A 72,089-nucleotide genomic window follows, 5' to 3' on the forward strand; every position below is an offset into this window, starting at 1 on the left:
TAAGGTAATTGGGGAGCTCAAGCTAGTTTAGCTGATGTAAGGAAATGCAGTGATGGGTAGAGGATCTGTGGCCTGTTGCAAATTTTGAAATATTATAGTAACAAGAGGAAAGTTTTGATTTGAGGGAAGATTGCAGATTAGTAAGGATGCAGGCGCCATATAGGAGGGAGGGGATAAGGTAAGTGGTAGCGAGAACAAGCCTGATGGAAGAAGAGATGTAACGGTTGTGGCAGTAAAGCATGCCATGTTTCTTATGGGTTTTTGCAATATTTACTAAGAGATGGCTATTGCATTTTAGCTGATCATCAATGAGGACTCCTAATAGTTTTGCAGAGGAGATGATTTCAAGAGGTGTATTATTTTGGCTGGTGATGGAAAAGAGTTTAAGTCAAGGATGGTGGTTTTAGGAGGGATAAATAACATGAGTTTGGTCTTGGTTGCATCGAGTGCTAGATGGTTATCTATCATCCATTGTTCAGTAAAAGAGAAGGCATCCTGGGTTTGTTTTGTTAATCTGGACATGGAGGTGGCAGAACAGATTATTGTTGAATCATCGGCAAATTGGATGATGTTGGCATTAGGGATGGCATGATGGAAGTTGTTTATGAAAATATTGAATATTAGGGGACCTAGAATTGAACCCTGGGGCACACCTGTGGGAGTATTCAGGAAAGATGAGGTAGCTTTTTTCCACTTAACTGCTTGTTGCCTGTTTGATAGATAACTGGTGAACCAGTTGATGGAGGAGTAGGATAGATTTAGTTTAGAGAGTTTAGTGAGGAGAAGGTTTGAGAGATGGTGTCGAAGGCCTTGTTGAGGTCTAAGAGGAGGGTGGACACGATATGACCAGAATCACGGGCCTTGTTAACAGCTTCTAAGAAGGAGAGGAGAGTGGTGGTGGTGCTATGGCCGGGTCGGAATCCATGCTGGGTAGAAGTAAGAAGGTTATTATTTATGAGATAGGGTAGACATTGTAGTTGGATATATTTTTCATGAAGTTTAGAAATAGGAGATAAGATAGCGATAGGTCGGAAGTTATGGATATCATTGTTGTTGCCCCCTTTGTGTAGTGGAATAATAAAGGCTTTTTCCAGAGTTGGGGAATGTGGCTTTCTGAAATTGATCGGTTTAGTAATATACAGATAGGGATGGCAATAACTTCTGTGGCTATTTTTAGGAAGTAAGAGGGTATCTCATTAAGGGCACTAGAGCATAGTTTCAGGTTTAGAAGAAGTTTATTTATGGTAGAGATAAGGATAGGTTTCACAGAGAAGGGAGGAGTTTGGGGGATGGAGATACTAGAGGAGAAAGGGGTATGTGGAGGTGAATCAGTGGGAGCTGAATTCTTGGTGAAGGAAGAGGTGGGTTTGACTATGGAGTCAGTGAATAAAGAGTTGAATTGAATAGCTAAATTCAGGTCAGAGGCATTTGGATTTGGGCAGGGGTTTTCTTTTTTACTGGGGTTAAGGAGAGAGGAGATTCCAACTCAGAATTTTTTAGGATTAGTGTTATGGTTGGTTTGGAGAGTGGAGAAATAGGCTTTGCGGTCTGTGATAAGCTTTTTACCTTGTTGCAAAGTGTTTTGTATTCATTAAGGGTGGTGGCGGACTTAGTTTTTTGGTAGTGCTTCCAAGCTTTATCTCGGAATCGCATGATGGCTAAGATATTCTTAGTTAACCATAGGACAGGGTTACTTTTTATCCATTTTGTTTTACAGGGGGCAAAGGAATCTAGCAAGTTTAAGAAAGTTGTGTTGAAGTATGTAACAGCATTCTCTAGAGATAAAGTTTTTAGTGGGTTCCAGTTTGTTCTTTTTAGTACATTTATGAATGCATCAGGGTTGAAGTTTTTTAGGTACTGAGTAGAGGTATAGGTATGGGACAGCTGAAGGGAGGATGGAAGATGATGGACGAAAGTTGGAAGGTGGTCACCTAGTGGGTCAGGAAGAGTACCGCTATCAGAGAAGTAGCGGGGATGGGAGACTAGAATCCAGTCTAGGATGCTTCCAGAGAGGAGGTCTTTGGAAGATCTGGTTGTAGAGTTAATACGTTGAGTGAAATTGTAAAGATTTATATTTAGGGGGTTGATTGGAGATGTAATTGTCGCCCAATTAATGTTAACATCACCCAGGATTATAGTTTCATTGGTGATATTGGCAGAAAATCAGGAAAGAATATCTTCAAGGCTTGGGATATTGTCTCCAGGGGGGATGTAGAGGGTAACAATGCAAATATATTTATGTTTATTTACCTGAAGAAGGGCTGGAATTAATTCTCTATAACCAAATTTGGGAATGGGCTTAGAGTATGGGGTAACTAAGAGGGATGAAGAATAGGGGAGAGTGACACTTCCCCCTTTTTATGTGTTATATAATTTCTAATAATACAGTAGTTGGGTGGTATCAATTCTGTATTTTTTATATGGGGTTTAAGCCAGGTTTCAGAGATGGACAGAATATCTGGTCGATTGTGGAGGAGCCAGGCATGGAGGTTAGGGATTTTATTACATATGCTTTGAGCATTTAGAGCTGTGAAATGGAGGGATCTACCAGGTGAGTGGGGTTGATGAGATGGGGAGTTTGAATTTTGTGTATGTTAGAGGGGCCTGGGGTTGGGTGTATGTCCCCAGAGAGAAGGATAGAGATAAAGTGACGAATGTGGGAGAAGAAGTATTTAAATTACTTAGTATCTAGTTTTTGGGTAGTAAGCTTTATTGAGTTGGGGCTAGTATAGATGGGAATAGTGTTTTGGGGGTTATATATAAGTTTAAAGGGGACGAGTATAGTGTTATTGAGGAGGTAAAGGCTGGGGGATATACAGATTGAGAAGTATGCATGCTGTATACAGGATGAAAGTGTTATGTGAAATGGGGGAGAGTGATTAGCATAGAGGGGTGTGCTGAGGTAGTGTAAATAGGATAATGTGGTAAGAATAAATATTTGAGTTATGAGTATGGCAGGTTTGGTATGCATGGTCTTTAATGCGAGCACTAGCTGGATTCTGGATAGGATGAAAAGATATTGGGATAGGATCTATCAAAACAGTATGAATTTAGTGGTCTGAAAGGTGTGGAGTTGTTATAGGGGATTAGGCTGGAAGTGGTAGATTAATTATGGGAGTGGTTGGTTAGATGCTGGGGTGTGGGAGGAGGAGGGTGCAGTCTACTAATTCTTAGCATGAACCTACAAAATCTAGTCAACAAAAATCCCTGAATTTCATGTTACCCTTTCTCATACTCTCCAGACCTAGTCATAGTAACAGAATCCTGGCTAAAACCACATATAGATAACAGTAAAATATTTAATTCTGTGTACAATGTAATCAGGATAGACAGGACTCACAAGAGGGGAGGAGGCATTGCCATATTTTACAAAGATCACCTCAGCCTAGAACAACTTAACACAAAATACCCAGTACAAAACAGCTAAGAATTTCTCTGCACTGGCCTAAAAATCAATAACCATAAAAATATTATTTTCATATGTACCAACATCCCTCCCAGCAACAACCCCAATACCATTGAGGACTTCCTGTGTTGGGTAAGTTCTAAATATAGCCAAGAAACCATCATTTTGGGTGACTTTAACCTAGATAGGTCATCCTTCAACTCCAATAATCCAGACAACTTTATCATTCTCCATGTCTTCCAACAACTTATAAACTCTCCCACCAGGATTGACAAGCGCAGCAGAAAACAATCAATATTGGACTAGACCTTAACAAATAAACCCTCCCAATACGACCAGACTGGGTGTTCCTAGCTAACCTAAGTGACCATAATCCCAACTACCTAATTCAACAAAAACATGGTATATAAATTAATTCACAACAAAAAGAACTTCTCACTTGAAATTTTTAACAACCTTCTACAAAACTGTGACTGGACCCCCCTCAAGTAGCTGCAGCTTGAGCAAGCTGTAGAATACTTCAACAACAGCTTCCTCAACATTGTGGATAACCAAGCCCCAATAAAAAAATATTGTGTCAAATCATAAAATGCACACCATGGCTTTCCAAAGAGACTAAAAACCTTAAAAGAGATAATGCCTGGCTCCACTGTCTTAAAACTAAGGATGAAACGCTTCCCAACTTTCATCGCCTACGTAACCTAGCCAAAAAACAAATCAAACAAGACAAAAAAAGCCTACAGCACAACCTCCCAAATAAAGTACCAGAAAAATCCTCAGAAGTTCTGGCAATCTATCAACTACTTTCCAAAACCAGGACATATCTCTACTCCAACCACAACCACCCCAAATACCTCCAATAGCATCGCCTCACAGTTCAACTCCTATTTTATTAACTCTATCCAGTCCCTGCTTCACACCAATAATAACACCCCCCCAGTCCGTACCTTTACCTTCACAAATAATCTCAACTCATCCTCTTTTAAACCTGTCCAAACTAGTACCATTAGGAAGTTACTATCAAAACTAAACCCCTCAGCTCTAGCCGTAGATCACCTTCTTAATGACTTTCTCAAAATAGCAGCAGGCGTCATCTATTTTTCAATCTCCATCTTAATCAACTGGTCCATTGCCAAACAATACATCCCTAAACTATGGAAAACATCACTCATCATCCCTCTCCACAAACTGGGCACATCTACCGAACAAATCAACTATCAACGCACAGCGATTCTCTCCTCTTGTGCAAGAATTCTAGAAAAATGCATTCATGCACAACTACTCCATTATCTACTTAATAACAACTTACTGCCCTCATCCCAACATGGTTTTCACCCAAAGCATAGCACTACCACTGTACTACTTAGCTTTACTAATAATATTAACCAGCTCAGAAATACTGGACTCTAAGTTTCCTTAATATTCCATGACATGTCAAAAGCTCCACAATGCACCTGCTGACCTCAGCCTATCCCTATCTTCTCTGTCTCTTGATTTTAAAGCTATTTAACAGATGGGTGACAGTTTGTAAAATGGAACAATCAGCAATCATCTCTTCTACCTGTCACCATAGGTGTACCTCTGGGATCTATACTGGGCCCATTACTGTTCATTATTTTTACAAACAAACTATCATCAGCAACATACAATGCTACTCTCATTTAATACATGGATGATTCCACCCATATCTGCTCAGCCCCATCCAAAAGCAAACTCCATCATATAACCCAGACCACCCTCAATGACATAAAAAAAACTTCTGTCAGACTATCAGCTTATTCTCAATCCCAAAAAAACTAAGCGTATGCTCTTTACCAATAACAAAGTATCCGACCCCCCCCACTGCCATTCACCATCTCTTCTTCCAATAATACTACAATAGAGCCAGTAGAACAAACCAAGCTCCTAGGGGTTACCACAGATAATAATCTTAGATTTGACAAACACCTTGCAATAACTATAAAGAAAGCACACATCAAACTAGGCTCTCTCTACTGTATGAAACCTTACCTCACTGATTCCACTACACATGCCATTTCCAGAACTCACCTTCTTTCCACTCTGCTTTATGTCGCCCCCATTTCCACAAACCTCCATAAAACTGACTCAATCAGATATGAATCATACTACAACAAAATAGCTAGATTCGCCTCCAACCTCCCATCCAAAACACACCACTGCAAAGCACTACAGCACCTAAAATGGCTTGAACTCCCAAATCTGCTTTCCTGCAACCAATTAGACTTCACCCACAGCATCTTCCACCACCCTGGCAACTGACTGGCTCTCAACGACCTTGTTCAACCCTACTCTTGTGCTTGCTCACTAAGATTGTCCAATAAAATCTTACTAAAAGTAGCCAAATCTAATAACAGCTTTGGTGACTCCCTTTTCTCTAACAGAATATCTACACTTTGGAACCCACTCCTGCAAGAAATCTTTAATACCACTTGTACTCCCACATTCAAACAACTAATAAAAGATCACCTTACCAACAAGTGACTATGGGCCTGTACCAATCCAGGCTGATGCTATGTCATTGTTCCTGTACTATTCCCCTTTCATCCCCTTTGTTAACCTTTATTGTAACTTGTATTATTCATTACTATCTATCTAAGACTAAAACCACTCCTAGTATCTCAGCTAACACTTCTTATATCCTCCTTTCTCTCACTTACTTCCATCTTAACCTACTATATCATAAACTAGCAAACAGCATAGGAAACTCATATGGCATAACCAATACTCAGACTATGTAACAGGCATCCGAAGGCATACCAAGTTTCTTAACAAAATGTTATTTTCTTACCCTGGTTTAAACAGGAAAACTTGTGATATGAAGACTGTACTACAGCACTGATTTCTATAATCTTTATCTTTATCTTTATTGTTTAATACCACCTCCATAGTTCATTTTATGCAACTGTATGTATATATGTCATTGGAGCTTTTCTCCCCCCAAGCCTCCGCTAAAAATGGGCTACTGGCCCAGTCAGACATTCCTGGTAAACAAATGTAAAATAAAATAAAATAAAAAAAATAGACTTCAGTCATACTTTAACTTAGGAATGGAGTCCATTTACATCATTTTATTAGAAAACCAGAAAACTTGGAAAAATTAAAAAGAGAGTAGCAGAGGGATCCATGCTAGGTCCACTAGTGTTTTCTCTCTTCACTAATGAAATAACCACTGATCTTCCACAGCTTAACTTACTACTGTATGCTGATATCTTACTACTAGAATAATGTAAAAATATCATCACCCTGCAACAAGAACTTGTTTTACACACAACTATGTCTCTATACTGACACAAATATACTGCCCATTAATCCTAACAAGTCAAACATTATATTTTTTGGTATTCTACACAAAGTTAAAAAAAAAACAAACTCAAAATCAGAGACACAAAATGTGATCAACTGTTGCTAGTTTCAGAGCAGAGATATCTAGGAATAAACTTAGACCCCTCTCTATCAGTAGAAAAACATACAGACAATATCATAAACAATGCCTTATACCAACTGAAACTGTACTATAAGATACTGCATCTCCTTACCTTTGTAGCCTAAACTATATTAATTACAAAAATAGAAAATGGACTACCTCTGTCAGCTTTCTACTCATCCTCAAATAAACATAAAATACAAGATAATATTAATGAAATAAACTGTTTCTGTACTACTAGCACAAATATGGACACATCACTGCCTTACAGCACATTAAGTGGCTACCAGTAAATAAAAAAACATTTCTCCTTTGCTCATAAATCTAAACTACTAAAACTGGGCCACTGCCCCCCTTAAAACAAGATTACAGGTAAAACAGTCGTACTACATACTGAGAGAGAGCTATGAAGACCTCTACTTTGAAAACATGCAGTCTTGACTCATTCAGAAATAAATTAAATAAATTAAAAGAGCAAATACAACTTAAAAAAAGCACAAAATAAAATTTTAAAATACCATCAAGACCACCAATCCAAGAAGTAAGCAATTTTAATGAAACACTTAGCGCCTCAGCTTGCACAGTCTTCCAAGAGTAAAAACACTACAAAACACTATTTACTTAAATACAACATATTGCACAAGGCAATTAATCAATTAAGCATACAATTTAAATCACATACTTCCAATTACATTCCTTGATGAGTCCCTGAGGCCCCAAAGTACCATACTTTAAAATCAAGAGTGTTGACTTCTTGGATCGGTGGGCTTGGTGGTATCATAAATTAAAAGAGCACCTGCTTAACACCACCAAATATTCATGCTTTACAGATGAGGAGAAACTTTGCACTTTATGTGTGAAACTCTTTCTTTATGTACAATAAGTGTAGCCTTATTATAAATAACTGGAATACTAGAAATGACTTGCAAATGTTTCACATATGGCAAATTGTCATACCTATTCTAATGTTCTAATTGTCTGTATAAGCGTATTACATGTTTTTTATATCATATACTTAATCTATGTATGCCTATGTTATTTGTAATTACTACTGTGCACAGGTCATGGTTAAAAAAAGGTTTACTGACAAGTTCACTAGCTTGGTTAAAAAAATGGATATAAATAAATAAATAAATAAATAAATAAATGGATAAATAAATAAATAAATGGATAAAATAAATAAACTTGGCTGTGTTGAGTATATGCAATTACTACAAGAAGACACAAGCTGGAAGCAAACTGAAGCATTAATTGTTTATTTCAATCCCCTCCAAGACTTGGTTTGTTAGGCAAATACATTTTATTGGTAAGGACAGTGTACAGAAGAAGAGCCAAAAGATTGTAACTGGTTGTAACATTAACCATTAAGCAAGCAATAATGCCTGACAGGGTGTGTGTTAATGTGTAGTTAACACCTGGAACTCTTCACTGTCTCACACATACAAACACACACACACACACACACACACACACACACACACACACACACACACACACACACAGTCTGTTCTGCTTTCATGCACTCATTCACTCACACATGCAGGCAGAAACATAAACACACACACGCACACACACACTTTTTTCAGTTTTATTTATTTTACACTCACTAAACAGCAAAAGTACTGCTTAGCGCATTTAAGATAACTTGATTGATCTCTCACTGTTACAAATGTATACACTCTCACGCACACAGAAACACATACACTTTTTTTAATTTATTATTTTACACTCGCTAAACAGCAAAAGCGAGTGCAAAATAACGGCTCGATCGATCTCACTTTCACTCGCATGCATACATTGACACACACAGACATAAACATACACACACACACTTTTAAATTTTCTTTTTATTACATTTTTACATTTTACACTTGCTAAACCGCAGAAGTACTGCTTAGTGAGCATAAAATAATGGTGGCAGTTAGTTTTTTTTCAGTCTGAGCTCCACGGCAGCTTGATATGCTGACGTGATGCTGCAGACTTGTTTATCAGCAGGCATTACTTGTACTTTAATACTCTGCTGGAGAACATTCGTTTTCTAGTCAGGATGCTGAGGTACAGTTTGCCCATTTATAAGGTAAAGTAAGTTATGGTGAGATGAAGTAAGGTAATAATAATACCTACTGGTTAGCCAGGTAGGCCCACTAGATATGCAGTCCCTTTTTAGGGTAATTCTGGGGCAATGTTTGATCAAGGTCACAAAGGAGGCAAATGAAAGCTGTGGGGATCAAACCCTGTATCACAGGAAATATAGCTCAGCCTTAACCCTCTCAAAGGTAAGACAAGGAAAGATAAGATAAGATAAGGTAAAGTAAGGTAAGATAAGATTCTATAACATATGATAAGATGTAGCACTTCATCACAAGAGCTGGGCAAACACAGGTAATCTTTCAGTTAGAATCTAGGGAGTGAGCATGTTTCAAAGCAGCTACTAACAAGGGTCTGTGCAAAGGTCTTCAGTTAAAGTTCAGGTAGTAGGTTTCTCATCACTGTTTTTTCAGCTCTAAAGCCCAGTGATATATTCAGCCAAACTAAAATTCAGGAGAATATGTTTAGGCCGACAGTACATATTTAGTGTATGCATACAGGGTGTAAGAAACAGACATAAATAACACAACATCTTATTCATGTCACAAGAAAAGTAATGGTTGAACAATGGCAAATACAACAAAGAGCACATCAATATGTTCAGTAACCAATAAATCAGTAAACATTACATTTCTGTATGCCAGTATGACAACATCAAATGAAATACTTATTTTAAAAGGGATAAGTGTACTTTATTCAGAAACAGAATTATCATTGCAGGTAGTTCTGTCAGCTGCTACTACAGATATAGGAAGGAACATGTGAATTAGAAGTGGCAGACAGATAGACTCCAAAGTATGAGGCAGTGATTTAGGACACCCAATATAAAGAAAATAAATTCAGTGAGGGATGCTGGACTAGATGGAATATAACCAATTAACGGAGGTTATGATTAAGTCACTCAGTGAGGGAGGGAATGGTGGTGTAGGTGTATAGTAGATTGGGGATCACCTTTAAAGGATATGACAAGAACATTTTCAAAAACAAGATCTGAGTAACTGTTTTATTTGCCCCAGCAGTATTACCATCACGGAAAGTGTAGTACATGAAGCTATTTCAAGGTGAGTTCCCCAAGTTAGAAGAATCAGCATGTAACACTAGAAAGAAAATAAGCAGCCAGTGCCAAAAAGGAAGAAAATTATTCACATTCAGAGCATATTTATTAATAAAATGCCAGACATAAACTTCATCAGTGTTGCACGTTGCTTTTCTGCTTTCTTAGAAAACTATCAGAAAAAGCAAAACCATGAAACTATGGTATATGCATATATAAAAATATTAAAACCACACTCTCTCTTTCCTTTTGTTTACACCAGCATTTTATTTATATAAGCACATTTGGAATTGTGCTGGGGTGAATGGCTGTGGGTTATAATTATCATCAAGTCAGTAACGTGTTTGCCTCCTGGTATTTTTTTTTTACAGTTCAGCATTATGCATCACTATACATTCGCTGAAGCTGATGTCATACTCACTGGTACCTTTGCATTTCATTTTAGAATTCTTGATATTTCTTTGTAGGGTATCAATCCATTTTACTGGGAAAAAAAACTTGGAACAGTTCTAGAGTGTCTGCTTTTCTAACAGTCTTTATTATAATAATTTTCCATCGTGAATTAATTCTACCATGTTTTAAATATTTTTCAGCATTTCAGATGCATTGTGTTTAGTAGTCACATCAGTTCTGTGGAGTTCAAACATTTTGTTTAATTTTGATGACAAGAATGCACACCTGCATTTACTCTGTAGCGTAGGTTTTGTTAAAGATATTGATTATTGTTTATTAGGTCTTACGTTGGTACTAACAGATGGTGAGCACGCAGAATAGAGGAAGAGAAGGGAAGAGTGTGATCTAAAACAAAGTTACAATTGTAGTCTTTTTAAAAATATCTACATGCATATTATCTCTGCATTTTTCTGCATTGCAGCTACTTTTCTCCTGATTTAGTTCACATTACTTGGAATCTACATGCCAGGATCTTCCCAATCATGCTTCTGTCTCCCCAGCTAACCTGAATACTTGCTAAGGAAACTTAAAGTCTGTCAGTTAGGATCCTGGCTTCTCTCCCTGGCAGCCATTGCACAGAATTAAGCTTGCATCATTTCCAGTGGAGCCCTATTACCCCTGTGAAACATAACCATGAATTCACCTTGATCTGCATACTAGATGTTCAATTAAAATATCTAAATTTGTACAGTTTTCATAAAGGTATTTAAGAGAAGACTTTATTCAGGTATGTAGGATCTTTAAAGAACATTGCCTCTGGGAATGTTTGGAGTGTCAAAGAGAAATATGGAATCAGACAAACTGTGTAGGAGATTATATAGGAATAAGAGATGTACCAATTGAGAGAGTTGCTGATGCTTGGAACAGACTACCAAATTATTAAAGCAAGCACTAGTTTAGATACTTTTATGAACAGGTTGGACACTTATGTGAGTGATTGTTTTGGTATATTGACATGCTAAAAGGGCATTATTGCATGTGCCTGAAATATCCCTTGTAGCTGCACTCACTTCCTGAGGAACTGCTCTCAAGCCCTTCCAGTTATAAGACAGATACGTCATCTCCCTATCTTTTTCCATATTGTAGATCTTCCCTGAAAAAGAAGGCTGATATAAAACCAGAATTGTTTATTTTTCTTGTGATGTCTCATAACATCCTTCTGTGGACTTTGGACCCAGTCTACCATTGTGGTCTCAGCTGCATGCACTTCCACAAAAGTACCAGTCTGTGATAGTTACTTCACCCTTCCACAATGTTACCACTTACTCTGTATGGTCACATAGTTAACTGTCTCCTGCAGCATTGAACATACTCTAAACCATAGCCCTAATAATCTGTCCATTCAGTCCTTCACAGTCCTTCCATAAGTTACTTCTCAGTCTCTGGTATTGTTCTATTCCAGCCTTCTGTCAGTACTTGTTTCCTGCTACTTTAACACCACTTTTTTGCATTGTCTGATTTACCTTTTTTAATCTTTAAATGCTTTACTTACTACTGCTTTTTTTTCTTTCACAAAAATATATTAACTATTTCAAATGTCATATTCTGTAATTTCTAGTACAATGTAATTTCTGTCATATCTGTTGACTTTGTTTTTCCTTTAAAAGGGACTATAAGGTTTTTAGTGTTTCTCTACTGTTATCAGAATTGCAAATAAAATTAAATGCTATCTGTATTAAGGATTCAAGTTAAACTTCTAACCCACATTTCAAATTACTGAATGAAAACTATAAATGTAATTATGTTCCATTTCTTCCCACTCCCTCCTACTCTCTTTGAACAGAAATCTCTGCCAGCCTTCCAATGAGTCATATACTGAATACAGCTGTCATCATTGTTAGAGTAATGGTCACATAGGTTTTAATAATAAAGTTACAGTTAAAACAATGAAACTATAGCATATCCATGTTTACTGAGTATTCTACCATCCTAGACTCGTTAAATTCAAGAACATACGGGAATTAAGTACTATATAAAATTCTCATTGGTCTTTGTTAACTTGTTGAAACCTAAGAGCATCCAATTCTACGTCAGACTTTTAAGCCCACCTAACAGCAAAACATGAATTAGTAAAATATGTTTTAATTCCATTTCTGATTTACATGAAATGAATGGGCTAGTATAATATTCTTAGAAGTATGGCAGGAAAAAATAAAGGCATTTTTGTTGCTTTCTCCAAAAGCTGATTTAAAATACCAGAAACCAACTATATCTCTAAGGAAAAGCAAGCTAAAGATCTGCATGGATGAATATTGATGTCATTTTAAAAACAGCTTATTATTTCAAACTGATGGAAAAAGTAAGTGTAGACAATCTTATAATACATCTTGGGAAACATTCTTTTTGTTGTAGATTGCACAGAACACTACATACAAAAAAATAAAATTGATTAAGACAGGAAGTCTGATACATATTTCAGTTCAAGCAAGAGACAGCTCTTAGTAGAGCAGAAGAGTAAGGCTATGAGCAATTAATAAGCTTCATCATCAGTCTTGAGTTTGATACCCTCTATATTCATTTGCTTACTATGTGACTGAGAAATTTACTTAAGCAGGTACTGCTTCCAAGTTGCTTCTGAAAAGAGGCACTTTCACATAGCTGGCTCTGGTAATAGGTGCTTTTACATAGTGGGCCTACATGGTTAGCAAACAAAATAAACACAATAAAAAGAGTAAATGAATTATGAATTTCAGCAAGTAATAAATTATTAAATACACAATTTATAAATAGTACAGGGCAACATTAATAGTATTAACATTGCAGCAAATTAACACAGATGCAGAAAGGAAGTTAATCTAATAAGTAAACAAGCTACAAAATGGGTTGTAAATGGAGATTATAGGCCAATTTAGAGTGAATTAAATAAAGCATCACATTAGTGAATCCCACAAGCTTTTCCACTACTCGTGAGATATTGATAGATTATCTGAAGAGAGTAAGAGTAAGCAATTTTCTGATATCAGGTAAATGGAATTTCAGACTGCTAGACCCAATTCATTGTAGGATTTTTCAGAAAAAGAAAGATAACAAAATCTTTTTAAGGTAAGGGTAAGGAGCTATGATGTTGAGGACACAAAGGGTAGTTAAAACAGATGAACATTTATATGCTAGGAGTAGAAGTTTAGGTTAAGTAATTTGTATAGCAAGGTATCAAAAAGAAAAGCATAACATTCAATAATTGAAAAAATGTTAGTAGAATTTAGTAAAAAAGAAAGATGGGTTCTAGAATCAGACAGGTGAACAGATCTGCAGATGTTAAAGTTTTTTGAAGCAGGAAGCATTGTGGAATTTAGTAAGAGTAAACACTAAGCAGATGTGCTTAAATTTGGGGATTAGGACTTTTCTAGCAGTGGATTTATTCTGATGAAGTCCCTGTTATATGGGGGATGAAAGCGCTCAATCTGTTTTTTATCTTGGAATTACCTGTGAATAAACAAATATAACAAATTTTCTAGAGGTGGGCTGAGTTTTTCCTGCTGCTAACAGTGTTATTTCTTGCTTTGAAGTTGTGGCTGAACACTGTGGTCGTGTTTTGTTTGCTTTAGCAGTGGATTTAGTTGGTTCATGGGTCAGCAGGTTGATTATTGTCTCTCGTTCATCTCTAATACATATAATACGAAGACTTGGGGTTTCATTTAGATGCTTTAATACATAGAAACACATCAGGATCAATAACACCATCATTAAATATGAACAAACTGGTTAACAGACAGCCCTTACATATATACATGTTTACATCTCAACAGTTAACTACAAAATGGCAGTCAGACTTACACATGCTCAGTATTATACACTTGTGCAAGCCCTTGGATAGCTTCTTAAAGGTATATACGGATATATTGATATACATCCTCCCTTTTAAAAAGATTGCCCTTTATGCAAAACAATATCAGAGATAGACATGCATTACTACAGACATTAGAAACAAAACACAATGTTCATGCCCAAGTTGCTTCATATCTGCTACAGGGTTTAGAGATGCGACCATATCTCGTAACATAACAATGTGGACCAAATTAAGAAAAAGGGACAGTCTGCAGTGTACAACTTGTATCAGGAACTTCTGGATTTGTCACAGGAATGGAAATGACCTCTGGAACTAACTCCGAGATAAACAGCCTTTCTCACATGCTATGTGCTGTGGTATAGGCTCAGACAACAGTCTCAAATGCTTCCAATTCCACCTAAAAATTGCTCCTTCTGATTCCACAATGTATGATCTCAGCTCAAGACACATATTCTTCAAGACACTAATCTGATCATAACCTTTGGAGGTCTGCATCTTTACCACTTCTCCTTCCCATAATGGATTGAGCAGTTTGCTGGTGTTGTTATAGTAGGACTTCAGGGTTAAGTGCTTTTTCAACTGATTGGCTTTCACTAACCTGTTGCTCTTGACACATGGAACCAACAATTGACTACTAAATGGTAATGTGGTTCTGGTTTGTCTCGACAGAAGTCTCTGAGCAGGTGAACCAAGATGTTTGTCATGAGGAACATTTCTGAGATTCAAGCAATTCAGGAAAACAGTACTATTATCTTGTTTTCACTTCTTTAGTAACTGTTTTGCACTTTAAACTACACTTTCTGCCAAACCATTTGACTGCCGGTACTCTAGACTACTTGTGACATGAGTAAAGTATCATTCTTCAGCAAATTTTTTAAACTGTTGGCTTATAAATTTCATGCCATTGTCAGAAATAACTGTGCGGACTACCATGTACAGCAAAATGATGCTTCATCTTAGTAATAACAGTACTGGATGCTAGGTTATGGAGAATAACCAATTAGAGTAAGAGTCTATTAACACCAAATAATGTTGACCATTCCACTTGAAAATGTCTGTGGCTACTGTCGACCAAGGCAGTTCTGGAATGTGTTTAGATGAAGTGGTTCTTTCTGTTGATGAGGCTTTGTACTCTTACACACTGAACAAGATAAAAGTGCACTCTCAATGTCTTGTGACATAGAAGGCCAAAATACTAGTCCTCTCACCCTTCGTTTGGTAGATTCGGTTCCTGGGTGACCACAATGCAAGATATTAATGCATTCTGTCTGCAAGGACTTTGAAACAATGACTTTTGGAACTTTCATAATGATACCTTTGTCAGACAAAATCTTACCTCTGTATGGAAAATAAGGTTGCAGTTCTTGAGGTAAACTTGATTGGTTTGACGGCCATCCATGATTGATAAGGTGGTTGAACCTTTGGAAAACTAGATCTGTGGCTATGTGAGCTCTCAGCTCATCAAGACGTGGAAGAAAGATTTCTCACTTTCATGACTTCAAAATCAAGGTTCTCATTCTTGTGCTGTTCTGTGGTGTTTTTGGATAATATGGATAATGTAAAAGCAAGATAAAGACATTTTCCTTTCTTGTAGACAAGATTGAAATTATACTTTTATAATCTCAGCATCATATGTTGCATTTGGGCTATAGCTGAATGCATAGGTTTTTCTCAGGATTGTGACTAATGGTTGGTGGCCTGTTTCAATCTAGATAGGTCTATCATAAATATAATCATGGAACATCGAACATGCAAACACAATTTCCAAAAGCGCTTTCTCATCTTGGCATACTGCATTTCAGTTTGGGTAAGAGTTCTCAATGCATAGGCAACAGGTTGATCCTCTTGTAGAATGACTGCACCAAGACCAAATTTCAAAGCATCACAGGAAAGTGTAACTGCCTTGTGAACATCATAGTATCTGAGAGTTGGTGGACTAGCAATTCTCTGCTTCAGGACATCAAATGCTCTTTGGTGTTGCTCTAGCCAAGACCAGGATACAACTTTACGTGTCAGCTCTCTGAATAGTGCTGATGGTTGGCTCAAGTCTGGAATAAACTTGCATAGGCAGTTGACCATGCCAAGAAAACATTGCAGGGCTTGAACATTGTCCGGAGTTGGCATCTGGAGAATAGTTGTTTGCTTTGAGGGGTCTGGTCATAAGCCTGTACTCATAAATAAATAACCAACATAAGTAACTTCTTGCAGCCTGAATTTGCATTTGTGTGGGTTGAGCTTAAGATTCACTTGACATGCTCTTCCTAGAACTTATCTGAGGTTTCTGTCATGTTCTCCTTCATCATGACCTCCTACTAGTATGTCATCTACTATAATAGCACAAGGATACCCAGAAAAAAAGTGCTCCATTGCTCATTGAAATACTTCACTTGCAGAATTTATCCCAAATGGCATTTTCAAAACTCTGTACCTACCAAATGGAGTACATAACATAGTAAGCAATGATAATTTCTTGTCAAACTGGATTTGCCAAAATGAACTCTTTGCATGTAGGACAAAAAAAAATGTTGTCCTTTGGCATTAAGGCTGTGACTTCTTCGACTGTGTGCACTGGATGATGAGGTCTTTTTAGTGCTTTGTTCAAATCTCTTGGGTCAATACATAGTCTGATGTCATGTCAGTTTTTCTTACGAGCTACCACCATGGAAGATACCCATTCAGTTGGTGTTGGAACAGGGCAAATCACACCTTGTCACACCATTTTATCTAAGTCAGCTTTGACTCTGTCCTGCATGGCTATTGGAATTTTACATGCTGGCCTGATAAATGGCCTGACCTCTGGGTCTAACTTCACAAAGTACACAACTGGAAATTTGCCTAGTTTGTTTTTGAAAAGATCAGTATAGATGGAAAAAATGTGCTGGGTAAAATTGGAGTAGTGGTCTTTTAAGCTAATATGGTGGACTTCCTTATTAAATGAAAGCAGTCCCATTTTCAAACTGTCTCTGAGCCCTAGTAATGACTGGATGTGCCTCTTGACCACATAAAATAAGTCATAGCTTTTTCCAGCAGAGTAACATGAACGCACTACTGAGCCTTCAGTCTGAATTCCTTCACCTCCATAAGCAACAAGCTTTGCACACCTTGCCAAATCAAGCCTTTCACTTTTACACTCTCTGGCAAATGTTTCTGCTGACATAAGATTGCACTTGAACCTGTATCAGCTTTGAGCTCTGTGGGATTGCCATTTATCCAAACTGTACAAAATACTTCATCCTTTGCCCTTAAATCTACTGCATTGACTGTTTCATGAAGCACTGACACGCCATCAGCATAAACAGCAGGCTTGCCACTGTCTAACTGATCAACTCTTTTCTTAAACTGTTCCCATTTAATAAAAGAATGTGGTCCTTTTGATTTACAAAATCTTTTGAAATGATTCTATTTATTGCATTTATGGCATTGCTGATTGAAAGCTAAACATTTCTCCATTTTGGATTCATGGCTTCCACCACAGTTATGACAGCTGGCAATGAAACTATGTTGGGGCCCATGCTTTGAATTTGCTGACTTACTGTTATACCTTACTGAGACTGTGCAAACTCTGGAATTTACTAGAAACTTCTGGGGTTTACCAATGAGTACTGTAGAGGTTACAGTTGCTGCCATGTGATTGAGCCTGTTTCTTTTAACCACGTGCTGCATACTATCAACATGAGCTTTATCACTGTGCCATCTAGAGCTATTCTCATTTATAAGCATATTTGTGTGCTTTTCTGTGAGCTCGTATATCTAACAAATCTCAGTTGCCTTATTCAAAGTTAAATCACTGTCACGAAGCAAAATCTTTCTCATAGCATCATCTTTTATACCACACTCGTCTGTCCTTTATCAGCTCATCCCTTAAGTTGCCAAATCTGGATCTTTTAGCCTTATTCCTCAGGTCAGTCGTATATGCTGCAAATGTTTCACCAGGTTTTTTATCCCTTGTGTAAAATAAGTGCCTTTCCATTTTAACATTTGTCTGGGGGGGGGGGGGGGGGTTTACACATTGGCTTTGTATGGTCATCTTCATCAGAAAATGCAGCCTGTATGAAAATGTCGTACTCTTGCTCTAACACTCTCCAGTTCTCAGCAATATTTCTGTCAAACGCAAGTGCACTGGGTTTTCAAAATTTATCTGCCATGCCCACAAAATATACACAAACACACTGAAAATATGGTCTGTGTAATTATGTATGAACAAACTGCTATGTGAGCTTGCAATAACATTCAAATGCACAATAAACTCTTTGAAATACTTTACTTTGCAAAATAAGCTCTGTAATGGCTGTACTCTGTGAAATATGGCTTGTAATGACTGTTCTTTTGTGAAATAGCTTTACTGTAACACTGCACAAACATGCAAACACTTTATACACTTCTGATAACTTGGATATATTTGCTTAATATGAAAAATACAGATTCGCAAAGCATGTATTGAAAAATGTGGGCCGGGATTCACTAATCCTCCGTGTAAGACTAAATAAGTCTTCCTTGGAAACTGCAGCCTAAGAGGATGATGTCAGCACGCCCTGCATATTTATGAGGGCACGCTGACTCAACTCTAAGGCTAACACGGAGCGTGCACTAGTGCAGGGGGCGTGTCAGACTGCCGAGCAGTCCAAAAATCCATGCCCCTGCAAGTCCCTCAATCTGCAAATGTCAACTGAAATGAGCTAGTCCGCTCACATGTGTACATACCCAACACTGCACTCCCCCACATTCTAAATCCCTGTACAATTCTAAAATGTAAAACTTTCCTTTTTTTTTTATTATTCCGGATATAGCTGCCCGTATTTGCGCGTGTTGGTGCGGGTTTGCCCATTGCTTAGCTACAGTTAGCAGTTTAGAGATCGAAGAGGATAATAAGAAACTTATATGCAAGTTAAGCCAAATAGCAATAGTGTAGTGGTAGAGCTTTCACACAAAGAGGAGGCATTCCCGGTTCAAGTCCCACCACTCCCCTTTCTATTTTATGTAGGAAACCGGTATAGAAAAATAATTCCTGACATTTATCTTTTAAATTTTAGTAAAAAGCATTGAAATGGCCTATGTAGTAGTGAAAGATATTATATATATATATATATATATATATATATATATATATATATATATATATATAAGAAGGTGAATTGGCTATGCATACTGATGAATGCATAAGTAACATATCTTAAGCAATGTGAAGCACTGCTAAGCAAAGTTTACCAGTATTAAGCACATTTAAGTATAAATGCTCATAGCTTAGCACCGCTTTAACTAGTGCAATGGCTTTGCACGGAGCTGCTCATTGCACCAACTAGTGCAAACAAAACATGTTTGCGCATAGCTGCACACTGCACTAACTAGCGCAACGGTGGGCAACATCGAGCAACGTAGAGCAACGTTGGGCAAAGTTGAGCAAAGTCAGCTAAACACAGCCACACCCCCTAGCCGGTCTGGCCAGTAGTAAAATCAAAAGCAATGACAGGCTTCGAACCCGGGATACTGTGCACCATTATCACAGTACTGAACCACTAAGCCATGACAGCTTTTGATATTCATGCACTGTCAACACACATATACATATTAATGAAAGTTTACCCAGTGCTAAACAGGTGTGCTTTCAGCTGAGAAATTTCAAAACCGGCCAATCACAAATAAGTGAGGGAAATGAGGGATATTTAAGCTCCATAGGTGGGAATACTTGCCATAACTGGTTGTAGCTCCCATCTGCAGGCAGCATGGCTGGTGTTGGAGAGTGCTCTCACTTCCGAGCTCAACGGTGGGGCATTGAGGAGTCAAAAGTGATGGTTTGGCTCCTCGTCCATAATCATGATGCCAGACTCCTGCAGGGCCAGATCCAGGGCACTGAATACAAAGCGGAAGGCTGAAACCATCTCACACATGATCTCACCAGTGCCACAGGCGTCCCTCGGACTGGTGAGGAGGTCAGACACCACTACTCAGACCTGAAGGGAAGCAAGGAGGACCGACTAAACCAGTGGATACAGGAGGCCCGTGGGATGGAAAATACCCCACTACTGAGTAGGTAGCCATGGAATGAATTATGTAAGAATTGCTATCGTAGTCTATATTATGGATAGGTATGTCTCAATATCACTTCATTTACTTCACAGCTGCAGGTGATCATGCTGCGAATCAGCAAGCCTATGCAGATAGGCTGCTAAGGCTGCACCACCAGGCAGGTTAGTAATTATTCTGCATGTATTGTTATATAAAATAAGTGAGAGAGCCTATAAAAAAGTATTGTAGCCCAATAATAAAGGTATAATAAGTCTTGAATAACATCTCTGCATGTACTGTTATATAAAATAAGTGAGAGAGCCTGAAAAAGAGTGTTGTAACCCATTAATAAATGTATAATACGTCTTGAATGAGTCTTCTGCATGCACTGATATATCAAATAAATGAGAGAGCCTCTAGAAAAGTGTGTAATGTAATTAATAAAGGTATAATTCCTGGAGTGTGTCCGTGTCACTTTCTTCGAAATGTTGTTGTACTCTTGCATTATAGAAATAGTACTGTTGTATTAAGTGCTGTCAACCCACACTTGGGTAGGCCCATTGAAAGTGGATGAAGGGAGTGCCAGTAGCTGTTAAGCATATATACAGTCCTCAACTGTTGGTTCATGGCTGGCATGTATAGGTAAATCTGGCACATGAGTAGCTTGTTATTGTGTTCCCCAGAAATGTCAGTGCGTTGCTAGAAATGTAGGGGGCTGTTAAAATATAACTGATAATGTCACCTGAACACATCCAGATATGTAGATATAGAAATATAAATAAAATATATAAATACATAGCAGTAACATCTGCATCCTGGACAGTTTGTATATTAGATACAGGTCAGGTATATAAGGAACTAGCAAAACCCATTTCACAATTTAACGGACATTGCCTAGTGTAATAAGACATGTAGGGGATATATACCTGCAGTCAATAGGAATGTAGTGTAAACTATAAGTACATATAAGTTGTTAATGGATGTATCTTTTTACACCCTACTGTATGTGCATAAACAATGCAATTCCACACCTCAATGGGTATGTCTAATCTCAAAACATTTGTTGGGACATATGTCCTATTGGTTTATAAATATCTGCATTTACTTTGATGCATGTGCCCTGTTCAAATACCACAATCTTGGTGGCCTGTTGCCACCAATCAATCCTTCATGCTATTGGAATGTCCACTGTTGTTCTATATATGCATGTGTTATGCATGCTGTTCAACTGTTGGAACTCTGGTGTGTTGGGTTAATGGGAATATTACTGCATGCTGTTACAACTAATTTGGAATGCTGTTGGCTGTTATCATCCCATATTATCATTAAATCCTCCTAAACATAGAATGTATGGGAAGGCCGGTCCCAGCGGACCCACCTGTCCCACCTCAGCTGGCGATGGCACCTGGCACCAGTAGGCCTGGTGCCCAGCCTGGGACCTCCTCCTCCTTTGGCCCTGTGCCACCTTTGGGTGGAAGCACTTCAGGGGATGGGGCTTGTCCCCCCGCAAGCATGGCTGGAGGAGGGCCACCTATCACCCTCCGAACGGTCCGGGCTGTGGTGCATAGGGAGATTGAGCGTTCAGTCGCTGATCCTCTACTCCAGCTTGAGGCACATGTGGCACGACTCACGGTTGAGCCTGCCTCTCCTAGACAGCCCCTAGCACAGCCACCCTCTGGGCTGTGAAGATGCAGTGGTGACTGCCCATGGGTGGGGATCTCAGTTCCACTGTTGCCATCTGTGGGCTCATGGGCTTGCATTTTCCAAACATCCTTCCCCATCAATGGTGTTCACCCACCACATGTGTCATATTCTGTCCCTGTATGCATCTTGTTTGTCTTGTTTGTTTACCTTCCCAACCTACCTCCCCAAATATACCTACTTCCTCTACCCCACATTCCACTCTCACCTGAAAAAAAAAAGGGCAATCTGCACCCAAAAAAAATTACACCCCATACATAGCTGCCCATTTTGCACACATGTCCGATGAACACATAAAATGAAATTTAATTGGCAGTACAACATACTTCATTGTCCTCACCCCTCTCTCACAGGTGGAAGGTTTCAAATTTCCCTCCAAATTACTAGCATATGCACAGCTGTTGCTGTTAAAGAAATGGGCAGCTGTGGACCTTCCCTACACCCGTCCTGCACATCCCGAGCTGTTTTCCCTACTCTCTTTCCCTCTTTGTGCCCCTTTTTTACCACTTTCCTATCTCCACATTTTCTTTTCTTTCAAAGAAATGAGCGTGGGGGTTAGCGGGAGTAAGCACTTTTAAGCAGTAGTAAGCGGGTTTGCACGTGTGCACTTGTGTGCGCTTAGCTAAGTATTGCTAAGCTTTGCGCAAACCTGCTTACAACTGCTTAAAAGTGCCTTAGTCACCCTGCATGTGAGGGCCCTTGTTCTCCTCAGCAGTAAAATAAAACACCACTGTCAGTCTCAAACCCGGACCTTGGACACACTAGACTGCATGAAGTACCTCTAAGCCACAGTAGATATACAGCAGGGTGTTGCTGAAATATATATATCATGCATCAGAATGAGTGAATGTAAAGGAAAGATAGGAATGCCATAACACAAAACCTGTTCTATGGAACTTTACCAGCAATTGTTGTGGAGTTGCATTACATGACAGTGATAACAGAACCAGACATTCTAGCAGTAAATAATGTTACAGCAGCACTTTACAACCCCCACACAGTATCATAGCAGGACAATCCCCACCCAAACGTACAAAATACCTGTGTGTTCAGGGTCCAGCAAGGATGTAGGTAGGCATACTCAGTACTGGAATTGTCCAGTTTTCATGAGCATCCTGTGCTAATGTCAACAATAAAAAAGCACCAACTGTGCAGAAGTGAGTACATTAATATTCACAGTATAGCAATTCACAAACAGTTCATGTGCCAAATGAATACATCTCAATAACTATGTATGCATGGCAGCTAAATGTATAAGTAGAAAAGAAACTACATACTCCCATGTATCTTGTGTTAGCATTTGTTGGGGTGAGTACAATTCTGCACTGACAACTGTGTACTGGAAGTGGCAGCATTCAGGTCTGAGTACAACATTCAAACCACTAGCTACACCATTAGCTTCAGATATAAGAAGTATACCAACCTTCTGACTTACACAATGGTGTCCACAGCAAACAAGCATGTGCCCCACTTTGGAAAACTGAAAGGGCTACGCCTACCTGACCTAGCAATTTATAGCATTGGGTTGCTATGATAGTGAGTACTGCAATTACCACACAGCAGGCTGCGTGCAATTACCAAATGGTGGCCACCAATTGGCGCAGAGGCCATCACATGCACATGTGCAGATACCTATAAAAGCAGGCTGTACTTGCTGTCCACACATGCAATCATTACATTGCAGCTATGGAGAGAGAGAGAGAGATCGAGCGAGTGAGAGACAGAGAGACACACAGACAGACAAGACAGACACCGACAGCTACAACAAGAGCAACAGCAACAGAAAAAAAAGATATTAAAAAATATATATTAACAAAACAAAATGAAAAAAATATATATATTAAAAAAAAATTATACAAAACACACGGAACTGGCAAATACAAACACATACAAAGGAAAGGCATGTAACAGATATTTATTTACTGGCATGTAGTAGATGTTTTTGAAGAGTACTCTACATACTTTGAATCATTCATATGTGGCAGCAGTACATATCTATGCACAGATGCCCTCCATAACTATTGCCATGGAGACGTCAGTGTGTAGCTGTGTGCAGTGGGATATGACTGTGACATATGTAGTTCAGCATTAAATGTCAAACATATGATCCATGTTATCTGTGTTCTGTACAGTAGTGTGTACAATGTCTGTTTGGGGGAGTAGCGCATACAGTTATATAAACATGGATGTGACAGAGTAACAAATGCATGATAGTCATATTAACGTGTAGCTTAGCATTGGCAACAGCTGTACCAGGCTAGTATGCTAATCTAGCATTTGTAGCTATATATACACCCTCTAATATTACTGTGTACTCACATGTGACACATGTTCATGTTGCAGCAAGGCCCAACAGGTCAGCCGTGAGGTCCATGGACTTACAACAGTGTGGATCATGTGTGTGTATGGCACACACATATGGAGAGATCAGTCTGTGTCAGATATATTAGCATCTGTACACGTGCATAGAGCAAGGGACGTACTGCAACTGTTTGTGAAGGGTGGACATATATATGTTGGTGAAGGTTGTTATGTGCATATTTCTATGCAGGTTGTAGTGTGTGGCAAGCAAGACAGCATACAGTGCTGGTATATGACATGTGGTGGTTAAACACTGTGGGTATGATTTGTAAGGTTTGTAGTGTTGCAGCCAGTGAGGCCTGCTAAAGCTACATGGGCTGAGAACACCTGCAATGCATTCCCCACAACACTGTGCAATATTATTACATAACTGTATACCTCACAACCTTTGCATAATTGATATTCCCACCAGGAAAGGTGGACTGTATATGTGCCTATATGTATATCTATATGTACACCAATGGATGTTAATATGTATGTGTATATATACACACACACACATATATATATATATATATATATATATATATATATATATATATATATATATATATATATATAGGGTCATATTTACTTCGACAGATGCCTGGTGACAAAGCCAAGGACTCAAGCTCAATGTTGAAACTGCATTGGCATCCCTTCTGGCAAAACCTCCGTACCCATGAACTACCACATAGGTGGTAGTCTACTTAGCACTGAAAGTGTGATAAGAGACCATGGGACACAGGTGGACAGTAGTCTCCCCTTTAATAATCACAGTGCCACACTAGTATCACAGTGCCACACTGGTCATGTAATCTGTCTACGTGGCACACCTCCTCACAAAAGGTGTGTCATCCAGGGAAATATAGGTCAGTGTTCCCCTCTACTCATCACACATAAAACCCATTATAGAGTACAATGCCCCATGTGGTATGTGTCTTACAAGACATCTACAGCAACTGGAAAGGCCACAGACATACCTCACAAAGAGTAATACCGGCCTCAAACAGATGCCCTATGCAGACCGTCTCACAAAACCACAGCTAGACTGTGTTGCATATCGCCTACCCAGAGGTGACCTCTGCCTAACATACAAAGCTATGTCAAACCCAGAGCTGTTGGACATGCTCCACGTAAACAGATGACAATCCCTACCAGCTACATGCTCTAGGGACTTAAACCTTGTCACCTCAACAGACAGAACATGCTGGAGGGATAGATTCCTATCTCTGAGACATACCATACTCTGGAACAAACCACCTATCAATAGCAAACCAAGCTCCTCATTAGCAGTCGTCATGAATAATCCTGATGATTGGATGGGAGATAGGAAATATACACCGGAAATCACCTCTGTGGCTCTGCTGGACAGGGGCATGTGAAATTAGATTACATGTGTGTCAAAGGCCAGGGTAGCATGTGGCTAGACTTCTACAGGCCCTAGGGCCAATAGCCTATTACCTACCTATGAACCGATACATACCCACATGTACTTGTTGCAATAAATGCTATGTGAGGTTGACTGATTTCATGGTGAAAGTGTTGGTGAATGTGTCGAGGTTCTGTCAATGTGTGATAGCTTAGTGGGAAACTGTTTCCGTCATGCTATTTTGTGTCCTAGCTCTGATCGCAGCAAAAGATGTGTATGCTATTGCTAGGCAGAAAAAGCAGTATGGCATATGGTCTGACGTAGTCCCTTGGTGTGGACTGGGGTGTGCCATTGTAGGCTAAAGCAGTACATGTATGCTTATTGATTGGTATTGCTGGTGAATCCAAATCCCGTATGAACTGTAGTACTACCTGAAGCTGTATACCTAAACAGCACAGTATGGTGTATGTCCACATTGCTTGGAAACACTGTTATGTGTTCCCTGCAGTCCTCACAGATTACATACCTCAGGCATAATGTTTTGTAAGTACTGACACACAGTACTGTATGGTACACAGGTAAAGCTCATCTGGGTTGCCATACCTTTGTGTCTTGTATGTATGTCTGATGTGTGTGTGGGTATGCCTGTAACATGCCCTTGGTCATATGTGTGTTACAGGATATAAGTGCGAATCTAGCAACATGTATAGTCTAGTACAGCAGTATGCCACCTATACTAACGAATGTGCACATATGTTAGGCAGAGGTTTGCCACCAACAACTAGTGTGGTATACCCATAATACTGTAGCTGGACTTTACAATCATTGCAATAGATGACATATTTCATTATGCATTAGCTTGATATATACCTCCTGTGGCTAGGTGGTGCATTGTGTCACATACAGTGTGACATGTAGTGTTGTATAGTCTTACATACTGTTTTCTCTTTGTTGCTGTGCAGAACATGGTTTGATATATAGAGCATGCCAGGCACTGTCAGGCAGTTGTGGTATGAGCACTGATATGTGGTATTGAAAGTGTGTATCCTCTGACAGCCAATAGGTTGCTATATATAGCAGTTCAGTGATATCTGTACTTTAGAATGTTAAGTGTGCCACATGACTTGCCCACACATATTGTTTCATTGTCTTCCAGGGTCATGTCTCACCATCACAATCTGTCATACAGCCCAGCTGAGGATGAGCAGATCACAACCAGCTTGGTTCAACACTATGCCCTGCTGTTCTCAAGAACCAGACAGGACCAGCATGAGTGGACTGCACTGTGGCAAGATGTTACCCGTTGGGTAAATGACATAGGCATGCATAACCGGACATATGAGCAGGTACGCCATCACTGCAGTGATTTACTTAGACATGTCCAGCTGCGTGCGTCTGATGTCCGTAGGCAACAGCTTGCCACAGGTGGTGGGGTAGCCATCCACCCCCCCCCCTCACCAGAGTGGAGGAGCTGCTCCTCAGCCTGGTGGCTCCTGGCCAACAACAACAGCAAACATGTATCATCATGGAGGCCGGAGCCACCCAGTGAGTTGACACGGAGCATGCAGGTAACATGGCATATCTGTAGACTACTGTTACCTCTATTGGTAAATCATGCATATGTGAGATGTGTACTGTGTAGTTAGAAGATGTGGAGCCTGGTGTTGTGCAATACTGATAATTTGTAACATAATCTGTAGGCCTGTGACTGTCAACCATTGTACTACTGTAAGATTGCAAACCCACAGTAGCAATGCCACAGTTGTTGCCACTGACAAACTGTCTCATATCCTTGTAGGTCCCTCTGGTGTGACAGCAAGGCAGCAGACCCATGCTGGTGAGTGTGTTCTCCATTTAATATTGCATGATATATGTGCATGTCATAGGTGAGGTGTAGGACATGTACACGTAACACACCTACACATAATGCATGCTGTGCATGTTTGCTGTGAGACTATGCACATTCCAGTAATGTGTGTAGCTGCCTCAAACACATGCAATACACAGAGCATCCCACACAATTGTGGCAAACTGTAGTGGACATTGGATAGGCAGAGTCGATACACATGCACACAACATACACAACATTGTCATATGCAGTACACGTTAACATGCTACACATGGCATATTCAGACACCCGCTATAAGGTCACACTCCAGTATCCCAAATGTCATCCACACAGCACACATAATATACCTGAAGGCTAGGGGCCTATCATGGGGCTGTGCGACACTCTGCAACACATAACACATTCATGTTAGGCAATACTCCCTATCGGGCACCTTACAAACCCTTGTAACAACTGGTTGTGAAATGGTGAATGTAGCCATAGTACTGCAGTTCAGGTACAGCATGCTAGGTGCCGATCTGGCACACATTAGTAGCCTTGAGTGACCACATGATGCTGCATGATGCTGGCTCATGGTACTACACCCCATCCAGTTAGAGTAACCACAGTACTACACATAGCATTCATTGCTATGCACCTCACTGTTGTGTGTGTGCAAACATGTGCACCTATATACAATACGCATAGCAATCACCATTTGTACAAAGTGACACATATATGCATTGTAATACTATGGAGTGTATAGGTCACATGAAACACATTTGGTATGCGTGATGTTTAATGTTGCAGTTGTGTTGTAGCATGCCATGTCATGGCTGGCACTGGCATGTACAACATATGTCCTACACTCACCATAACCACTGTACAATGGCTATGTTGAGCAATGGTATTCCATCAGGTATTCATGCACCACTCATCCTGTGTGTATACATAGCATGCATGTGCTAAACATGTGTCCACAATTATCTGTTAAAGACACAGATGCTCTAATCAGAAATGGATATCTATGTGACACACAGATGCACAAGCAGCCATGGTATGTATACCTGTGAGTGATGGTGCACATGACATTGCAGAGCTTTCAATACTTGCACAGCAATGTTGTGTCCATGTACACATTGCGTTCTAGGGTGAGGCCAATCACTGAGCAACAACACACATGCATTAGAGCCATGTATACTGTTATTAGCAAGGGCTGTCTACACCCGCACTGCATGCTGTTGAGCAACACATGTCCTGCATGCTGACATGTGTGATATGACTGTTTGGCTTGTGATACATTACCCCACCATCAACCGCTATTGAGTATTTTCTGGATTTCTGGTGGTGTGTGTGTGTGTGTGTGTGTGTGTGTGTGTGTGTGTGTGTGTGTGTGTGTGTGTGTGTGTGTGTGTGTGTGTGTGTGTGTGTGTGTGTGTGTGTGTGTGTGTGTGTGTGTGTGTGTGTTTAAGTGAGGTGTGTATTTGTGTGCATGTGTGCATGTGTTCATGTGTGCATGTGTGCATGTGTTCATGTGTACATGTGTTCAAACATCATGTACAAGTCATAAAGTGTGTTTCCTGTCTTCCTCTCACAGGTGCTGAGGTTGGGCTGGTTCACTGCAGCAGGGAACCTGATGTCACTGAGCAAAATAGTGGTGATGAGGATAGGTGTGTTGAGGCACAGGCATGTTTGCCAGAGTCTGTCGTTGGGCCACCAATTGACAGAACACAAGTTTCCACCCCATCCATGCACACAGTCATACTGCCAATACATCCATCACCAATGCCCTTAGCTGGGGGACAGTGTACAGTCAGCATTGGCCAGGACATTGTGGTATCTATGGCACATGCATCCCAACACAGCAGTCATACCCAGATGTCTGGAAGGGTACCACATAGGCAGATGTCCAGAGGTTCTCATCGGAGCACTGCTGCTCATCATGCCCCTGGCAGATGTGCCACAGGTCTTACAACCTCATGCATGTTCCAGGCTGTCATGGAGGCACAGGCACGTATAGAACGGTACACCAGACAGGGACTAAGGGCACAGAGTGCACATAACATCACTGTAATTGACAGTATCCATGACCTAGCAGGTGCCATCCGTAATTACACTAAGGTCACTGATAGACGTTGGGATGAGACATTAGATGTTCTCCGAAATGTCATGTCCATGTGTCAGAACAGTGCGGGACAGTTGAGACATCGACATGGACGTATGCCAGCAACATCAGCAGCTGGCAGTCGCTGCAGACGTCCCTCAAGTCACAGCTGCTCCCGTAGTGCCAGTACCAGCCCCAGCAATGTTGGGGGTGGGCTGTCCATAGACCGTCCTAGAAGAACACGTGCACTGGACAGTCCTAGCAGGAACTTGGGTCCAGTGTACATCTGTCCACCTCTGAGGATAGTACCCAGTCTGGCTTAGTACCTGATACTGTCAGTAGCACACCTACCAGGCACAGGTACCGTGTCTGTGTCCAGAGATGGTGATCTGTAAAGCCTGGCAGGTACAGTTTGTGGCTGTCCCACAAATCCCCATATATGGCAGCCACATGGTGGAACTGTGTGCATGCAGACACACACACATAAAACAGACACCTAGGGCTAACATATACCCACACACATTACATCAACATTGGCCCATAGTAGTACTCTTGGTCCTCACACACACACACACACACACACACACACACACACACACACGCACACACGCACACACACACACATGCACACACAGACACACACACACATATGCACACCCGCACACACGCACACACCCACACACGCACACACGCACACACGTACACACGCACACACACACACATACATGTCGATTGCATGGCTCAATGTAGGCCTCTGGCAAAACAGCAACACACCCTGTGCATATGATAAAACATGTGCCACCTCATGTCATCTGTAACATTGACGCAGGAACAGGCTACCATGATGGTGATGCACAGGGTGACTTTACAGCAGTATAGCAATGTTAGCATGTTGTCAGCAGTAGAGTGTAATGATATCCTTGAAGGTGTAGCTGAGCAGGCATGATGCATTAAAGCTATGATTGCCAATGTAGTATTGTTTACACCAGTGTTAGTTCCAATAGCGTATTGTCCACCCACGTGCCACTTGGCTGATGTGTATAGTATTGGCAGCATGTGTTAGAGAGTGGACAGTACATGTGGGATGTGTGTAGCACATATTTGCAGGTGTACATTTGTGAACATGGTGGAAGTGCACTGTCTGCATGTACGTGCATAGTGGATACATGGGCAGGGTGACATGCCCTGTATTACACAGTAACGCTCCATAGTTTCTATTGGTGGCCAGTATGCATTGTACGACGCACATTTCGGAACTTGAGTACACGTGTGTATGACATGGTTTGACACTGTGCTGTGGGTGATACTGTTACTATTTGCCATTGTTTTGCATTCTGGTAGTATACATAACCTCAACAGCCTGACCATAAACAATCATTAGATGATGTCTTGACAACTGACACACAGATGTAGGACACACAGTAACATTTGGATACTTCAGGTACTATACTATGCCAGTAACCAGTGGTATTCACCTGCACCCATTTCTGACACCACTCCTGTTTGCCATATAGCTCTCTTAGGTACAAGCAATCACAGTAGGGATATGTCCGTCCATGTCTGGAAATGCATACTGTGGCCTATAATGCATTCTCCAGATGACACGCACATCCTCCACAAGGGTATCATACAGACAGATACCTGTTGTCAAACCCATGCTGTAAAGCTATAAGCCAACAACAGCATAGTCATCCACCTTTACGAAACATAGTATCCCCACAGTACCACATAGGTAGTAGCCACCAACATGTTGAACAGGTACCGATGTGTACATGCAGCTAAGTGTTACATCATCTCTACTTGGGTAATCACATTTCCAAAGGTATTTAGAAATCCCTCGCTGGATCACATAAGCAATAAGGGGTCTGCATGCATATCCACAAAGGTTGTTGTACACCTATAATGAAAAGGCATCATTGACAGACTTTGCTGCATTTGAACAGGTCTGTAATATACCTCAGCCATAAACCCTCACTCACACAATTCAATAGCAACCGTAATGAGTGTGTGTGACACGGATGACCAAGGCCAGGGATCACTGCAGTCGCTGGCCTTGTCACAAGCATACAGATGTGACCTAAGGTCTGGAAAGCGGCAGCACACTCTGGCAAAGATGACAGATGTGTTCATGGAGAAAGCAGGGTTCCCACCTATGAAATAATTGAGGTCACATGTACGTATATGTATTTACCACACAGCTACCTGATGTGCACTGCACATACTGTTGTCATACAGTAGTAAAAGCAAAACCCACAACACATTGACCTACAGTGTCACACACATAAAGCACACACACAATCACCATGTGCAGGCTTCAAACCCCTATCTACCTACTTCATGATATTAGAGGAGTACGCATTAACACAATGTGCTATACACGTTACTAAGAGCTCTTTTTTCCACAGGTATAGTTGTAGGATGGTGACATCATCAGACTTGACAAAGATTAGTATACCATTTTAAGGTGTTTTACTACTCTCCAAAAAGGTTGCTCCTCTTCAAGGAGATCACACACTTGTCAAGTGCAGGATTCAAACGCCTACCTAATTACTTCATGATACTAGAGGAGTACGCATTAACACAACATGCTATACACATTACTGGGAATTTCCTTTTCCACAAGTATATTTGTAGGATGATGACATCATCAGACTTGACAAAGATTTGTATACCACTTTTAATGTGTTTTACTATTCTCCAAAAAGGTTGTTTCTTTCCAAGGAGATCACACACACTTGTCAAGTACAAGATTCAAACCCCTACCTAACTACTTCATGACACTACAGGAGTATGCATTTACACAACACTCTATACACATTGCTGTGAGTTCTCCTTTCCACAGGTATATTTGTAGGATGGTGACATCATCAGAATAGAATAAGTGGGTGACATTAGGTGACATTAGGTGGGCTACATAGAAGGAATGTCTAAACACTTTGGTCATGTGATCATCAAAGGAGAGTTTAATATCTACCTGTGTCCCCAGGGCCATAATGACTTTCTTCGTACATACCAGATTACCACCTATGTGGTAATTTGTGTGCACTATGTTTTATCCAAAGGGGATGACTATGCATTCTTTGGCATTCTGCTTGAGGGCAATGTTTTGACACCAGGTATCTGTCTCTGTAAGACCATTTTGGAGGATGTCTGTGTCAGCCGTAGAGTCAGTTATGGACCACAGTTAGCAGTCATTTGCAAACCTGTTCAGCCATACTCCTCCCGTGCTTGCCTGTACCTCTGCGCAGTATCTACTGAACAGGTGGGGTCCCAGGACCAAGACCTGTGTGATGCCATTTGTGACTGGTTTAGAGTCGGACATGGCACCCGCAACCCTGAACATGTGTGTTTGATCTGTGAGCCACTTGGCCACCCATCCTGTGACATAGCTGTTAATGCTCAAGCTGGTAAGCTTGTCCATGATGACAGAGTGGGGAATGGTGTAGAAAGTCCTTAGAGAGGTCCAGGTGGGCTATGTGGACTACATTCACCTCCATCTATGTCCTTGGTAACTGTTTCAAATAAGTCAACTAGGTTTAGGAGGCAGGATCTGCCTTTAACAAGGCCAAGTTGGGTAGAGTCCAGTGTCTGGAGGTCTCCAATGTCTCTGTTTATGGGTTCCATGATAATTTGCTCCATAGTTTTGCAGACCAGGCTGAGTAGACCTATAGGGCAATGGTTTCCAGGTTCTGTTGTGGCACCCCCTTTGTGGAGCTGGATGACTGTTAGTGTATGCCATTCTTTGGGTTCATAGCCCGTGGTACGATTGAGTCTGGACAGTGAATGTAGGTGAGGGTGTAGTTCCTTTTGGGGCTGGTGTACGACGCAGCCTGGGACACCACCCAGTCCCATTGATGCTGTGTTCTTAGCTTTGGAGAGGGCTGTCTTTACCTGCATGTCCATGAAGTCTGGGGCTCTGCATTCTACTGGGATGGACACAGGCCCTTTTGGGGGTGATGGGGGGGGGTGTTTGCACTGAACCTGTCTCCCAGGATGTGGGCAATGTAAGTTGGTTCAGTGTATTTCTTGCCATTTTTCAGTAGCTGACAGCATATTTGGAAGTTGCCACCTACATGTTTGGTATAGCTAACGAAGACTTTGTGGTTGTTATTCTTACATTCCTAGGCAATTTGTCTTTAGAAACTGGCCTTGGATTATTTTATGAGCTATCACTGTTTCTTCCTAATAATGATCAGTGATGCCTTTCCTTTTGTGAAGTTTGCTCTATCATGTGTTCATTTCCTCCTGCTGTTGTCTAGCTTATTTAGGGGCGATGACCACCAGATTGGTTTCTTATTTTTGGAGGAGTGCATCTTGGTTTTATTTTGGATGTCTCGATCAATGCATCCCTGTAGATGCTCATAGGATGCACTTGCAAATTATTCAGCAGATTGTATGGCATTATCCTATAGCAAGGGGGGCTTTCGAACTTTCCACTTTGGTCTTGGGAAGTGTGCATTTTGCCTTTGAAAATGTTTTCACAGTGGTTTCATTGACTGGGAGGGGCAGGATGTGGATGTCCAGTGTGATTACTTTATAGTCTAATATTACCAGCGACGGGTTTAACTCTGTGGCGGTACACTGGTACCCCATGTTGATGATGATCAGGTCCAGTATGTTCTCACCTCTAGTGGGCATGGTGACCAGGTGCTCCAGGGTGTTAGTTTTTAAACTCTAGGAAACATTGGGCAAAGGACGTTGTACATAAGTAATTCTCCCACTCAATGTTTGGGTAGTTGTAATCTCCTCATATAATGGTGTTTAATAGGACCTTTGTAATTTCCACTGTTCTCAGGACTACTGAGTGAGATTCCTGAGACAAGGTACGTGATCTGTAGCAGGTACAATCTGATAAGCAGCTTTGCCCAATTTTAGTTGCATTTGCATGGTCTACAAGGCCTCATGCTGTGCCACTAACCTGTAGGTGTGGGTATCCATAAGGTAAATGGATATACCCGTTCCTTTGGTATTTCACTCATGGTTTTGGGTCCGAAGATCAGAGGGAATGTGAGTGTTTTACGTGGAGCATGTCCAACAGCTCTGTCTTTGACATAGCTTTGTATGTTAGGCAGAGAACACCTCTGAGTAAGCGATATGCAAGGGAGTACGGCTGAAGCATTATGAGATGGTCTGTGTATGGCATGTATTTCAGGCTGCTAATGCTCTTTGTGAGGTATTGCTGCAAGCTTTCCAGTTGTTGCAGTTGTCTTGTGAGGTACATAGCAAAAGGGGTGTTGTACTCTATTATGGTTCTAGTGAGTGATGAGTAGAGGGGAACAATGTCCTCTTCTATTCTGCATGAGACACCTTTTGTGATGAGGTGTGCCACATAGGAGGATTTCCCGACTACTGTGGGGATGTGATTATCACAGTTGTGTCCACTGTCCACCTGTGACCCAAGGTCTCTCGTCACACTTTCAGTGTTAAGTATATTACCAAAAGCAAAGAAATGTTCCTACAAACGAGCAGCGTTCCTGTTAATACCTCAAAGCACAAAGTCCAATCCACCATAAGCAGGAACAAATGGGCAGCACATAAAAGTATACCAAATAAAGTTGAATAAAAGTATACCACGATGCATAAACAGAAATCTTCCAGACCACAGCAGTAAAATAGAACGTTCTTTATTCCACACAGTTAGCACTTCCACCCAGTAGGCTTCATCAGACTGTATCATCACAAGAACAAATCACAGTCCTTTTATATTGTCATTAATTAAAGTCTTCATTACTTCAATCAACATACTCATACATTTAAAGACGCATTACATACATACGTAAAAATATAAAAAATATAAAAACCAGCACTAATGTAGAAATATAGCACAATAAATATTCTGACTAAACTATTTTGCTTGCCTAATCCTCCTCCTTTTCAGGATAGGATGTAAACTAACTTTATCATTCAAGCCAGGTGGATAATCTGCTCTACAATGTATAATCCACCTTAGCTCAATTTCCAATGTATAATTTTCCAAGTCTCCCCCTCTTAGGCTATTGTTAATTTGTTGTATTACGCAAAATGAAAAAGTATGTGTAGCACCTGCAACCTTATAATGTTTGGCCAGTGCATTGTGTTCCTGACCTGTCCGCATCTGATACACATGCTCTCTTATCCGTTCCCTTAACTGTCTATTCGTTTTCCCTATATAAAGCGCAGGGCATGTGACACATTGAGCAAGATATATCACATTAGTGCTCCTGCAAGTAGTACCCGTTGAAAAGGAAAACTCTCTCCCAGTGACTGGTTGCTTAAAAACCTCCATAACATTAATATAGCAGCACTGATTGCACTGTTGGCAGGGAACTGTATTGTATGTCCATCTAACACCTCTCTCCACTGCCCCATGACAAAGTATCCTCTTCAAGTTTTTCTTATTTTTGTACTTAAACTTTGGCCTCTCTCCTACTAAAGACATAATTTCTTCATCTGCACCCAATACATCCCAATGTTTCTCTATAACTTTCTTAATGTTATAAACATCACTTGTAAAATAAATTGGTATACTTATTTGGTTTTTGATATCTCCTCTAACTATAACACTACCTTCATCTTCACGTAGTACCTCACTTTTTGAAAAATATGGACGAGCTTTCGTCTCTCTTAATGGATAAATGCTGGAGATTACTTCATCTATCTCCACCCTATTATATGACCTCTCCAAGAGTCTCCTATTCAACTCTGTCAACTCCCTTCTGAATCCCTCATCTGTAGGATTCAACCTAGAGGCTCTCATAGTTTGACTTTTCACCACATTTTCAAAAACATGTCTAGGGTGCATACTAGTCCTGTGAAGTAGTGTATTTCTATAACACGGTTTCCTATGCACAGAGGTGTTCACCATTCCATTTGACAGCCTCATAATATCCACGTCTAAAAAAGAAACATAGTCCCTAGAGTACTTAATAGTAAAATTCAAGAACTCTGTTGAATTATTCATAAAGGATTCCAACTCTCTTAACTGGTTTTCATTCCCTCTCCATACCAGAAAGAGGTCGTCCACAAATCTTTTGTAAAAGTGGATATGTTGTTTAAATATGGCACTGGGAAATAACACTTCCCTCTCCCATTCCGCCATAACAATGTTGGCGTAGCTATTGGCACAACTAGTGCCCATAGCTACGCCATCATTCTGTATGTATATATTTTCACTAAAAATAAATACATTATTTTCTAGAATGGTCTCTAATAAAAGGGCTATCAGTTCAACTAAACTTGAACTCATAGAAGTTTGTTCATTTAGATAATTCTGTACACTAATAACACCTCTTTCATTGGGTATAACCGTGAATAAACTGGTCACATCAAATGTGACCAAAAAATATTCTTCTTTCTCATCTAAGGAGGTGACATATTTATAGAGATCCAATAGAAATTGTTTGCTGTCTTTCAGTATGCAATGATTGGCTTCTACCACTGGCCTAAGATGGTATTCTACAAACAGTGAGAAAGGTTCAGTCAACCAACCTTGTCCTGAGACTATAGGTCTCATGGGAGGATTCTCTCGATCTTTGTGTATTTTTGGGAGGCCCTTCAATATAGGTATCAATGGATTCTCAACTTTGAAATATTTCATCAAATTTCTATCTATTATACCACTTGTGTATAAGTCATCGAGCATATCATATACTCGAAACACTTTTGTCATAACCTCATCAATTCCAAGTCTGCTATAAAAAGTGCTATCTTTCAACATATTATGCATACTAATAAAATACTGGTCACAGTCCATCATAACAATTGGCCCTCCTTTGTCTGCAGGAGTAATAATAATATTGCGATCATTTTTTATTTCATACATCGCTTGTCTTTGTACTGATGTTAAATTATTCCTTCTCCTATTCTTTTTCATGTTCCCATTATTGTATTGTGAGTGAAAGTCATTCTCAACTAACCTTGAAAATGTTTCTGATACAGGGTGCAATATTGGAATATATGTGCTCACAGGTTTAAAAATACCTTTCATATTTTGTTGTTCTGAATTCCCATAATCCAATTTCAATTGTATATTTCTTATAAGCATTTTTACATCTATTATAGAATCTGTAATGTCACTTAGTTGACACGGTATAAAGGTAAGCCCCTTACTGAGCACTTGTTCTTCATGTACACTTAAATTCCTTTTAGATATATTAATTACTATTGATTCCCCTTCTTTCCCCATATTTTCTTTAAGGTGGGGCCATCCTGATTGATGTCTCTCATTTTCCGCTTCTGTCGACCCCTGCTCATGGAGCGATTTCTCCCTTTGAACTGGGGTGACTGTATGGGGAAAGGGGTATCACGCAAAATATAACTCCCTGTTGTTTCTTTAATACAACTAGTGTTAGAGTTCTTATTCCTAACAACTGGTTCCCCCTTCTTTCCACCATCAAGTGCTTGGTTATCTATCACATCACCTGTATTCACACATTGATTGCTAACTTTACTCAATCTTTCATTAATAATCAACGGATACAGATTCCTATTGTTAATATCATTACTATTCATGGTTACTTTCTCCGTGGGTATATTAGCATCACTAACCAACACATCTTCATTTACTGTCACTCTATTAACATCAGCAGTCAAAGTTTTATCAACAGTCCTACTATTAATCCCATTATCAGTATTCCTCGGCCAAGTAAAGACATGACCACATTTAAAATCTAATGTGTCCCTTTCAATTTCGCTTTTCTTTTGGTCAAGAAAATGTTTTTCATAAATACAAACATTGTCCATGAGTCTATCCATGCCCACCACTGCTTTCGGGGTAGTATACTTTAAAATAATAGACTCATGTAACTCAGTCACTTTTGCTCTCAAAGCTTTTTCTTCTGGTTTGTGAAAGTCAATCAAGAGCTTCATGTAATTGAAGCTCAGCTCCATATTTAAATTTTTCCACTTTAATAGTAACTCAGGAAAATGATTACCTGTGGTGGGCATTTTTAACACTCTGAGTCCACGTGGAATGATACGTTTCTTCAGGCATGCCTCAAAGTGGTGCCTCTGCAGCTGTAGCCTATTTAATCTCAAAAGATCAATTTCCAAGTTGTTTAGGTCCTCCGCTAACGAAACAAGTTCTTTTGCGTTATCACATTCGGATCCACGCTTCTCCTCTGGTTCATAAAATAATAAAATATTCTCCTCTCCGGTCACACAATCATGGAACCTTCCCAGCTTCCGGTCACTGAGTTCCCTTACGTCAGGCGTATACGCCAATTCGATCTCGTCACCTCCTGTGCAAGCCATGCCCTCGCTTAGGAACAAAATAACAATAATAATCAAAAGCAAAGAAATGTTCCTACAAACGAGCAGCGTTCCTGTTAATACCTCAAAGCACAAAGTCCAATCCACCATAAGCAGGAACAAATCGGCAGCACATAAAAGTATACCAAATAAAGTTGAATAAAAGTATACCACGATGCATAAACAGAAATCTTCCAGACCACAGCAGTAAAATAGAACGTTCTTTATTCCACACAGTTAGCGCTTTCACCCAGTAGGCTTCATCAGACTGTATCATCACAAGAACAAATCACAGTCCTTTTATATTGTCATTAATTAAAGTCTTCATTACTTCAATCAACATACTCATACATTTAAAGACGCATTACATACATACGTAAAAATATAAAAAATATAAAAACCAGCACTAATGTAGAAATATAGCACACAATAAATATTCTGACTAAACTATTTTGCTTACCTAATCCTCCTCCTTTTCAGGATAGGATGTAAACTAACTTTATCATTCAAGCCAGGTGGATAATCTGCTCTACAGCGTATAATCCACTTTAGCTCAATTTCCAATGTATAATTTTCCAAGTCTCCCCCTCTTAGGCTATTGTTAATTTGTTGTATTACGCAAAATGAAAAAGTATGTGTAGCACCTGCAACATTATAGTGTTTGGCCAGTGCATTGTGTTCCTGACCTGTCCGCATCTGATACACATGCTCCCTTATCCGTTCCCTTAACTGTCTATTCGTTTTCCCTATATAAAGCGCAGGGCATGTGACACATTGAGCAAGATATATCACATTAGTGCTCCTGCAAGTAGTACCCGTTGAAAAGGAAAACTCTCTCCCAGTGACTGGTTGCTTAAAAACCTCCATAACATTAATATAGCAGCACTGATTGCACTGTTGGCAGGGAACTGTATTGTATGTCCATCTAACACCTCTCTCCACTGCCCCATGACAAAGTATCCTCTTCAAGTTTTTCTTATTTTTGTACTTAAACTTTGGCCTCTCTCCTACTAAAGACATAATTTCTTCATCTGCACCCAATACATCCCAATGTTTCTCTATAACTTTCTTAATGTTATAAACATCACTTGTAAAATAAATTGGTATACTTATTTGGTTTTTGATATCTCCTCTAACTATAACACTACCTTCATCTTCACCTAGTACCTCACTTTTTGAAAAATATGGACGAGCTTTCGTCTCTCTTAATGGATAAATGCTGGAGATTACTTCATCTATCTCCACCCTATTATATGACCTCTCCAAGAATCTCCTATTCAACCCTGTCAACTCCCTTCTGAATCCCTCATCTGTAGGATTCAACCTAGAGGCTCTCATAGTTTGACTTTTCACCACATTTTCAAAAACATGTCTAGGGTGCATACTAGTCCTGTGAAGTAGTGTATTTCTATAACATGGTTTCCTATGCACAGAGGTGTTCACCATTCCATTTGACAGCCTCATAATATCCACGTCTAAAAAAGACACATAGTCCCTAGAGTACTTAATAGTAAAATTCAAGAACTCTGTTGAATTATTCATAAAGGATTCCAACTCTCTTAACTGGTTTTCATTCCCTCTCCATACCAGAAAGAGGTCGTCCACAAATCTTTTGTAAAAGTGGATATGTTGTTTAAATATGGCACTGGGAAATAACACTTCCCTCTCCCATTCCGCCATAACAATGCTGGCGTAGCTATTGGCACAACTAGTGCCCATAGCTATGCCATCATTCTGTATGTATATATTTTCACTAAAAATAAATACATTATTCTCTAGAATTGTCTCTAATAAAAGGGCTATCAGTTCAACTAAACTTGAACTCATAGAAGTTTGTTCATTTAGATAATTCTGTACACTAATAACACCTCTTTCATTGGGTATAACTGTGAATAAACTGGTCACATCAAATGTGACCAAAAAATATTCTTCTTTCTCATCTAAGGAGGTGACATATTTATAGAGATCCAATAGAAATTGTTTGCTGTCTTTCAGTATGCAATGATTGGCTTCTACCACTGGCCTAAGATGGTATTCTACAAACAGTGAGAAAGGTTCAGTCAACCAACCTTGTCCTGAGACTATAGGTCTCATGGGAGGATTCTCTCGATCTTTGTGTATTTTTGGGAGGCCCTTCAATATAGGTATCAATGGATTCTCAACTTTGAAATATTTCATCACATTTCTATCTATTATACCACTTGTGTATAAGTCATCGAGCATATCATATACTCGAAACACTTTTGTCATAACCTCATCAATTCCAAGTCTGCTATAAAAAGTGCTATCTTTCAACATATTATGCATACTATTAAAATACTGGTCACAGTCCATCACAACAATTGGCCCTCTTTGTCTGCAGGAGTAATAATAATATTGCGATCATTTTTTATTTCATACATCGCTTGTCTTTGTACTGATGTTAAATTATTCCTTCTCCTATTCTTTTTCATGTTCCCATTATTATATTGTGAGTGAAAGTCATTCTCAACTAACCTTGAAAATGTTTCTGATACAGGGTGCAATATTGGAATATATGTGCTCACAGGTTTAAAAATACCTTTCATATTTTGTTGTTCTGAATTCCCATAATCCAATTTCAATTGTATATTTCTTATAAGCATTTTTACATCTATTATAGAATCTGTAATGTCACTTAGTTGACACGGTATAAAGGTAAGCCCCTTACTGAGCACTTGTTCTTCATGTACACTTAAATTCCTTTTAGATATATTAATTACTATTGATTCCCCTTCTTTCCCCATATTTTCTTTAAGGTGGGGCCATCCTGATTGATGTCTCTCATTTTCCGCTTCTGTCGACCCCTGCTCATGGAGCGATTTCTCCCTTTGAACTGGGGTGACTGTATGGGGAAAGGGGTATCACGCAAAATATAACTCCCTGTTGTTTCTTTAATACAACTAGTGTTAGAGTTCTTATTCCTAACAACTGGTTCCCCCTTCTTTCCACCATCAAGTGCTTGGTTAACTATCACATCACCTGTAATCACACATTGATTGCTAACTTTACTCAATCTTTCATTAATAATCAACGGATACAGATTCCTATTGTTAATATCATTACTATTCATGGTTACTTTCTCCGTGGGTATATTAGCATCACTAACCAACACATCTTCATTTACTGTCACTCTATTAACATCAGCAGTCAAAGTTTTATCAACAGTCCTACTATTAATCCCATTATCAGTATTCCTCGGCCAAGTAAAGACATGACCACATTTAAAATCTAATGTGTCCCTTTCAATTTTGCTTTTCTTTTGGTCAAGCAAACGTTTTTCATAAATACAAACATTGTCCATGAGTCTATCCATGCCCACCACTGCTTTCGGGGTAGTATACTTTAAAATAATAGACTCATGTAACTCAGTCACTTTTGCTCTCAAAGCTTTTTCTTCTGGTTTGTGAAAGTCAATCAAGAGCTTCATGTAATTGAAGCTCAGCTCCATATTTAAATTTTCCCACTTTAATAGTAATTCAGGAAAATGATTACCTGTGGTGGGCATTTTTAACACTCTGAGTCCACGTGGAATGATACGTTTCTTCAGGCTTGCCTCAAAGTGGTGCCTCTGCAGCTGTAGCCTTTTTAATCTCAAAAGATCAATTTCTAAGTTGTTTAGGTCCTCCGCTAACGAAACAAGTTCTTTTGCGTTATCACATTCGGATCCAAGCTTCTCCTCTGGTTCATAAAATAATAAAATATTCTCCTCTCCGGTCACACAATCATGGAACCTTCCCAGCTTCCGGTCACTGAGTTCCCTTACGTCAGGCGTATACGCCAATTCGATCTCGTCACCTCCTGTGCAAGCCATGCCCTCGCTTAGGAACAAAATAACAATAATAATCAAAAGCAAAGAAATGTTCCTACAAACGAGCAGCGTTCCTGTTAATACCTCAAAGCACAAAGTCCAATCCACCATAAGCAGGAACAAATGGGCAGCACATAAAAGTATACCAAATAAAGTTGAATAAAAGTATACCACGATGCATAAACAGAAATCTTCCAGACCACAGCAGTAAAATAGAACGTTCTTTATTCCACACAGTTAGCGCTTTCACCCAGTAGGCTTCATCAGACTGTATCATCACAAGAACAAATCACAGTCCTTTTATATTGTCATTAATTAAAGTCTTCATTACTTCAATCAACATACTCATACATTTAAAGACGCATTACATACATATGTAAAAATATAAAAAATATAAAAACCAGCACTAATGTAGAAATATAGCACACAATAAATATTCTGACTAAACTATTTTGCTTGCCTAATCCTCCTCCTTTTCAGGATAGGATGTAAACTAACTTTATCATTCAAGCCAGGTGGATAATCTGCTCTACAGGGTATAATCCACCTTAGCTCAATTTCCAATGTATAATTTTCCAAGTCTCCCCCTCTTAGGCTATTGTTAATTTGTTGTATTACGCAAAATAAAAAAGTATGTGTAGCACCTGCAACCTTATAGTGTTTGGCCAGTGCATTGTGTTCCTGACCTGTCCGCATCTGATACACATGCTCCCTTATCCGTTCCCTTAACTGTCTATTTTTTGGTCACATTTGATTTGACCAGTTTATTCACGGTTATACCCAATGAAAGAGGTGTTATTAGTATACAGAATTATCTAAATGAACAAACTTCTATGAGTTCAAGTTTAGTTGAACTGATAGCCCTTTTATTAGAGACCATTCTAGAGAATAATGTATTTATTTTTAGTGAAAATATATACATACAGAATGATGGCGTAGCTATGGGCACTAGTTGTGCCAATAGCTACGCCAACATTGTTATGGCGGAATGGGAGAGGGAAGTGTTATTTCCCAGTGCCATATTTAAACAACATATCCACTTTTACAAAAGATTTGTGGACGATCTCTTTCTGGTATGGAGAGGGAATGAAAACCAGTTAAGAGAGTTGGAATCCTTTATGAATAATTCAACAGAGTTCTTGAATTTTACTATTAAGTACTCTAGGGACTATGTTTCTTTTTTAGACGTGGATATTATGAAGCTGTCAAATGGAATGGTGAACACCTCTGTGCATAGGAAACCATGTTATAGAAATACACTACTTCACAGGACTAGTATGCACCCTAGACATGTTTTTGAAAATGTGGTGAAAAGTCAAACTATGAGAGCCTCTAGGTTGAATCCTACAGATGAGGGATTCAGAAAGGAGTTGACAGGGTTGAATAGGAGACTCTTGGAGAGGTCGTATAATAGGGTGGAGATGGATGAAGTAATCTCCAGCATTTATCCATTAAGAGAGACGAAAGCTCATCCATATTTTTCAAAAAGTGAGGTGCTAGGTGAAGATGAAGGTAGTGTTATAGTTAGAGGAGATATCAAAAACCAAATAAGTATACCAATTTATTTTTCAAGTGATGTTTATAACATTAAGAAAGTTATAGAGAAACATTGGGATGTATTGGGTGCAGATGAAGAAATTATGTCTTTAGTAGGAGAGAGACCAAAGTTTAAGTACAAAAATAAGAAAAACTTGAAGAGGATACTTTGTCATGGGGCAGTGGAGAGAGGTGTTAGATGGACATACAATACAGTTCCCTGCCAACAGTGCAATCAGTGCTGCTATATTAATGTTATGGAGGTTTTTAAGCAACCAGTCACTGGGAGAGAGTTTTCCTTTTCAACGGGTACTACTTGCAGGAGCACTAATGTGATATATCTTGCTCAATGTGTCACATGCCCTGCGTTTTATATAGGCAAAACGAATAGACAGTTAAGGGAACGGATAAGGGAGCATGTGTATCAGATGCGGACAGGTCAGGAACACAATGCACTGGCCAAACACTATAATGTTGCAGGTGCTACACATACTTTTTCATTTTGCGTAATACAACAAATTAACAATAGCCTAAGAGGGGGAGACTTGGAAAATTATACATTGGAAATTGAGCTAAGGTGGATTATACGCTGTAGAGCAGATTATCCACCTGGCTTGAATGATAAAGTTAGTTTACATCCTATCCTGAAAAGGAGGAGGATTAGGCAAGCAAAATAGTTTAGTCAGAATATTTATTGTGTGCTATATTTCTACATTAGTGCTGGTTTTTATATTTTTTATATTTTTACGTATGTATGTAATGTGTCTTTAAATGTATGAGTATGTTGATTGAAGTAATGAAGACTTTAATTAATGACAATATAAAAGGACTGTGATTTGTTCTTGTGATGATACAGTCTGATGAAGCCTACTGGGTGAAAGCGCTAACTGTGTGGAATAAAGAACGTTCTATTTTACTGCTGTGGTCTGGAAGATTTCTGTTAATGCATCGTGGTATACTTTTATTCAACTTTATTTGGTATACTTTTATGTGCTGCCCATTTGTTCCTGCTTATGGTGGATTGGACTTAAGTATATTACCGCCTATGTTGTAGTTCATGGCTACAGAGTTTTTACCAAAGGGGATGACAATGCACATTTTGGCATTGAGTTTGAGCTCATGGCTTTGACAACAGCCATCTGTCTCAGTGAGGCCCTTTTGTAGGATGTCCACATATTTAGTGTTTACAATTATGGCTCCTAGTTTGCAGTCATCTGGAAACTTCAGTATTTATTTTTATTTTATTTTATTTATTTTACATTTGTTGACCAGGCTAGTCTGGCTGGATACATGTCCATTTTCAGCAGAGGCCCGAGGAGAAAAGCTCCACTATATACTGGTACATTACATAAAATACATTACTATAAGATACAACTTATAAGGGTCAAAGAACTAATTGAATGCAAGATATTAACAATACAGAAGCATTTCTGCAGAAATGTACAGTTCTTAAATTACATCATTTTTACAGAAAATGTATAATACTTAAAATACTAAATACTGTGTAGAATTCCTAATCCCATATTATTAGGAAAAGCAGGAGTAGTAATTTAGAAAAGAAAGAAAGAGGTCACACATACAAAGGTCTATAACAGAGAGGATTGTGGGAGGAGAGGGAAAAGAAAGAAAGTAGTAGATATGGGGATAGAAGGAGTCCAAGGGCAGAGGCTAGTCTAGGTAGTAGCTTAAGAGATAGGTTAAAGATCAGAGTAGATGAGATGATAGGGTAGAGTGAAGAAAGTTAGTCAGGTGTACTACAAGAACAAAGCCAGTGTTCTTGGAAGTACAGTTTAATTTTATGTTTGAAGAGAGGCAAAGAAGTAATTAGTGTTATATCCCTAGGTAACAGATTACATATCCTACCTACAGAATTTGTGAAAAGAGAGTTGCCAGCTGAGTTGTTGGACTTTATAGAACTGGCCAAGAGTTTACAGGAGGATTGAAGGGAGGTAAGATTGTTGTAAGGGATTAATAGTTGAGAGAGTATAGGGTTGTTTCCAGGTTGGTGCAGTATTTTGTGGGCAATAGCAAGCTGTGAGACTGTAAGGTAGTTTTGTAATTTCAGCCAGCCTAAAAGTCTCAAATTATGACAGTGATGGGTTCTGAAGGGGTTGCCTGTGGCGAAGCGGGCAATGTTATTGTAGCAAATGGCTAGTTTGTTTAGGTTAGCTTTGTTAAGGTTGGTAAAGATCGGAGATGCATAAAATAAAGTGGATAAGAGATGGGATTGGGCGATAGTAGCTCTAGTATCTGGGGTTAGAAAGGTTTTAATACGGTATAAGGATCCTATTTTTCTGTTAACTGATTTGATGGTGTTGTTGATGTGATGATCAAAAGTAAGATTATTATCGATAGTTATTCCTAGCAGTTTAGTTGTAGAGTCAGGGGTGATGACAGTGGCGTTATTAGACAAGATGGTGAAGTTTAATGGGAGGTCCGAGAGGTTGGGGAGAAGAGAAGAAGTTTGTTTTTTTTAGCATTAAGAAGGAGATACCATCTAGTAAACCATGTTTCAACTGTGGTGAAAGTATTTTGAGTTAGAGAGATTAGATCTGAGGAGGAAGATGCTGAGCAAATAATGGTAGAATCGTCAGCATATTGGATACAGGTAGCTTGAGGGATTACTGTGTGAAGGTCATTTATATAGAGGGAGAAAAGAAGAGGACCAAGAATAGAGCCCTGAGGGACTCCAATGGAAATGGGCAGCAATGATGAGATATGGTTATCCCAAAGAACAGCTTGTTGTCTGTTATTCAGATAAGAGCTAAACCATTTAATGGCAAGATTATCAAATGAGAGGGATTCAAGGATATGAAGCAAAGAAGAGTGGTTGACCATGTCAAAGGCTTTGGAGAGGTAAATGAATAGTGCAGAAGAGAGAAGATTATTATTGCGGTTACTATTGATAGTATCTACAAAGGAAAGGAGAGCAGTGGTTGTACTATGATGGGGTCTAAAGCCATGTTGACAATTAGCTATAATGTTGTGTAATGAGAGGTATTGAACAAGTTGCTGATGTATTCATTTCTCCATTATTTTTGCTAAGGGTGAGAGAAGAGCAATTGGTCTAAAGTTGGCATATTCAATTGAGTTACCACCTTTGTGTAGAGGGATAATATGAGAGACTTTCCAGATATCAGGGATAGTTTCCTCTTGGATTGTCCTATTGATGAGTATAGATATTGGGACTGCAATTTCTTTGGCTGCCTTTTGAAGATAAAGAGAAGGGAGTTTGTCAGCAGAGGGGGTACAAGGTTTCAGTTTGTAAATAAGTTTATAGATGAAAGAGGTAGGGATAGGTTGTAAAGTGAAGTTGTGAGAAGAGTCTATTAGATTATTTGGGGGATAGAAGTTGTTGGTGTTCAGTTGTCTAGCAAGAGCTTGAATAGTTTCAGAAAAAAAAGAGTTAAAAGCATTTGCGGTTAGATGAGGGGTGTTAGGGTCAGCATTAAGGGGTGAGGGAGTTTTGGTTGTTCCTGGTGAGAGGAGTCTATTGACTGATGACCAGAATTGTTTAGGTTTATTTAGATTGGTTTCTTGAAGCCTGTAGTAGTATTTTCTTTTGTCAGAGATTATAGCTTTTTTGGTAAGATTCCATGCTGGCTGAAGTAAAGAAAGTCAGAGCTGTTTCTATGGTTTCTCCATTTGGCCCAGACCTTATTTCTAGAGAGTATTAGTTTCTTAGTTTCAGGAGAGAGCCATGGAGCTGTATTAGCTTTCTTTCTAATGGTACGTTCTGGAGCTTTGTTGAAGTGTGTGAGCACGGCTGCTATAGACATTTATACTATGTGAGTGTGGAAAATCAAGTTGTATTTTTACAGCAGGGCTCACCTTTGTATCCAGTAGCCACAGACCTTCCATGTTATAGTTTACTTCAGGGAAGTAGATACTAAACAGGACAAAACCCAGGACTGGACCCTGTGGTACTGCACTCGTCACTGGTCCAAAGTCATACATGGAGTCTGCTACTTTCACAGTGTGTGTTCTGTCAGTAAGTCTTTTGGCAACCCATCTTGTGACATAGCAATTTATACCTTGTTTAGTGGGTTTATCTATATTTACAGAGTGTTGGGTGGTGTTGTAAGCATGGCAGGATCTACATAGGCTGTGCAAACCACCTTACCCTTGTCTACAGTTCTGGTGACTGCTTCAATGTCATCTATCAGGTTTAGGAGACATGATCTGCATTTTACAAACCCAGCATGGTTGTGGTCCAGGGTTTGGGGATTACAACTGTATTTTTTATAAGTTGTATGATGACACATTCCATGGCCTTGAAGGGCAGGCTCATCAGGCTAATGGGGCGCTAGTTCCTGGAGTCCGTGGTGTCTCCACTCTTGTGCAGTGGGATAACCGTCACTGTGCACCATTCAGCTGGCACAAAGCCTGAGGTGTGGCTATGACTGAACATGGTACGTCAGTGTGGTGCCTGTTCATTCTGTGGGTTGTGTAGAACACAGCCTGGGAGGTTATCTGGTCCCATGGCTGCTATGATACTGGCTTTGGAGAGTGTTTTTTCCTGTGCAGCTGTGATGACAGCAACTTTGCAGTCTTCTATTATAGTGATGTGCTCTTTCATGGGTGAGAGGGGGGTAAAGTTAACACTGATCCTATCTGCCAGGTTGTTGGCAATATCAGTTGGGTCTGTATATTTAGTGCCATTGAGCTGTAACTCAGAACAGATCTGAGTGTAGCCATGACATGGACCTGTCTGTTGTGCAGAGATCTCCTGAGTAGACAGTATGCAACAGAGTGAAGATTGGTTTAAATTCAGTCTTGTTGCATGGGGCAACTGTTTGAGGCCAGTAATCCTCTTGTTGAAGTACTTCAGTGGTCTTTCCAGCTGCTGACGGTGCCTAGTTGGATTCATTGCAAGTGTGTTGTGGTTCTCTCTGACGGGTCTGATGACTGATGAGTAGAGGGAACCTTCTTTGACCTACATACACAGACCTTGGCAGGTTGTGTGAACACATAGCATGATTTTCTGAGCACTTTGTGAATGTGTTTCTGGAAGTAGAGATGACTAACCATATTTGTCCATAGATCCCTTATTATCACCTCCATATTTAGCCCGTGTGTGAGCATGCCCAGTATGACCTTTCAGTATGTTGTTGCCTGACATTTGCTTCATTTATTTGTGTGAGCATGCCCAGTATGACCTTTCAGTGTGATGCTGAATGAAATCCACTACATTTGTTGAAGTGTGTGAGCACGGCTGCTATAGACATTTATACTATATGTGTGTGGAAAATCAAGTTGTATTTTTACAGCAGGGCTCACCTTTGTGTCATAAATCAACAGGGATCATGCTGTGCCTGCAGGGCTTTCCATGAGACACTTTGCATAGACTTATCAACATTTCTACATACAGGGGGGACAGCTATTCTTTGTACATTTCTACCTGGGGGCACACCTGATTGTTACTGTGGGTGTACATAGGATGAGGGGTTCACCTGACACTTATACACATTTGCTAGGCCTGCACTGCTATGTAAGATACTCCATTTCATTCTGTACTGTTGCCTATCATACTGGCTTGAGGCATACTACTGTACTACAGATCTTAGCGTCCACTGTCACGTATTTTAGATTACGACTTCATAGCCTACCCAACCCACATCATACCGCCTGGCCTACTGTTCTCTGTCTGCATAGGGCTGTGGGGGAGGTTACGCATATGCCTCTTTAGGGGCATGCTACAGCATTTCTTTGTGTTTGCATTAGTGTACAATTGTCCTGCTGTGGCTGTGCCAGTGAAATGCTGTCATGACTTAGTGGTTCAGTACTGTAACTATAGTGCACAGTATCCTGGGTTTGAGCCCTGTCACTGCTTTTTATTTTCATGCTGGGCAGACCAGACTGCTTAAAGAACAGTAAAGCAGATATGAGCATGTTTACCTGACTTTGCTCAACTTTGCCTGACTTTGCCCGACCTTGCCCAACATTGCTCAACGTTGCCCAATGTTGCACTAGTTAGCATGGGCAATTTTGTTTACATATACTAAATAGTGGTAAAAGCTGCTTAGCACTGCTTTATATTGCTTAAAACATGGCAATCATGCCTCAGGTGGTGCTGCAGGGCTGCCTATGTCGGATGCACATAGTACACTCCCTATACATGTGTGGAAACAGGTAGTGTCAAGTTAGGCATCCCTTTTATTTTATGTGTGAGTCAGAGAGAGGTATAATTTCCAGGGTTCCTACTGAGCCAGTGTATGTGCTATGCATTGCCTCTTTGCCAAGGCCAAGGCATACTGGGCATGCCTCCTTCTGCCTACTGGGTCTGGCTCAGGTTGTTCCTCCTCCGAGTTATGCTGTGACTGTGAAGGCCTTGGCAAAGGTGGGGGGCTGTTTGGCCCTGCCCCATGCTGTTCCTGCTGCAGCTGTTTTCGTAAGATCATATTGTGTAGTATGGCACATACCATGACAATTTGGGCACATGTAGTTGGTGAGTACTGCAAGGCTCCACCAGATGTGCCCAGGCACTGGAACCGTGACTTGAGCATCCCAAACACACGCTCGATTACATTTCGTGTTTGTGCATGTGCCTCATTATGGAGTTCTTATTCAGGTGTGTGTGCATTTCTGATGGGTGTCATCAGCCACGGCTCCAGTTCATATCCAGCATCCCCCACTAGGTGACCGTCAGGGATGTCCCCATTGGCAAATGTCTGGTACAGCTGCATCAGATGCCAGATATGGGCATCGTGGTAGCTTCCAGGGCAGCCAGCACACACATTCAGTATTATGCCCTGGACATCGCACATGACCTGGCAGTTGATGGAGTGGAAGCCCTTGTGGTTGATGTAAGCCCTACCCCGCTCACCAGCTGGTGCTTTGATGTGTATGTGCATGCAGTCAATTGCACCCACTACCTCAGGGTATTCTGCTATTTGCTGGAAGAAATGGATATTGCTGGCCAATACCTCATGGGAATTGGGGAAATATATATGATCACTGACATGTGCTGATATGGCATTCAGGAAATGGTGCAGTACCCTGAATGCTGATGCCTGTGAAATCCCCATCATTTCACCAGTTGGTCTCTGGAAGGTACCTGTTGCTAGTATTCTTAGGCCAACACATACCTTGGTTTCCACTGGAATGGGTTCCCCTCTGTTGGTTCTGTGTGTGAGGCGTGGCCCTCACAGCTCAACAATTTGCTGCGGGAGGTCTCTGCCCACTCTATAGTCCTCCATAGTGGAGGATTTTAATGGATTCACTTGCTGTGTAATTATAAATGTGAGAATGTGGTCGCTGAGGTTGTCTGGGAGGTAGTCTGAGAGGTAGGATTGAGATGGTCTATTAGTAAGGATCCAGTCTAGGATGGACTTCTTTTTTGTTGCTTTATCTACCCGTGTTGTGGTTTTGATTAGTTGAGTGAAACTGTGTAGGTTAATGTGGTTAGTGGGGTGGACCGAGTTACTGGAGGACCAGTCAACATTAACATCACCTAGTATGATTGTTTCTCTGGGAAATTTTTTGGATGTCCAGTCTAGAATGGATTTGACTGTGTTATTGCTATTGCCGGGGGGTAGATAGGTACCAATTATATGTAAGTGTTTTTTTAGTTGATTTTCAGCTTAGTGAACATAGTTTCTGCATTACTGAACTTGGATTGTTTGGTGGCTAACAATACAATGGTCAGGTTGTTTGTGAAGAAGACAGCAATGCCTCTGCCTCTTTTGTGTGTTCTGTCTTGTCTAAGAATATTGTAACCAGGTAGAAGAAAGTTATTATTGTTTAGTAGTTTTAGCCAGGTCTCTGTGAGAAGGACTATGTTGGGGGGACTAGAGGGCCAGGGTAGCGTGTAGCTCTGGGATTTTGTTCAGTATGCTCCTTATGTTTATGTGGAGTATAAGGAGATCTGTTGTTTTCTTGGGGAAGGTTAGAATGTTATTTGTTTGATAGCAGGGGGGATGTTATTGTTTGTAGGTCCAGGGCTTGGGTGCACATCTCCGCCAAGTATGATTCGGGATGCTATTTGGATTATAGTTTTTAGGCATTTGATTACAGATGTGTTATATTTTGAGGAAATGTGGTAGTTTAGCTGGTGTGGGGTTACTTTGAATGTGGCAAGGTCAAGACTTGAGATGTAGATAGAAGGAGATATTACTGAGAAGGCTGGTTTATCTTGTGAATGGCTGGGGAGGTAGGGGACTTAGTCTGAAATTTTGACTTGCTAGTGCAGTGGTAGGAGGTTAAGTATGAGGTGATGGTGAGGCTTATTATTAATATAAAGGTTGGGGTCACATTTTGCTCAAAGTGTTGCTCTATTGTTGTGAAGTTTTCATAGGTATCTTTACAGGAGTGAGTAGGGATTTAGGTGTGGCTATACTTTATATAGGTTGTGGTTTATAGTGGGGGGATTAGCTAGGGGATATTGCACAAAAAATATAGTGCTGAGCAAGTTTTAATATTTGAAATTCATTTCTGACCTGTTTTGTGAAGTTTGCACATTTTAGGGATGATGTGCTCATCTATATTCCTCTAGCTCAAAGTAAGTGCCAATAGTCGTTTTAGCCAAGCCACTCCTAACTTCATGCCCTTTGGATATGCCAGTTCTGACTCCATGTCCTTTAGACATGCCATTTCTGACACCATGTCCCTCGTTCATCTCTAACACATATAACAAGAAGGCTTGAGGTTTTGTTTAGGTGCTTTAATACATAGAAGCACATCAGTATGGATAACAGCATCATTAAATACAAGCAAACTAGTTAACAGACAGACCCTACATACATACATGATTACATCTCAATGATTAACTACAAAATGGCAGTCAGACTTACACGTGCTCAGTATTATACACTTGTGCAAGCCCTTGGATAGCTTCTTCAAGGTATACACACACATTGATCTACAATTATTAAAATTGATTTTAGTTGATTAAGTCAGTATGCAAAGAGAGGATAGTACCAGATCCAGAGTGATACCTAGATATCAAAACTAATCAACAATGAGAAGGGGTATCAAAGGGTTAGAGAATGTATAAGGGTAAGAAAAATGACTGTCTTAGACCATTTCCAAAGGCCACATTGTGTGTTTTATGAGTACGCTTTTTCTTAATTAAACAAATAAAAATATGAAAAAACAATTTTGAGTTGAACTGTTGTCTTTGGGTTAAGGAAACCATCTGAATAAAGTGTAATGATGTGTATACTGGGTGGGGTGGGGGTTCCCAGAGAAGTTTGTTTCTAAATAGAAAAAGAGAATGAGACTTCTGAGACACCTGAATCAATATGGACACTTCATTGGATGGTGTTGTGATTAGAGAGACAGTTGAAGAACCACTATAACCACTTCAGAGACTGTTTGTAAGACAAAGAAATCCATCTAAAAGGGGTAGCGATACTTGGACTTCTTTCATTTGTGGAAATGAGTAATAAAGCCCCCATACTGCACTACTGCAATCCCAGTCGTTTGGGTGATTGGGGTATGTGCAGGGGAGTAGTAGGTCTTAAAGTGGAAAATTCTCTGATGGCTCACTTGTCCTTGGTTCATATGGGAGAACATGCTTGTGGTGGCAAAGGGGCATAGGTTGTCCTTCTGGTGACATCATCACCAGTGGATGGGGTTATGCCATAAAATGAAAATGTTCTCATTGTTGGTATGTCAGTGAGAGCATGAAGCATCCTCATAGCAGCCTGGATGATCCCCCCGACAATGGGCAGAGTAATGCCAAATCAAGGGGAGGCTTGATAGTCTGCAGGCACAGAGGAAAAAATAATACAACTAATCAAGCATTTTTCTTTCAGAAAGTAGATTGCTTATTCTTTGCTATTTGTTAGGATCTGATTATACAAGAGGGTTTTTTTCATATTTTGGCAAAGCGGAGGTGGTTAACAATAGTCTCATAATCTTATCGCTGAGGATGTTACTGATTTTTAGAAGAGGGATTCTCAGTGTAGTTTTCCATTTTTGTAGAATTATGCCAGCATGGAGCGAGACGTTAAGCAGTGATTGACTGAGCAATATAAGTTATGATTTTTTAAAAAAATATGGATGAAGCATGTATGAGGCGATAGTGTTTTTGGTGTCCTTCTTAAGAAGAATGGAACAGACTTGAGTTAGGGCGAATGAATGTAAGTGAAAATTTGAAAACAGAATTTCAGTTGTCCGATACTGAAATCCATTTCACATTTTTTTGTTATGTCTAAGAAGATAAATCTAGAACAATCTTTTATTGCTGCATGCTTTTCTTCCAGCTAACCAGTCTTGACTCTTGACTTGTAATGAATTTTGCTCAAACTGTAACGTTTACTTTTTGTGTTTTCTGAAGTTTTATATATATATATATATATATATATATATATATATATATATATATATATATACATATGCAGTCATATCTTGTCTTACCATTTTTGATAAGAAAAAAATGAACAAGCACAGGAATCTGTCTAGTTCCAACCTCACCACCACACGTATTGAGGAAAAAATAAAAAACAAACTAGTAGACTTAAAACTTCAGTGATAAGCTAAGTCACAATAATTTCCAAAAATAATGAAACCCAGGTAGTGTTCCAAAGCAACAAGCCTTTATTCATCACAGCCGAGCAATCCTCAGTAAAAAAATTCAGAAATATTTTAAGAATGTTAAATGTGCCAGCTTTTATATACTTAAAAGTATGTGTGGAAAATATACGGATTGTTTAATTTCATACCAGCCTGTTCATAGCAATCAATATAAACAGGGATGTAAAAGTGCATTTTAGATCAACAAGTGCCCACCCCACACACTACTACTGATTAGATCAAACTAAATCATAGTTAAGGAAAACACTATTTGCAATTCACATTCCAAGATCAGGCATTAAGAAAAGCATGACATATACATAAAAAGATATACATAAAAAGACTTAACTCAAGTTGCTTTTAACTAAAATTGCTTTCAGCTAACTAATGCAATAAAGCCTTCATCAGGTCTGTGACAAGAACTAAAATAAAAAAAAAATAGCTATCTAATCATAAACATAACCAAACTAAAACATTATAAATATAAACATAAAAATACATATGTCTAATAATATCTAGTAAATATCTAGTAAATATCTGATGAAAACTTTTAAATTATGAATTTCTACAATTCATTTTTACTACAAATGGAGGCTAAAATGTCAAAAAAGGTTTCAGATCAGTATCATAACAGTGGGAGTAATACATTCTTTAATGGGAATTCAGTGAAATATTATAAGGAGAGCTGTCCATTTTGCCAAATCATTGTTCAGTAAATGGCATGTTTACTACAGGAGTGAATTAAACAGCATCTGCAAACTGTGCTTTTCCTTAAAAAATGCGTGTATAATTAAAGTGGGGAGCATACTGGGCTCCCCTCTGTACAGGAATGTCGCAAACATTTTCCCTAACATGTAACAGTTCAGGGTGTTGATGTTTGCTTGTTTTTTTTTTTTTTTTTTGGTAAATTCCTTGTCACACTGTTTAATTCAGAGAAAGAGCATTGATCAAAAATTCTCAACTCTTCGTACCTGTTTCAATGAAGATAATTGCTTTTTTCATATCAAAGCTGGTGAAGACAGCAGGTTCTTAGACTCAATAAGAAAGCTGCAAAATAGGTAGTGCAGTTAAACATCTAAACATATTTTGGTTTCCATTGCTGGTATGCCAACAAGAGCATAAAACCCCCTCATGGATCTCATTGATGTAATCTTGAATTCTCATGAGCACTTCCATTATTTATATAAAGCATTTTAAAAATCATCAATAATATTATACATCCAGCAAAATGCTCCCTTTGAAATATTCGCATTCCCCTCTGTTTTCTGTCTGTTTTTAGTTACCCATTTACTTATTAACTAATAATATCTGCTGGTTGATGGACATTTTTCAGACATGACACAGAAGTATTAAGCACATAAACCTCAACACAAAGTAGCATTGTTATTACAGTTTTTTGCAGCAGCAAACATGGGGTATAATATTTAATTTAAAAGAAAATATGATTTTTTTAATCTTTCTTAAACATTTATCTTAGAATAAATTAGTTGCTAAAGGTAAAACATAAAATGGTCTCATAATGTTCCTCCATTTAATGCTCTTCAACTGACAGATGAGCCCTGTCTGTGTGTGTGTGTGTGTGTGTGTGTGTGTGTGTGTGTGTGTGTGTGTGTGTGTGTGTGTGTGTGTGTATGTGTGTGTGTGTATATATATATATATATATATATATATATATATATATCTATATATCTATGGGTATACTTTCGTTTGTCAAAATCTCGTTATTTCAACAAACAAAAGTATGACCCCATTTACGCGAAAGTGCACTTAAAAGAAAGTGCACTTTCATGAATATCGGTTCACCAAACTGGTAATAACAACAAAATATGATGCACTACAAGGCAGTTGTGCAGTGGGGGGGCAAGCCCTTGCTGCACCCCACCATGTGAGGAGCTGAGCCCCCAATACCCCCCACTACTTTATATATACTAACTCCAAAATTGCTCTGTAGTGAGGAAACCGGTATATTCCCTTATCCCCACTGTAGCATGCTTCGGTGCTGCAGTGTTTGTTTTTGTTGTTATTACCAGTTCAGTGAACTGGTATTCTCGAAAGTGCACTTTCGCGTGAATGGGGTCATACTTCTTTTGTTTGTCAAAATAATGAGCTTTCGACAAACAAAAGCAGACCAATATATACAGTATATATATATATATATATATATATATATATATATATATATATATATATATGTGTGTGTGTGTGTGTGTGTATATATATATATATATATATATATATATGTATATATATATATATATATATATATATATATATATATATATATATATATATATATATATATATATATATATAAACCAACAGATAGCGCTGAGAGGTAACCAAAGGTTTGAAAAATTACTATCATGAAAAGTCCACAAAAAATCGCACGTAGTTGAAATATAAAATCCAAGACGTTGACTTTTATTTATATTGGATAAAAATGGTAAGCTCTTTCACTAATGCTTCTTCAGACCGTTAACATTCAAATGCATTTCTTAATTCATTATAAATACATCACGTGAGTAACTTCTAATTAAGCTCTTTAAAGGCTCTTTAAAGGCTGATATGTTAAAATTAAAACGCCTTTCCACTCAAAGACAGCATTTTGAAGTGTGTTTGGTGAGAAATATAGTACCCAGAGGCTTGAGAATTTAAAAAATGCCAACCTATGGCGACCAGTATCCTGATTTATTGACACAATGGCAAAAACCAGTTGAGTAAGAAGTACATTCAACTGTTGATAGACTTTTTTACACCAGTAGAAGAACAGCTAATTGAGTCCATTTTGCTACAACAACAGGAACTTTGCCAGACATATCCAGATCTGCCATTAAATTATGCTCTCAATAATATGCTAGATGGCATTCTAGTATATGAGAGACGCCTTCTACAGCAAAAAAGAAATAAGATAGACAGAGATATCCGAGATTTTCATTCTTCTCAGGTCTTTGCCTGGCCTAGGATGATGAATTATTTAAGAAATCTATCACATAATATTAATTCTACTGAATCTGTGCATATGCAGACCAGTGAACCATTACAGATTCATCAACAAATTATCGAGAATAATTCTACACTTACTGATTTTGCAAGTGAGTCCGAGCGAACTCACGTTGAGGCCACTATCCACACTGTGGCAATGGACAAATCAACCATTCTTTTAAGTTCTCCCACTCCTCCAAGTTGTCCTAATGTGAACGATATGAATGGTCAGCATAACACTTCTAATGAGCGTTTGAGTCCTACTACAGTAGTACCATCGGTACGCCCTAAATCTAAAGGCCACAATCTATCTACTTCTAATCTTTTACATCAGGAAAAGTTTTTTCCACAATTCCCCCTCCCCATGTCTATGGAGAAGGGGGGCAAGCGAGGCCGCTCTGCCAGTCGTGGATGACAGAAGCGGAAACTTTCAGAAGAAAGACAATCCAACCAAACACTCAAGAAAATGTGGAATCACAAGAATGTGACTTAATTTAGAACATTTCCAACAAAATATTAGATAGCAATGAAATTAATGTACTGAATAAGGGCTTAACGTTTATTCCCACAGCTAAGAGCAAATTAACTGATGTTTTGACAGACATAAAAATTTTTGTCAGAAACGTCATGGTAAGGTATCAGTATGGTAATGATACTAGTAGTAGATCACAGCCCTTAAAGAAATTGAGTGACTATGTACCCCAGAACCATCCATTATTGGAAATGTTCTATAAAATAGCTGAGGAGGATATATATGATTGTTTTTCAACTAGAAAATCTTGTAAAACATATAATAACTTAAATTATCATGAAAGGCAAGCATTAAATAGACTTAGGTCAGATCAGAATGTTGTCTTTAGACCAGCGGACAAGGGAGGTCCTAAAGTAGTGATGGACAAAACTCACTATGATATCTGTATGGAGAACATGCTTAAGGACAATAAATACTATGAGGTAATTAACAAACAATGTATCGAATCTATCAAATATAAGCTGTATGATATGATTTGTGAATTAGTTAACAGTCATATCATAGATAGAGAATTGGGTGAATTCCTACTAGTAGAATATCCGGTAATACCAATTATCCATGGAATACCCAAGATACACAAGCATAGCACTAACCCTCCCATGCGACCTATAGTGTCAGGAGGAGGATGGTGCACAGAGCCATTATCTCTATTTGTTGAGAATCATCTTAGACCAATTATTGATATGAACACACATATTCTTAAAGACACTAAGCAATTTTTAGTTGATTTATATCATCATTTCAGCACTTCCGTAGTGACTTTAGACATGTTGTTTGTCACATTAGACATACAATCCTTATTTACAATTATCCCTAATGATATTGATGTACATGCTATAAGACAGTATTTAGGCAAACATAGCCAATATACTGGTCAAAAAATAGACCTGATCTCTATGTTCATGGAAGTTATACTGGAGCACAATGTTTTTGTGTATAATGATAAAGCATATTTACAACGTGATGGCATAGCAATGGGCACATCGTGTGCCAACAGCTACGCCAACATGTTCCTGGCCAGCTGGGAAGAAGATACCTTATTTCAGCATGAATTGCATGTCCAACATGTGCAATTCTATCGACGTTTTGTAGATGACGTCTTCCTGGTTTGGCAGAGCAGCTCTGAAAGTTTACAAACATACATAGATGGAATTAACAGCATGACTTCTTACCTGAGATTTACTTCACATTATTCAGATACCAGGATAGAATATTTAGATGTATATATTGAAAGGGTGATGACTAACCAAGTTAATACTGGGGTCTACAGAAAAAATTGCTATAGAAATGCTCTTCTACATAGAAGAAGTATGCATCCCCATCACATATTTCATAATATAATTAAAGGACAAAGCATGAGGATTTCAAGATTGAATGCCACAGAGTGTTGTTTTCAGGATGAAATTAATAATTTTAGGTATAGACTCATGCAACGAGGATACAGTGAAAATGAAATCAAGATTGGTCTAAGCCATTAGTGACCTAAGGCAAGATAGAGCTGCACCATATTTTTCAGAAGGAAGTAATGTCATTATACGTAGAGAAGGGGATGCCAAACATTTAAGAATACCTATGTATTATACCAATGATAGAAAAGACATTATAGATATCATTAATAAACATTGGCGTATATTGACAAGTAATGATGAATTTAAACAGATAGTAGGAGAAAAACCCAACTTTTTATATAAAAATAAATTCAACCTTAAAAGCCTCTTATGCCATCCAATTAATAAATGTGAATTATTTACACATACAGGCACCAGTCCCTGTGAAAATTGTAATTTCTGTGCTTATATAGACACAAGTAATAGATTTACACACCCTAACACAGGACATATCTATCATTTTCAGGTTACAGCCACTTGTAATACTGAACACATAGTGTATTTAGCTATATGCCAGTTATGTCAATCATTTTACGTTGGGAAAACTAATAGAATGCTTAGAACAAGAATTAGGGAACATCTTTATGCTATACGCATAGGGCACAATCATAATGCCCTAGCTAAACACATTAACACTGCAGGGATACATCGTAATTTTAAGTTCATGGTTGTGGAACAATTAGTGCCCGCTATTAGGGAAGGTAATATTCGAAATACCACAGACTGGATTTTGACATTTAGGGCAGACAAGGGTAAGGGTCTCAATGAAAGGGTTTCTATCAAACCTGCCCTTAGAGCGAGACGCCTTAAGCGAATGTGAAAGTTTCTCCATTCATCATTGGTTGTTTATAAGTATGCATTGATCTTATATCATTAGAGTTATAATCATAGGTTTCTGGATGTTTATATTAGTAGTTATGAGATTATGCCTTAAAATTAATGGCATATATTTATGTCATTTAGTAGCTTACATTGGAGATCAAGTTTGACATCCGTTGCCACTTTGAGAAATGCATTTTTGCTTTATCGGCCCCGGAGGTTAATATTAGTATTTATGATATTTAGATTTTAAAAGTAATGTTATGTATTTGCGTCGTTTAATGGCTTATATTGGAGATTAATTTTTGACATCTGTTGCTATTCTAAGTTAGTGACTACCTATATCAATTCTATTAAGATTATACAACTAGATAGGATGTATATGATTAATTTATATCATGCATTGTGTCTAGTATTCTAATAGATTGATTGCTTTTAGAGGTTTAAAGCGCACTTCCCTTGCAGCTTAATGATACATCATTGGTTAGTTGAATTATTCATGTGAACTATCCTCGTTTTACTTTTCACTCAAAATTTTATAGAAATTCTTTAAATGTTTTTAAATGGTTTTATTTCTATATACGATGAATGGATTAAGCTATTGTGATGTATTACACTTATCATAAGATATGCAGCATCTATGTAAGCACTTTTGATTGCAATATAATGGATTTATATAGCAGTTTACTGTAATTTATATTTTATATATTTTAAATGCATTTAATTTATATTAGGTAAGCACATCTACGAATCAGCGCAGTAACGCTATGTTTAGACAACATCTTATGATAAGCTACTTCGTTCAGTAAGTAGTTCAATGTTGTAGCGAATGTAAGCTGAATTTTGTTTGATTTTATCAACAGTGAATGTAGAGAAACGTGTACTTCTTTGTGTCTATAGCCCTTTAAAGAGCTTAATTAGAAGTTACTCAAGTGAAGTATTTATAATGAATTAAGAAATGCATTCGAATGTTAACGGTCTGAAGAAGCATTAGTGAAAGAGCTTACCATTTTTATCCAATATAAATAAAAGTCAACGTCTTGGATTTTATATTTCAACTACGTGCGATTTTTTGTGGACTTTTCATGGTAGTAATTTTTCAAGTCTTTGGTTACCTCTCAGCGCTATCTGTTGGTTTATTTATTGGTTTTCTTGTCAGCAGAGAGGTATTTACACTGTTGGGAACGACAGTTTTGTTACTGCTTGGCTTCATAGATATATATATCTATATATATATATATATATATATATATATATATATATATATATATATATATATATATATATATATATACATATATATATATATATATATATATACACACACACACACACACACACACACACACACACATTTGTACATATTTGTACATATATGTATGCATGTATATATATTCCTATTAAAAAGTCAAACTCTCAAAAACACTAATCCCAAAAAACTGATATCCAAAACCACAAAAATACATTTAAACATGTTTTATGCAAGGTACTACTCCCTACAACTCCCACATCCCCTGATAATTATATATATCAACTCTGAGGTCACACTATGAAGGAGAAAGGGAGAAATCAAACTCCCCACTGTATACCAAAAGTGCACATGCAGCTACCAGCATTTTTAAAAATTCTTCAGTTATGATATTACATGCTGGTAGCTGACTAACCTATTCTACATTCTGATCATTTGACCTAACAAATTGAACCTATATATATATAATATATATATATATATATCTATATATATATATATATATATATATATATATATATATATATATATATCTATACACATACACACATATATATCTATACACATACTCACATATATATCTATACACATACACACACACACACACACACACACACACACACACGCACACACACACACAGACACACAGACATATATATATATATATATATATATATATATATACTCTCATATTTATGTATTTATGGAAGTTCTTCAGATCCTTTCAATGGCAATTCATCAAAGACTTTTTTATAGACCCTAGTTCATCCAACATTTGCTTGTTCAAATTTTGAACTTGTGCAATTATCTTTTAGTCAAGTTTTTCTTTTTTATGGTTTATCTTCTCTCACTGCAATCCGACTGCAGCATCATTATTATTACATAAGTAAGGTGGCTGTTTCCCATATTAAGGTGCAAGGGGTGTGAAGCCCCAATCCATTTCTAAGTTTACAAACAAGCATTCCTCTGCAGACTTTTGAGGAACAACGGCCAACTTGTGTTGTTCCATTGCTGGGCAGATAAGTTCCCCATTATTTTTAATATTTAAATTTACTGTCCTGTTTTGGAAAGTATGTTTTAAGCTAGGAATATGTGTTTTTTTTTGACTGTCATGCAACTTTGTTCTACTTTTAAGGGGAACGTTATTTTGTGTTTGATGGTTTAAAAATTGATTTAAACATTCTAAAACTATTTTTTCAGTTGTGAAATTGTGCTTAAATTACTTTTTGAGCCTGTTAAAGTACTTTGGACTCCATTTTTACTTTGTTTATATTGGGAAAAGTGACTTTATACTGCTTTTAAAACTTTACCAACTTGTGCAGCTAAGTCTGTAGGAAAGAAGTACCATTTTCAGGTTGACCATAGAACAACCTACTGGCCCCCTGGTTGGTCCTTCTTCCAACAATGAAAAGAAAAAGTTAACTAAACAGCCTTTGCCACCACAGCAGGCAAGCAATTTGCCCTAGCCATAGGTGTGTGATCCTGCTGTGGACAAAGCTAGTTCCTTAAACCATTCGACTTTTTCCATGGATCCCTCTAGTATTACCCACTGGTGAAGTTCATTCAGTGTGCAAAGGAGAGCCCCTTTTGCTGATGTTGAAAGAAGAGGCAGGCAAGATGGACCTTCTAAGCCATAATGCTATGACCATCCCTGGGGAAGCTGTAACTGCTATTGATAACCCTGTTTGTCCAATATTTTCTGTCAAAAAGAAACAGAAAACTAAATATTTATCATGTCTTGTTCCAGTTTCACTGGACAGGAGCAGTATATTGTCTGCCTCAGGGGCTTCTACTGGCTATTGACCCTTGCTATCAGGTGGTTTTCTGGTAAAAGAAAAGAAATTCTTCTTTTCCTGAAGATATTTAAGCAAGTGAATCTGGAGAAGAATGTGATAGGACAGATACATGATTTTTTTCTTCACAGGCTTTTGATTCAGACTCGGAAGAGAGAATGTTTTCTGAATCTCCCTGTCAAGGATTTTCTTTCTCCAAAACTATTTCCAGAACATGCCAGTGCTTTTTAGTAGAACAATTAGGTTTCTCAGTCTGTCAGAAAACTCTGTGAGCTGTTTACAAAGTACAGTTTTGTACCTACCATAAATGTAGATGTTCGAGGATCCACATTGCTGCAGTCCTAACTATTGGGTAGTCCGCTGTCCAGTCGGCCCGAATACCAGAGTATATGGCTGGCCGGTCAGGGCGTGACGTCGACGTCAGACCGGCGCATGACCGTCATATCCTCAGTCTTTTCTTGCCCCAGATGTCAGAAGACCCTAAAAGACAAGGCCCAATATACCTGCACCAGAAAGTACAATATATACAAAATATATACAAAATATATACAAAAATATCAATAACCTCACCTACACAACCACCCCTAAACACAGAGGGAAGGAGGAGGGTAATTTGGTTGACTGCAGCAATGTGGATCCTCGAACATCTACATTTATGGTAGGTACAAACTGTACTATGTTCTTCATTCCACATTGCTGCAGTCCTAACTATTGGGTAGAATCCCAAAGCAGAGGTAAGGGAGGCTGGCAAATCATAAAGAAGCAGGAGCTGACAACATGCCTTGCAAAATAGCTGTGGCAAAACCAGCCCTAGACTTAGAGTAGAGAGGAAGGTGATAATGCTTAGAGAAAGTATGCACTGAACTCCAAGTAGCTGCCTCCAAAATATCCTTAGTTGCCACCCCCCTTAGAAATGCTGTTGAAGTGGCAGTAGCCCTAGTGGAATGAGGCCTAATCCCAGCTGGAATCCCTTGCCATGATGGGAATAACAAAATGCAATGCAAAACCCAATCCACCTAGAAATAGTTTGTTTTGACACAGGCTTGCCCTGCGAACTCAAAGCAAAAGAAACAAACAACTGCTGAGACTGCCTAAAATCCTTAGTCCTGCTTAAATAATAACGCAATTGCCTATGTACATCTAAAGTGTGCAAAATCTTTTCCCCTTTATTTTGGGGTCTGCATAAAAAGTAGGCAAATGAATAGTTTGGTTTAAAGCCACACTAGAAACCACCTTAGGCATAAAGGAAGGATTAGTACGTAATGATACCCTATCCTTATGGAAAATCTAAAAGGGCTCTACTGCCATAAGGGCCTGCAACTCAGACACCCTTCTTGCAGAAGTAATAGCCAACAGAAAAGCAGTCTTCCATGACAAGTATTTCAATTCAGCAGTAGCCGCAGGCTCAAAAGGTTGTAGAGTAAGTTTTTCCAACACAAAATTGAGATCCCAAGCAGGAGTAGGAGCTCTTGGGGGTCTTATATTCTTTGCCCCTCTAAGAAACTGCTTGAACAAAGGATGCGAAAACAATGGTGGGTCACAATCATAGTGAGCTGAAATTGCTGCAGCATGAATCTTAATGGAAGAGAAGGACAAACCTTTGTCCAATAACTCAGTAAGATATTGAAGAGCCACATTCAAATTAGGCTCAGAAATCTCCAAATTCTTTGCTGTACTCCAAAATAAAAACCTCTTTCATTTTTCTGCGTACACTTTCCTTGTACTAGGTCTTCTAGCTTCCATAATCACATTTAAAACTTGTTGAGGAAGTTGAGACCTGCTGTGTTTTAACACAGAATATGCCAGGCTGTTAGATGAAGTGAGTGAAGCTTGACATTGAGCAGATGACCGTCCTTCTGAGATAACAGATGTGGAATCAAAGGTAAAGGCCATGGAGGCTTCCTTACCAGACTCCTTAGTAGTGGGTACCAGTGTTGCGAGGCCAATCTGGAGCTATTAAAATCATCCTTGGCTTGTCTTGTCTGACCTTTAAGAGCACCTTTGGAAGAAGAGGCAGAGGTGGAAAGGCATACACATGAAGATTTTTCCAACTGAAAGAAAGAGCATCCACTTTCCAAGCTGTGTGATGAAACCCTTTGTGCAAAACTTTGGCAGCTGGTGGTTTAGTGGAGAAGCGAACAGATCTATGTCTGGAGTTCCCCATGACACTGTCAATTTCGAAATACATGAAGATCCAGTTTCCACTCGTGGGGATCCATGATTTGTCTGCTTAACACATCTGCTAAGGAGTTCTGTGCTCGGCAGAAACCTTGCCTGAAGAGTTAGTTGCAAGCTGAGCGCAGTCTCCCATAAAATCATTGCTTGCCTGCATAGAGGATAAGAATGTGTTCCCACTTGTTTGTTGATGTACCACATGACAGTTGTGTTGTCTGTTAGAATCAACACCTGCCCTGGAAGAAGTAACTCCTTGAAAGCCATTAATGCAAACTGGACTGCTAACATCTCCTTCATGTTGATATGTAGATGCTGTAGTCTGGCAGGCCACTTGTCTTGTATCCACTTTCCATTTAGATGAGCTCCCCAAGCAATGTCCAAGGCATCTGTCGTTAAAATCTGACTCGCCTCTGGCCGGGTCACAGAGAGTCCCTTGTTTAGGTGACATTCCTGAGCCCACCACAAAAATTCTTTTTGAAGGCAAGGTATTATTTGAATGACAGTGTCCAAATCCTGGCAGTGCTGTGTCCATACATTTTTGAGATACCATTGCAGCTTCCTCATATGCAGTTTGGCATTGGGAAGCACCAGAATACAAGATGCCATGAACCCTAATGCTTGAAGGACTGTCCTTGCAGTCAGCACGGACTGATGAGATAGTTGATGGAAGTAAAGGGATAGACTCTTTTGTTTGTCCGGGGTTAAAAGGCCATCTGGGCTGCTGTATTCAGTCTCACACCCAGAAAGCACATGTCTTGAGAGGGTACTAGACTGGACTTTATTTCGTTCACAGAATACCCTAGGCATCTTAGCACTGCTATAACATATTCCAGATGCTGTAGAAGGTCTTCCTTTTCTTGAGCCAGAATCAGGCAGTCGTCCAAGTAAGGATAGATTTGAATTCCTTTTAGCCTGAAGTAAGCTATCACTGGAGCCAGAACCTTTGTGAATACTCTGAAGCAGTAGATAAGCCAAAGGGCAATGCAGAGAACTGATAATGAGAATTTCCAGCTCGAAACGCAGATACTTCCTGCAACTTAGTCTTATAGGCACATGAAGGTAAGTTTCCTTGAGATCTAAAGTTACCATCCAGTGATCTTTGCCCAGCAGAGGTAAAAGCTGTTGTAACGTCAACATCTTGAACTTTGGAATGTCCAGATAAGTGTTGAGGATAGATAAATCCAAAATTGGTCTCCACGTGTTCCCCTTCTTTGGTACTAGGAACAGGCGAGAATAAAATCCTAGGCCCCTTTCTGATACAGGGACTGGCTGAATGGCCCCTATTTGGAGTAACAGATAAATTTGCTTGTGAGCCTCTTTCTTTGTGGAGGAGGAACGTCTGGCATGCCTTTGAAAGGGGCAATGTATGGAAATAAAACCTGTAACCGTGGTGAATGATATCCAACACCCATCTGTCTTGAGTGATTAAATCCCAATTTTCTTTGAAAAGAGACAGTCTTCCTCCCAAAGGAGCTGCCAGACGAGAATCTACTGGCAGCTGAAAAGGCAGGTCATTGGGTCTGTTTACGAAAGGACTGACCCCTGCCCTCACCAGAAGTCTGAGCAGGTGAACTCCTGTTCTAGGCCTAAAAGAACCTTGAGCTCTGCCCCTACCACGTCTAGACCTACCCCTAGACTGGGAATCATAAGCAGGATATGTCCATCCCTTAGTAGGCCAATTTCTACTAAACTTCGGTGGCTGCACCTGCAAAAAATCTTTAACAGTTTGCATAGACTTAGCTTTGTCCTCCATCTTCTTTAAAACTGCTTCCACAGGCGAACCAAACAACACATCAGACTGTAAAGGAGCATCCAAAATCCTTGTCTTAACATGCTCAGCTAAATTCTGATCCCTCAACCAGGCATGCCTGCGAAGAACAGAACTAGTTGCAGCCACCCTCGAGGAGGCCTGTACAGCATCAAAACCACATTGCAAAGAATGCTTACCCACTTGTTCAGACACATGAACTAAATCCAGCAACTCTTTACACTCAATACCTTCCGCCAAAGCATCCACCTTAGATTTCAGTTGTGAAAGGAGATAATTTTGATATTTTAGCATGTGAAACTGACAATTCAACGCCTCATGGCTAAAGTGGAAGAAGTATACACTTTCTTTCCCCATCTATCCAAAGCCCTTGCCTCTTTATCAGTGGGAACAGGGTTTTTAACCACAGAGGCCTTAACACCTTTAGGTCCCTGAGAAACAGTTTCGGGTCTGCCCTAGGACTCTTAAAAGATACTTATGAGCTTCAGGCACCCTATAGTACCTATCAGGTTTAACAGGAGCAGGAGGCAAAGAATCAGGGTTCAGGGAAGCCTCTGCAAAAACATCTTCCACCACATTCAACACAGGAGGTATAGCTAAGGGCCTATGCTGGGGTAAAACAAGAATTCCCTAAGCCTTTTCCTGGAATCAGAGTAATCCTGGCCTTCCCATTTAAAGTGCTCCCTCATGGAATGCAGAGTCTCTGAAAATGAGAAATCCTCAGGAGGAGAAGCTGTAGGAGTGGAATCATCCACATCAGAATCAGAATAAGGAGGATACTCCTGCAAATCTTCCTAGAAGTCTCAGAAGCCTCTGAACACTGTTCAAAACTATCAAACTCAGGTTCCACCCTAGGCCTCTTATCAGGAGGGGCATAGAACCTCTAATCATAGTAATCAAATCTTCTGCCATTTTAAGCATATGTTTCTTAGGCACAGAACCTGAAGTGCTAGGAGAAGCCCCCACTGAAGCTAAACTTGGCCTACCTCTCAAAGAAGTTTTGGAAACAGAAGGAGAGGCTCTAACTCCCTTGGGAAGAGAGGGAAGAACAGTTACCTGAGAAGCCCCTCAGCCTGGCCTACCTCCTGAGAAGGCACATCCTGTAACAGTAAAGTCTCTGCCTGAGACTCCAAAGAAACTCCTGGCAAAACCTCTGGCTCCACTGAGCCTTCTAAAGAACCGGCGTCCGGGACTGCCGGTTCATCAACCCTAGGCTTCGCTGTTTTGTCCTTGCGCTTCTTGGAAGCGGCGCCGGAGCATCCGACGGCATTTTATAATTGCAACGCTTTCCAAACACTAACCTGGCACAGTCTAACCTTCTCTTAATAGTGCGTTTGTTAAACCTAGCACAAGAGCGGCATCCAACAACGTCGTGCTCAGGCCCTAAACAAGGTATACACAAGGTATGGTAATCCCTATGAGGTATCTGTTTCCCACAAGAAATACAGTTATTCACTTTTTCTGACATCCGGTTAAATACTGAGGCAAGAAAAAACCAAAATGTTCCCCAACGGGGTACTTAGCCAACTCTGATTCGGTCTGAAACTCCGACTTCAGAAAATTTCAGAACGCCAACCTGCACTCGCAAAACTGCTTCTGCATCGGACCATGCGGCAAAAAAGACTAAGGATATGACGTCGGTCATGCGCATTAGTACCCTGACGTACTGACGTCAGTCTAATGCGCCCTGACCGACGTCAGCCATATACTCTGGTATTCGGGCCGACTGGACAGCGGACTACCCAATAGTTAGGACTGCAGCAATGTGGAATGAAGAACATCTGGAATTCCAGAATCTCCTCCCATCCCCCAGTCCTGTCACCATTGGAGGTTGCGTTTATCACTAACTGTAGTTTCCCTGACAGCTTGCATCAGTCTTTCAAATTTCTATACATTCATTCCAGACCTGACCCAGCAGCTATATCTTTAGGTAATCCAGCTGTTGCTAAGTATGTTATTAATTCTAATCCTTCCCCTTCTGACAATGATGTTTGGGGAAAAGTGTATGCTTCTGCAGCTTTAATATTTAAAATGTTGAACTGTCAGGCTCATATGATAAAATAGTTTCTGACTAACTGTAAAAGTATGAGGAATGTTTTGTCTGCAGTTCCTTCCTGTTATGAAAAAATCTGCTTTGTGTGGTTTAGTTTCTTCAGTTTCTCAGTTTATTACTCATTGTTTAAAGTGTGTTTTTGTCTCTGTAGATACTACATCCAGGGATGTTGCCACTGGTGCTGTATTGAGGAGGTTTGCCTAGCTGCATTCTCAGAACCTCCTGGAAGATGTAAAAGAATAGATTTTGAATTATCCTTTGGAAAGAGAATTCGTTTTGGGGGCCTCTGCTGTAGAGGTTATCAAAAAGTGTGATGAGAGGGGCAAGCTGATACAGGGAATCTCTCAGAATTTTCAGACTTCCTTCTCTAAATTTTCCAAGGGATTTTCTGCTCCTTCATCCAATGTTTGCTAGAAACAAAAAGAACAGTCTCACCAAAATGCTAGCAGACAGAGTTATAGACATTCCAAACAGAAAGCAGGAGCCCCCAGAACAAAAGACTGTGAAATAAGTCAGAATGACTATGTTAGGGATCTTGTCCACCCCCTGCTGCCACAGCAATCCCTTACCCCTTCCAGAAAGTCTGAATCTCCATTTTTTTCTCTTTGGCAACAGACAGTTTCAGACAAATGTGTTCGGGGACTGTTTCAGTAGAGTTATAGATGACAGTGGGAAGAAATCACTCCTTCTCAGAGAATTATTCCACATCCACCAGATCAAACCCCTCAGTTTCCTCTTGTCCTACAGTATATGCTTTCTCTGAGGTAATAGAAACAACTTCTCCCCAGTTTGGAAGAGGTTTTTGCTCAAGAATGTTTCTGTACGTAGCAGCCATTGCTTTCCTTATACCCTTTTATAGGTTGATAAGTAAGTACTAGGCTAGCTGCCTTTGTAGGCCTTTTTAAGCCTACTCAATTTGCCTTCCAAAGGTGGAAATCAAACCCTGTCTGTTATACCTGTGAGCTTATCATCTTAACCAATATACCAACCTCCAACCCAAAAAGGGGCCCATTCCAATACTCAGAGTTGAACCGGGGCCACCTGAATGAAAACCAGGAATACTGACCACTATACTATATGTGGTAATTCCTAGATGAAGAGATCTGCTGTTTTATTCAATGAATAGTAGCATATTATTCTGATGCTGGGTTGGGGAGATAAAGCTAAGCAATCAGGATTTTGAGGACACACATAGATAGTAATCTAGCCTTTGACCATCACATGTCTACAGTAGTGGGGAAATCATTCTATGTTGTGCAACTTATAAACAAAGGTATGGCATCTAGGTCTAAGGAAGTCATTGTTCCACTGTATTCAGCATTCATTAGACCTATCATTAAGTACAATGCCCATTTAGTAAGTACCTAACCAGGTATATCCAACAAATGGAACATCTACAGAGGTTCCTCGCTAAAAGAATACAGGACATAAGTAAAATGTCCTATGCAGACCACCTCATGGCCCTATCCCTGTATTCTGTCTCCTATAGGATGTTAAAGGGAAATCTATGCCTGCCATACAGGGCATTGTCATACCCCACTCTGATGCACCTCCTGCATATCAGCAAAACAAACAGCATCAGAATTACCCATTCTAAAGACTTAAACCTTGTCTGTGATATAAATAGCATCTGCTGGCGAGACAGGAATGTATCCCAGAGACTACCCCGTCTCTGGAACAGGTTCCTCATCCATATGAAACAGAGTTGTTCCCTAACCCAATTCAAGTGTTACTTGGACATGTGGATGGGGAACAGGAACTACATCCCTGTCTTGGCACCTATGTCTCTAATGGACACAGACAGCCTGTAAATGTTTCATCTCCCAGGCCCCTGCTTGTAAATGTTTCATCTCCCAAGCCCCTGCTTACACTTATCAAGGGTATCAAAACCTGTCAGAGATTTGGGATGCATGGCTAGGCTTAAAGTGGCCCTTGTAGTCATTAGCCTAGTAAACACCTATGAACCTAAATGTAGTAACTATATCTTGCTTAGAAGCACTTTTGTGTTTAATAGTAGTTTGGGTTTTACATGAAAAGAATTTTTTTTTTGTTTGTGCATTCATCGGGTTTTCCTATCTGTTCAATCCCTGTTTTTTTTCCGTTGTAATAATATAAACCATTGGGTATTTCATAATTCAAAATGTTAAATCTGATGTTATTTTGACTTATATAAATGTCTAATTTTCACTTAAATACAGATAAAATATTCCAGTCATGAGTAGACGAAGGAAACCTTTTCCACATTCTTGGATCTCTTTGACTGATAGTTATTTCTTTGGATGTTATTAATATTAATCATGGTGCACAGTGACACAGTGATTATCACTGCTAGCCCACAGCGCTTTGTTCTCCAGTTTGAGTCCTTGTTAAGGTGCCTTCCATATGTATTTTCATGTGCCGGCATGTCCTCCCAATGTCCATGTGGGGGGTTTGCCTGGTGTTCCACTTTCTTTCCGCATCCCAAAGCCATGCTATAGGTAAAATGCTGATCCACCAAATTGCCTCTAAGCGTGCATCTGTTATTCACTTTGTGCTTCCATCTTGTTATATACTGCAATCTTTTCCATGATTAAATTGTCTTCCTTGTATCCATTGACTGGTGGGATAGCTTCTGGCAGCCTTTTAATGTTGGAATGGT

This window comes from Protopterus annectens, chromosome 3.part1 (genome assembly GCF_019279795.1).
Source record: "Protopterus annectens isolate FY-2018-M chromosome 3.part1, PAN1.0, whole genome shotgun sequence".
NCBI lineage: Eukaryota > Metazoa > Chordata > Ceratodontiformes > Protopteridae > Protopterus > Protopterus annectens.